Source organism: Homarus americanus, unplaced genomic scaffold (genome assembly GCF_018991925.1).
Source record: "Homarus americanus isolate GMGI-L3 unplaced genomic scaffold, GMGI_Hamer_2.0 scaffold44060, whole genome shotgun sequence".
NCBI classification, from domain to species: domain Eukaryota; kingdom Metazoa; phylum Arthropoda; class Malacostraca; order Decapoda; family Nephropidae; genus Homarus; species Homarus americanus.
The window spans coordinates 3,804,982-3,877,070 of NW_024756871.1; positions in this window are offsets into that span (position 1 = coordinate 3,804,982).

The window sequence follows — 72,089 nt, forward strand, 5'->3', positions numbered from 1 at the left end:
CTTGTTTAGGCGTTGGACACATTTTAGATCGAAGTAATAGAAGACAAAGGTCACGGGGCCACAGGAAATAGATAATAAATCCTAAGTCTTGTACAACATTGGCGGTAATAAGAGATGAGGATGAAGGCCAAACCCAAGTGTGATTGAACAAGCTTCTTCCTAATGTCGTCTCATCCCATTTACACCTCCACCACGAGTCTCTCTCTCTCTCTCTCTCTCTCTCTCTCTCGATTCTCTTGTTCCCTCACTTACTCAGCTCATTACCTCCCTCTTCTCCCCCCTTCATCCCCCACCACCACCACCACAACTACCTCCTCTCCTCTCTCCCTCACAGCCACTGGGACTCTTCACGCCCTCCCATTTACGATCATTTGTACACCCCAAATTACGCCACTTCGTTTCCTGTGTGAGTGTTACGAGGTGTTGGTGACTCTCTGGTCTATGTATAGCCTCGTCGACCTGGTCTCCTATGTATAGCATCGTCGACCTGGTCTCCTATGTATAGCATCGTCGACCTGGTCTCCTTTGTATAGCATCGTCGTCCTGGTCTCCTATGTATAGCCTCGTCGACCTGATCTCCTATGTATAACATCGTCGACCTGATCTCCTATCTATAGCATTGTGGACCTGGTCTCCTTTGTATAGCATCGTCGACCTGGTTTTCTGTGTATAACCCGTCGACCTGGTCTTTGTATAGCCTGTCTTCCTGATCTGCGTATTGCCCTTGGACCTGTCTCTATAGCCTGGTGTGTATAGTAATGAATATATTACAGTAGTTCATGTGAAGGTCGTTCAGCACCGTCGCCAGTGTAGCAAAGTGAACCATGAGCTGGAATGATTGAGTGTCTGTGGTGTCGTGAAAATTGTTGTTCAGCGGCAATTGGTGTAATTAGAGTATGAAATATGACTCGGTATAAAACAAAAATTGAGAATGATGACAAATTTAGACGGAAATGAACGACGTATGATTTAAGGAATTATGGAGGAAAGAGAGCAGAAATTTTCAGTCGACATTTTGTACAGCACTTCAATTATGATCCATCTGTGCAAGGAGTTTGAGATGGAGTTGTTTTGTCTGTCTGGATGTCAGTAACTTGTCCATCTTTGGGGCTTTTAGTGAAGATATATTTTGACGAAACTATTTTTTTTTTGAGGGGGGAGAGGGGTATTTTAGAGGTTAAGGTCATAGCTGGAGGTCAAAGGTCAATTATGACAGCGGGTTTATGATGTACCGAGCTGTATTTGTGTAGGGACAGAACAAATAAAAAAGATGAAGAACTAACAGGAGAGTAAAATAGTACAATTATCTCGGTATTCAGTATGACTTTTCCTCTATAACAACTTATTAAGTAACTAGTAAACAACAGACGGCCTCCTGGATTACGATACCAACAGCAGACGGGGTGATGATGATGATGCTGCTCTCCTCCCGGGCGACGACCCATCACATGATTACTTTGTTTTTACCTCTGGTTGTCATGGTAACCTCTTGGGGATTACTCTCAGTCGGAAACATCTTTGACGTAATTGTTAATAACCGTAACTCTTATTACCTACAGTACCTGCTGGGGCCCCTACTGTGGGGGGGGGGGGGTGAGTTTTCATGTACACACACACACACTACTAAACATTCAAGTAGACCCCCATGGACTTGAGCCGCCCCTACCACCCAATCATCGTAAACCATAAACACGCCTCGGCAACCACCGCCCTTCCTATATTTTCCAATCTCTAATCACTATTCCCTTTTTGTCGTAGATTATCGAATCTTCTCGGCTACGCCCCGCCCCGCCATACACCTGTTCAGGTAGTTGATAAATGCGATTATTCATGAAATGTTAATGTGTAGTGCCGGGGAGCGACCTTCTGGGGTAACAGCCCTGGCCTCCTCTTGACTACTGCTTCTTCTTCTTCTTCTTCTTCTTCTTCTTCTTCTTCTTCTTCTTCTTCTTCTCCCAGTTTTATTAAGGGTTATCCACGGAATCATTTCTTCTTCCCTTATCCTCTCCTTTCTCATCTCCTATTGGTATTGCCCTTACGATATTATCTCTCTTCATCCTTTCTCTTTTTTTATACACTCTCTTTGACTTGCATCAGGTAGCTCTATGAATACCTGTCCTATAACTGATTAACTCTCTCTCTCTCTCTCTCTCGTTTCTGGCTGTGTGACCATCTGCGTTCTGAGTTATATAAGGTAAAGGAATCAAAGGCTGTTGTAAGTTGTTATGTGTTTGCTGTTAATGTGTTAAGGACCTCCCCGTGTGTGTGTGTGTGTGTGTGTGTGTGTGTGTGTGTGTGCGTGTGTGTGTGTGTGTGCGTGTGCGTGTGTGTGTGTGATTATTCTTAGCAGTGGTTGCTAATTGGTTGTATTTTTATTATCGGGTATCGTTATTAATATTGTATTGTTGATAACGAATTGTTGATAAAGTAATTAATGCTGTTTTTTCCACCTGTGTTGATATTAGCTTTATTTTTGTTTATTTTACCTGTGGCATTAATTTTCTTCCATGGTATTGTTAAATTTGTTTATATGTTAGAATCTATTAATTTTTATTGCTGTTATTTTACTTTTGTTTTATTAGAATTGTATATTTTTGTTGGTCATGAATTTTTTTTATTACTATTGTACTTTTGTTATCGGTGTGGTGGTAAGATAGCTTGTTTTTATTATGCCCCTCAGCCCGATTTAGTTGTGGATGGTGGGGGGTATTAAATTGAATTGCGTCAGTCTATCCGTCTGTCTTGAGTTTCGTTTCCATTAACTCATAAACTGTTTGTCTTGACTTTTTTTTCCCCTTGGTGTGGAAATTAGTACCATAGTCAACAGATGTCTTTTGCCCATATGGAAATGAAAGTCATTCTCGTATGTCATGTAGGATCATTCACCTCTCTATTCATTATACAGGACTAATGAATAACAATACTACCCCGAGTATAATGTTGTCTCATCATTATTCATTTTGCACGTGTGTGAATAGCATAAAGTGGATGTCGTTGCATCGTTTGTTCATAATAATTCATTTTACAGGTTTAATTGAATAGTGTAATGCAAACCTCGTTGGCTGGTAGAGTCATCACACCTCGGCTTCCAGTTTTACTCAGTTATATCACACAGTAAAGATTATTCATCATTATACATTATACAGGTACAGTGAATATAACAACCAAACCCTTGTTGCAACAGTCACCATGTCATTTTATATTATATGAGGGCGCTAATGAATCTAGTGCCATGTCGAACACAACAGTTTTTATACATACTGACGCCATGGGGAAGGCCACTGCTGCGTCGACATTGCACAATATTGCAATGAGAAATGACAGGAGGTATGATGCCAGTATTTGTAGGTTAGATAAGCGGTAGTCCTATTGTGTTCTAACCTAACCTAACTAAACTATTAGGATTGGAGCCCAGTAGGATTAGGGAACAATAGGATTAGGGCCTACTTGGGCACAGTATGATTTGGGGTCAGAAACATATTGGCACGTTAGGAATGGGTCATATTGGGACTGGAACATTGTCCTTTTGAATAGGTAGATCAAATTTGAGCTTAAATATGACTGGGGTTTGACTGTCTGAGCACCTTGGTAATCATTTATCTTAATAACGTGTTTACACCTTAACCTGATTGACCTCATAGTTACCTGGGTCCCTCCTCTCCTCTCCTCCGCGTCTCACTCACCAAGATTAACGGGGAGGTATTATCCTAAGCAACACTCTTACCTTGACTCTACTTTTTATTTCAACTTTAAGAGTAATTGTCCTTACGGTTTACTTGCAGCTTCTGTTAAAAATACACCAAGAAGATGTTAAAGAAAGAAGTGTATTTTTCAGTGCGAGTAAAAATATTGCACATTTAACGTTCCGTAGCAACATGTGTTTGTTTGTCAAGAGAAAACGAGTTTACACTATTTTAAGAAGGCTACACCCACTGTAGTTCCAGGTGGCTGTGTGTGTGTTTGTGTACGTTCCTGTGTAACCAAACTCGCATCTTCGTAACCTAAGCAGATGTTACTTTTAAACTAGGAGCGTCTAGTAGATTATTTTACAGGTTGCTAGTTACTCTTGATGTCTTAGTCACACCTGATTAGACTTAAGAGAAATAGCAGGTTACAGTCCTATTGGTATTGATCATCAGTTTGAGGTGAAAATTATGGATGAGTTTGAATTTTTTTATGGCTACAGTTGGTTAAAATGGCTATATATGGGGCTGTAAGTTTCACACATTGACGAGGTGTACCCATGGAATATCCTCATCTTATCCCTGTTGTCTGGCCGTACTGAACCTGTTATCATGTTTAGTCCGTCAGTCCTTCGGTAGACTAACCTAACCTAACACTGTATCCAAAGACTTATAAAGGAGACGAACAATGCATCCACTCGACAGCCTCTTCAATTAAACACATAAATAAAATCGACACTCAATAAGTAGGTATTTAAATCTGGCCAGAGTATAGCGGTTCTTGTCAACACAGGAGCGGTACAGGCCAACAGAATAGCGACCCCTTGTAAATTTTCCGGGAACCAGTCAACTTTCTATTTACCTTGTCTGCACTTAGAGTTGCAGCCTTAAAGATATGCAATTTGATATGTCAATTGCCGGCAATATTTGGAGTGCAAACTCTTGAATTTTAATAATGGCGCTTTTATATCTTTTCTATTTTGTTGTGTGTGTGGGGGGGGGCATGACAGGTACACGGTGAGGTGTTCTCATGTACCTACAGTGACGGCTAGGTACGGTAGTTGACTTTTGTACGGTACTTATCTTGTAATTTATTTCACTTATTCCTCACTGGTTCTGGCTGTTATACGTGCTGGTATTTATTTATTTTTTTATTCAAGTTTTATTTACAATTCTTCACTAGATTCTCTATTTACACACACACACACACACACACACACACACACACACACACACACACACACACACACACACACACACACACACACACGTAAACACGATGGTTAAGATCTGTCTAATCGTACTTATTATTTATCTCTGATTCGTATATGACAATTACACAGACTGTACTTGACATGGACGACTAAAGCTCAATATTAAGCAATAAAGACCACATAATCAGGGGGCTTCATTAAAGACTACTAATTCTACTCTTTGTTCACTCTATGTTTACTCTCATCTTGTTTACAGAGTGGGTGCTCGGGGAGGGGGAGAGGGAGGGGGAGAGGGAGGGGAGAGGGAGGGGGGAGGAGGGGGAGGGGGAGGGGGAGAGGGAGAGAACTGCATTAACATCGGTGTCGAATAAGAATTGACTTCATTAATGTTAGTTGGCCAGACCTCACATGTTGTTTATGCTCCCGTGTTTGTTCTTCTTTAACTCTTGTCAGTTATTTTGTCTCCTATTACTCTCCTTCTTCTTGCGACGCTGAGAAGAGTTTGTGAACTGTGTGTCATCATCGTCTGGCCCGCATACAATTAATGGCAACACAAGGACTTAATGAAGCTTATATATACACTTACCAATCGTCTGTGTCATTGTTTATATATGAAAATGAATAAAAAAAAATCATTATATACACAAAACATATACTGTCTATAAACATTGGTCGGTAAAACATAATAAGTTAACAGTAAACCTGAGTCATGTGGGGGAGAAGTGCAGCAGCTAATGAAACCAGCCTCAAAACCTGATTCGCGTGGCAATCCCGAAAATAATTTGTTTGTTTTGAGCCAGAATGATAAAAGCAAATATCGTATCGAGGAGAAATGTATGAGAAGCATAAATCTGTGTCCTCGCAGCAGGCAGGTCGAGACAACCCTCTCTGGGATTAATATAACACTCATGTAAAACAGACAAGCACTTCTCTAATTGGAATTTATTAATGGATTCTGCCATTTGTTTTGAAGCTTGTCGATAATGCTTTAGTTAGCGATTTCTCTCTCTTTCTCTTTCTCTCTTTCTGTGTGTGTGTTTCACCTTCCACGCCTGTCTGTACGCACATATCTCAGTGTACACACGTGACTCAGCACCAGCACATCTGAGGATACACATGATTCAGTACACATAATATCGGAGAACTTACATGTGTCAGTACACATAGGTCACTGCTCACATACACCCGTCAGCTACTTCCTCCTCCCAGACCTGGTAACTTGAGGCCTTAGGGAGAGAGACTGGCTGGTGTAAGGTCAAGAGACTCCAGGTGGCGGGCGCTGACCAAAACAAGACTGGCTCAATATTGACCCAGCAAGAGGTGATACTCCAGCGCCCGCCTCGCGTCACTCCCGGCAACAGACAGCTGCCCGTGCCAAGTGCCAGGCCCCCACAACTCCTTCAGGAAGGTGCTAGATCACCCAGAAGTCCTTCAGGGAGATGTTGGTGCCCAAGAGGTCTTCCCTGAGGATGTTGAGGAGCCTCACACTCATTTGGGAGGTGTACAGGCGCCATAACTCCTTGTAGGAGGGCGCACAACACCTACAACTTATTCAGGGTGGCGTGTCGACCTTAAGGGGGGACAAATGGGCTTTAGAACTTCTTGTGGGGGTTGTGAGTGTCTCAGAACTCCGCCAATAGGATATGCAAACCCCGGATGTTCTTAGGAAGAGCTGCTCCAACTCCTCAGCGCTTCCTTACTGTTGCCTCATGAGAGCTTCCATTCTTAACCACTCAAGGTAACCCAGTGTACCTGTATCTCTCCCCCTCTCACCCACCACCCTATCCCCCAACACCCCAATCTCCCTCACCCACCACCATATCCCCAACACCCTCCACTCTCCCCCTCTCACCCACCACCTCCCTCCCCCAACACCCCTACTCTCCCCCCTCACCCACCACCTCCTCCCCCAACACCCCCACTCTCCCCCTCTCACCCACCACCTCCTCCCCCAACACCCCTCACTCTCCCTGCCTCTCTCTCCCCAACACCCCCCACTCTCTCCTTCTCCATTAAGAGCTACTCAACACACGTACATGTAACCAGATGTATACAGTCTCCTTGAGTCTCCCACAGTTCAACCTCTCATTAACTGGAGGGAAGAAGCCGAGTTATGGTCAAGTTCATTCAGCCTGTGTGGTGATTGTTCTCTATAACTCGCTACTCAGTGTTGAACAGGGCTTGTCATACGAGGTCATATTTGTTCTGCTAACTGGGAGGACTTTACCGATTCACACGTTTTTATCTAAAGTATTTTTTTGTAAAGGTGAAAGAGACTGAAAAAAAAAATGTGGTCTTACGATTCACTTTAATGTTAAATCTGTTTTAATCGTTGTTTATTCCCTCCCGGCCCTTCACTTGTCTAATCATCTAATCATTATAACCTAATCTATATCCCGTATTATAGATTGGACATTCACCTACTTGATCAAGGTTCATTCTTTCTCTCTGTTCAATCATCATCGTTCATTCATTGTTTTTTCATCTAATCGCTGTCTCGTTCATTTACTATCCACTTAACCTGTCTAATCATTGGTTATTGAGAGAGAGAGAGAGAGAGAGAGAGAGAGAGAGAGAGAGAGAGAGAGAGAGAGAGAGAGAGAATAAAGACCAGATAAGTCGTGACATTTGGCAATTCACTTTCACCTATAAATTATATACCTTTGATTTCAGGGCGGGCGGCAATACGTGGTCTAATAGAAGGTTGCAATTTTACCGTTTCTTCCTCGAAAATAAACCCCCAGCTCTTGCAGTGTATGATCGTATCCCACTCGTGTATGAACGTAACCCAGTCATGTATGATTGTGGCCCAGTCATATATGGTAGTATTCTAGTTATGTATAATCCTTCCCACTCATTGTATGATTGTATTTCAGTGTTGTAGGATCGTAACTCACTCATAAAAGATAAGAAGGTTAATTTTGTTTAACCATGTATGAATGTGCGTGTTGTCGTGTAGTGTGCGTGTGTGAGCGCTTTTAAGTGTGTGTGTGTGTGTGTGTGTGTGTGGGCCCAGACCTGTCGGCGATGTGTGTTTTGCATGTATGACTGTATGTGTGATGCGTTCTCCCGTATCTCCTCGTCCACAGAACCTTCGAGAGACATTCTTGACTTATTAGGTATTTTGGTAAGGGATTTTGAGTCTTTGTATTGACTGTTATTACCTGCCAGCTAACTACAGGTATATAAATTTATTACAGGTGTCTAATTGATGTGGTTTTTGTCTTCAACTTACCTGTAATTTATAAGAAAAGTCATAATTTTATGGTTATATTATTTTTCTATGAGGTAATTAATAGGCGAAAAACATCATCGTTTTTATCGTCAATTTTATGTGGTCAGTTGCCATTAAGGAAAGTTACGATGGCCGCTTGAATCACTTGAGTATGTTTACTACAGTTGAGTGGTGTCAGGTGGTGTGGTGTGGTGTCTTGGTGGTGTGGTGTGGTGTCTTGGTGGTGTGGTGTCTTGGTGGTGTGGTGTCAGATGGTGTGGTGTACTGGTGGTGTGGTAGTCTCTATCGTAATATGCTACTCCAGTACCCGTGGTATATCATCTACTTAAGTACTCCTATGCAAGTCTGAGGGAGGAATACCTTAATCCTAACCTAACCTAACTTAGACTGGACGCTGTCATTCTTCATCAGTACAGACGAATTTTAAAAAAAATTGTAAATTAATTATTCCATTTAATGACTCAATTAAATAACGATTCAAAGATGGCGGCTAATATGGTGTAGACAATTCGCCGAGACTTGAGTGAGTTATGGTCTCTTGTCAACAGTGGCTGGAAGAATTGAACGGAAGAATGTTTTGAGAGAGAGAGAGAGAGAGAGAGAGAGAGAGAGAGAGAGAGAGAGAGAGGTACTATGTAAATGCAGCCTCTTCCCTCTCTTCCCTCTCTTCCCTCTCTTCCCTCTCTTCCCTCTCTCTCGTATTCCCCAGTTTTCCTCACTCTTCCTCTCGCACATCTTCTCCTCCCCCCTGTGTACATCTTGTGTGCGTGCATGTATGTGTTTACACACGTCTGTCAGGGAGGGTATGTTGGTTGTGGGGCAGAGGATGGGGGAGTGAGAGGTGGGTAGGGGTGTGGGAGTGAGGTTAGGGTGTGGGAGTGAGGGGAGGTTGTGGGAGTGGGGTGGGAGTGAGGTTAGGGTGTGGGAGTGGGGTGGAAGTGAGGTTAGGGTGTGGGAGTGGGAAATGGTAGGTGTGGGGTGCAAGAGTGGGAGAGAGTAGGTGTGGGGTAAGTGTAGGAGAGGGAGGGTGGGGGTGCAGGAGTGGGTTGTGGAGCTCAGGGGACGGTGTGTGTGTGTGGTCCCGCGTCTCTCTGTTTGTGTGTGTTCCATGTTTTGCTTCTAATTTTTGTCTCTTGGTGTTTCTTTAATGTAACTTTTGTGTTGTATCTTACCTCTCTCCCAGCCTCCGTGGCGACATCGTCCACCACCACTATAGCAGAGAACTCTTGTTAGACGGAGGCTGGAGAGTGCCCGTCAGGCTGGCAGTTATTATTATTATCACACCAAATTTCTCATCGATTCGCAAAGCATTTCCCAAGTTGTTGAACGGAATTGATTTTTTCACTAACAGACAGACTAATGTAAGGAGTTATTGAGGTAGCACTATATGCCCCCCCCCCCATAGCCTATGACAGGTGCATAAGGATAAAAAAACCCACTATATTTGAATCAGGTTTTATCATTCACTCTAAGTCCTTTCCCATAATTCCCTGCAGGAAGTTGTTTTAGTTGTCGTTTGCAGTACTTGGAGACCCACTGTTGTAAGCGAGAATAAAAGGCACAACCAATACTGTCCGGCGGTTGGTGTTCAAGCCTGATTGAATGCAAACAAGAGTGTGTGGCAGTAAAATACCATTAGGATGTTGAGGGCCTGACAAGCAACCCACGACCGGAGCTTGTGGTACTATTGCCGAGGGTAAAGGAGCCACTATGTAAACTCCGCCAACACCCCGCCGCCACACAGTCACCACCGCAGACTCCGCCATTAACAGCATAATCACAAGGTTAACTAACATACACAATTCCGATAGACTAAAGCCATCAAACTCTACTACCACCAAACACTTCGCTATTATCGTACAGTTCGTTATCAAGCTTCGCTCATTCCACCAACGCTGCAAACTTCTCCATCAACACCAACGCTGCTGAACCATAACTTTTCCTCCAACACTAAAGTCCTCCAACACTGAAGTCCTCCAACACTGAAGTCCTCCAACACTGAAGTCCTCCAACACTTAAGTCCTCCAACACTTAAGTCCTCCAACACTGGTAAATTTGGTCACCAGCAACTCCTCCCAGCACATCCCAGGTGACCAGCTAACGTACGGCCTGATAGTAAATACACTTGTTCAATGGACGGACGTGGGTGCCAGCTTCCAACACGGACTTGTGTGTGTGTGTGTGTGTGAGAATCTCTCTCTCTCTCTCTCTCTCTCTCACACACACACACACACACACACACACACACACACACACACACACACACACACACTTAAATCAGGATGAATAAGTATAGAAGTATCTTGTTTGATGCTAATAAGACTTGATAGCCTGCCTGCGTCCATCATAGAAACTGACGCCTTAAGTTCCTAGTATAGTTAACAGAAGGTGGGCGAACGGTCGTCTGGCGTGATTTTTTGGGAGGCCTTTTATAGGATTTTCATTACACTGTCAAGGGAAACGCCAGGAGCTCTTGAATGCTACAGGGCTACTCAAGAACTCAGATGTTGGCTTGGATCATACGGACACATACTCGTGCACACACACACACTTATGTATGTCTCGTGTGTGTGTGTGTGTGTGTGTGTGTGTGTGTGTGTGTGTGTGGAGCCAGGTCAGTAATAAGTCCCTTGGTCTGCACATTTACCTTTGATAAGGACACCGTAAGAGGCCGTCTTGGAGGGGACGCGGGCCAAATCATCTCTCTCCTATATGGCTTAATGCACTTGGGGCCTTTTCTTATGGTGGTGCATTGGTGACTGTCTGTGTGTGTGTGTGTGTGTCTGTGTGTGTGTGTGTGTGTGTGTGTGTGTGTGTGTGTTAGCGATTTTCTCTCCATATTTTATCGCATCTAAAAAAAAATCACTACCTCCCTAAAATTTACTACCGGGTCTAATATTACCAGTTTTATTTGTCTTTAATCACTGTCTCTCGGCTATCTCTTACCTTTATGAGCAGTAATTGCAGAAGAAAGCACAATTAAGCCGCCAATTGCCCTTACCGGCACTAATGGTACTGATTGGCGCCACACAGAATGGTTTAAGTTAAGCATATAGTATATACCGAGGAGGTCATTCTGTAGTCCCCGTGAAGTGTAGAGCTCCTCAGGTTGTCCTTTTATCGCTGTTTTTAGTGAGAGTTGTTGTTGTGGGAAGCAAGAGAATCAAAGTGGGAAGCAAGAGAATCAAAGTGGGAAGCAAGAGAATCAAAGTGGGAAGCAAGAGAATCAAAGTGGGAAGCAAGAGAATCAAAATAAGAAGCAAGAGAATCAAAATGAGAAAGATGATAATCAGAGTGAGAAACATGAGAATCAAAGTGAGAAACAAAAGAATCAAAGTGAGAAGGACGAGAATCAAAGTGAGAAGCAACAGAATCAATGTTTGCGTCGTAGTATCGTCAAGAGTGAAGCTAAGGTGTCTCAGCAGCTGTCATAAATCTCGTAAATAAGTGTTGTCTTGACGTCACGATGTCAGGGGTAGTTCTGTCAACGTCAAGTATTCCTGTCACGTGTGTTAGGTTATTTTTTTTGATGTAAGGTGATGTAGTTTCGTCGTCAGATTATGTCAGGGAGCTGTCATGTCGTTTTGATTAGAAGATTCTTGATGTCAATTGATGATGTCCTCAGATGAATGTCAAGAGGGAGATTTCATAACGTCAGGTGATGTTTAAGTGATGTCAGCTGTTGTTCTGTCATTTTTCCCCTGAGGTCAGATGATGTGTGGAGGTAAGTTCAAGTCTCTGTGATATTTAAATGATCGTATTGTGGTCAAGGACGTACCAGGTGTTTACTGACTTCATTCCTTCAAGGATATCGAGATATTGATATGATGAGGAAGCGACTGTCCTTGGGGGTGGAATTTGCACGTAGGAGTTTGTTAAGGTTGAATCGTAGGTTCTCATTTCCCCCCCCTTTTTTCCTATTTTTTCCTCGTATTTTTTAATTTTTTTTTAATTTTTTTATTTTCTTTAAGGTTAGGTTAGGTTAGGTTAGGACTCCTCAGATGGATGTTATCTTGACGTCATATGGTATTAGGAGGCACCAACTTCATGTCTCAAGATGGAAGAGGGACGGTGCTTGGAGACGGATCTTGGAGGCGGAGCTTGGAGGCGGATCTTACATGTAGGATCTGTTTAGGGTCAAGTTTGAGCTTGTTGTGTCACCCCCCACAGGTGAATGCTATCTCGACGCTGTCTTTTACTCTTGTGGCAGTAAAACATGACTACCAGTGTGTGTGTGTGTGTGTGTGTGTGGAGAGGCCAGGTAATCCCCGCCACCTGTCCAGACGAGGATTACCTGTGTTTGTATATTTATGGTTACCTTTTTTTTACACCTGGTTTTTTTTAGTGTATTATTATTATCTTATGTATATCGTTATTGACTTATTTATGTAAAGTTATATGTGAGTTTATTTGTTGTTGTAATTCATTTATTTGTTTATTTAAAAGAAAATTTATGTGACTGATTTATTATTTACTTTACGTATCCTATTTATTATTTTTTTTAATTTTTTTTTGTTATTAGTGTGCCGTGTGTTGGTGTTTGTTGACTGGAAGTAGTGGTAATCCGCCTCTTATTGTGTTTACCTGTTGTACTTTATCAGGTGCGTCTCAACATCGTGGTTCCCGTCTTAGTCGCCAGGTAAAAAAAAACAATCACACGGGGGACAGGTAATACGCTCAGGTACACGGGGATCATCTGCCTGGTGTGGAGGAGCCTCTTTGTGTTGTAGCGAGGTGCACTATCATCTGTACCTCGAGGGCAGTGTGAGATATGTACCGTATTGTGTGTACCGTCTAATATGTACCGTATATTTTCTTTTCATTCATCCTACTCCTGGTATGATAGAGGGTGGCTGGGTGGCTGGACAGGTGTTTGATCCCCTGATTTTTCGTATTCAGCGTCTGGTGGATTACCGCACCCTCATGGCAGGAGTGTACGGGGGATAGTGTCCTTTAGTGTAATCCAGCCGGGAATCGAACCCAGGGCACTACATTTGTGAGGAGGATAGGCTTTACCACAGAGCTACGGAGTTTAATAATAATAATAATAATAATAATAATAATAATAATAATAATAATAATAATAATAATAATAAAATTCTTCCTATTCATTAATCATCTTCTGACACGCTGTTTATTTTGTAGGAATAATTGACTTGGTCTGTTATCTCACCAGACTCAATAATGAGACGAAGGTTTGAGAAAAAAAGTGGGAAGTGCTTATTTTCCGGAGAGTTTTGGGTCGAGCTTAATACTCTCCTTCACTCTTCGTGGTTCACACACCGTTGATTATTTGGGGGTAACTCATGTGTCTGTGAAAACAAACGCCCCACACCCACGACCTGCTCGCTCCCTTCTATCTCTTTCTCTCTTTCCTCAGCCCTCTTCACTTAGTCCCCCCCCCCCTAGCCCTCTTTCTCTCTCTCCTCAGTCTCCAGACCCATGAATCTTGACCCCCACAGCCCTCATCACTTTGCCCTTTCCCCATGAGCTCCAGGCAGACCCAACATATCTTAGCATGTAGCCCTCATATCCTAGCCCTTAGCCCACCCTCCCCTAGACTTCAAGACACTCCCCCAGCACCCAGCCTTCAGTTCCTAGACCTTAACCTTTAGCCCATCATTACCTTGAGGTCTCAGCACCCTCCACTTGCCTCTACTTCTCATCATCGCTCTTCATCACCCCCAGCCATCCAGCTATTAACCTCCCTACCCTTATCTCTCCTCTTTCCAGTTAGTTTAATCTCCCCTTCTTTCTTTTTTTTCAATTATTTTATAGTCTAGTGTTATATTTTTGTCAACACTTGGACTATATGAGGTACAGAATGTCCTCTATCTGCTTGGTAAGAGTTGGGAAATGAATTTAACTTGTAATTTATTCACCTGGGGAACAAGAGCTTTTGTACATATTAGAGTTGTGTTCCCTTGACCTTTGACCTAATTTTATGCCTTGGTATCACTCCTACTACTTGTGGTACCTAATCAGTATTCAATTTGATCCAGTTTCCTTATATAGTGACGGCCCTGACTAATGTGTCGACTGACAGACAAACTGATACATACTGTACACAGACCAATTACAATAAACTCACACTCCTTCCTTCTCTCTCGGGGGGTCCAGGGTAAATATACAGTGTTTTTCTTGGGGTCGACTACGAGGCATCGACAGACATTGTAAACAAGAGGTTGGAGAAGCCAGACGGGAGATAAGAGAAGTGTCTCGTGGGAATTCTTCTTTACTGTGATAACAAGCGCTAAGGGTCGTTAATTAGGTGGCGATTTTAAATATGCTACTGATTTCTCGTCATCATTATTATTTTTGACCCCTTTTACACCTTTCTCTGGGTTACCTACGTCTGTGTTCTGTCTGTCTGTCTCTGTATCTGTCTGTCTGTCTCTGTATCTGTCTGTCTGTCTCTGTATCTGTCTGTCTGTCTCTGTATCTGTCTGTCTGTCTCTGTATCTGTCTGTCTGTCTCTGTATCTGTCTGTCTCTACCTACTGTGTACATCCCACCAGACTATTCCATTCATCAACTGGTGAAAGATTACACCAAACAAGTAACTCTTATCTCGTGAGAGCTTGTTCACCCACACCTCGGGCTAAGTATACATTACTAAGTTATTTCTTGGCTGAATGAATGTTTGTAAAAGCTTCCTGTCATTGGTAAACATTCGCTAACTACTTATTAATAGAGGTGGGTTTGATTCTTATGATTTAAATGGATGAATGTATGGATGAATGACTGTATGTATGGGTGAATGAATGACTGTAATGAATGTATGCAAGATTAAATGAATGTATGAATGAATGAAATAAATGTATGAATGAATGGATAAATGTATGAATGAATGGGATAAATGTATGAATGAATGGATAAATGTATGAATGAATGGGATAAATGTATGAATGAATGGGATAAATGTATGAATGAATGAAATAAATGTATGAATGAATGGGATAAATGTATGAATGAATGGGATAAATGTATGAATGAATGGGATAAATGTATGAATGAATGGGATAAATGTATGAATGAGTATAATTTTTACACTTAATAACTGCTCAAGTGTTATCGCACCTCCGTCTACACTTCAGGGTATACAAGATTAATTTCTACTCAAAAATAAACATACATAATGATATCCTGTGTTGCAGATTATACCTTCACCACCCCCTGTGTGTGTGTGTGTGTGTGTGTGTGTGTGTGTGTGTGTGTGTGTGTGTGTGTGTGTGTGTGTGTGTGTTATTCTTCTTTTTTCTTTATATTTTCTTCTCTTTTCTATGTCTTTTTTCTTCTTTTTTTTCAGTTTATGCCTATATTTATTTATTTTTACTCTATCTCCAAATTTATTCCACAAATATCCTTTTCACTCCATTATTCTTGCCTTGGACCCCTCCTTCCCTCTGTGGCCTCCTAACCTAACCAAACCTGGACCCTAACCCTAACCCTTCCCTAACCTAACCAACCCTACCCTGGACCCCTAACCTAACCACAACCGTGAATTAGAAAGACCATTCTCCTACTATAACTTCACCTAATATTACGTTCGCTTTTCGCATTCTTATTTATGTGGTGAAAAAAATAAAAACGAGTCTGTGGTTAAGTGAGATGCTGGACAAGCGAGAAGATTGCGTAACTGTGTGTGTAAGTGTGTGTGTGTGTGTGTGTGTGTGTGTGTGTGTGTGTGTGTGTGTGTGTGTGTGTGTGTGTGTGTGTGTGTGTGTGTGTGTGTTCCTGACCCAGATGGGGTGATGACATTTGATATAGTCATCCGTCGTATATAAATTAGGTGGCGTTATGGCCTAAAATTGTTGAGAGAAAATGAGGGAGTAGAGAGATAGGGAAAGAGAGAGAGAGTGAAAGAGTAAATGTAGGGAGGATTGTAGGGAGGGAGAGAGAGATAGAAGAGAGAAAGAGACATGAGGGATATGGAAAGACACAGAGAGAGAGAGACAGTAAGGATAAGAAAAAACAGAAATAGAGAGAGAGAGAGAGAGAAATACAGAGAAGCACAGCGAGGTAGAGAGGGGAGTGATGACCGACAGTAATGTGGCTGGTGAAAATGTTTCCTTCTTACTCGGAGGTGAAATCTGGGATAAAATCTGTGGAGCATCACTTGTAAATGAAAGTTGGCGGGGAGCGTTGATGGTGGGGGCCCCAGCAACCCAGGCGCGAACCTCACTCTTGCGGTGGTGGTGTTGCTTGTATGTCTGTTGGTCGTTGCTTGTGCCTGCATGCCGATGATGGTGTTAAAGTACGGTATATTATGATAGGTTTGTGCTGCGGTGTGTGTGGGTGTAATGCTAGGCCGAATGATTTGAGATTTTGGTCCCGGAGTTGTGCTATTTTGTGAGTCCTGGGGCAAAAATAGAGGTGAGTTTATCATTTGGTTTAGGTATATTTATATATAATACATACGACGATTATCTCTCTAAATTAATTTCAAATCCAACAGTGCTTGTATATTTATACTTATGAGTTGGTGCTAAGCAGACTGCTCTAAGCTAATTAGCAATTATCAACTGACGTAATACTGCACCGGGCGGCCTGACAGAGAGTACCGGGCTGGTATCCAACACACACACACCCACACCTCCCTCGCCACAGGTTGAGGAGGAGGTCGAGGGAGTGAGTCCTCATCTCTCCCTCCCTCCCTTTCCTCCCCCGCCCCCATAAACCCCGTCTTATCATAGAAAGTCGGACGTCGGAAACCAGCTGTTGACGGCGCTGTGGCCCCTCGTTTAAGGTGCTCACCGGAGCCCCATGGACTGATAAGCAAGAGGAATAAGGAAATGAGAGGTATTACACGCTCACATCTGCATAGCCTCAATATTGCAAGACGAGCAAGTGAGCGAGAGAAGCTCAGAAAGCTTATAACATTACATGTGCACAGTCCAGCGTTCACGGACCGCTGCGCATGTAGGCGAGAGATTTAGAACCACTGCACGCTGCTGCTGCTGCTGCCTCCCACTGCAGGCGCTCGGTGCTGGCTGGCTCAAGCACCTCTCTAATTATGGATAATAGACTCTGGAATCTTAAGAGACTGAGAAATTCGTCCTCGATGTTGACCCGAAAGGAAGAAAGTTTCCCCTTTGTTTTGTGTACGCGGGGAGTTGACTAGTTCAGTGCCCGGGTCCAGTTTGTTGATGAAAACTAAACTTTCTCGAGAGCTTAATCTCACTCGCCCATCTGCCCGAGATTATGCATGGCTGATTTGTTAATAGGGTGTCCTCTTGAGCACACCTCCTTTCCCTTCACCACGCCCACATTGACCCCAAACTTATTAACCAAACCTCTTCCCTCTTATCTACGGTACTTTCCCCTTAAGTACGTCCCTTCATCTTTAACCAAGGCGACTATGATCATATCCCCATGATCAATCTTCCCTTAGTCAGGCTCCCTTGAACATAACTCTCCTTAACCACGTCCCCCCCACCACCCCATGTCCATAACCCTCCATAACTAAGGCCCTCCTGCAACCCTCCTTAACCACACCAGCATTGGTCACAATCATCCTTGACCACAACACTCCATAACCACGCCCCCACCTTAACCACAACCCTTGTTAACCACACCCCACCTTGACCACACCCACATCCTCATTAACACCAGCCTCCACCACGTAGGGTTTACTAATTAATCCACATAAGATTGACCCCACCAGAAATGGATAGCTCGGAGCAGTGACTGTATCCGGTGTCCCTGTAACACACACACACACACACACACACACACACACACACACACACACACACACACACACACACACACACACACACACACACACGTTGATTAAGTCGAGGACAAGTTAGTGAAGTGTGTGTGTGTGAAGAATCGTCAAAGGAATGCACCAGCCAGTACCATGCAACGAGAGTCGAATAAACTTGGGCAATCTTAATTGTTGGTGATTACGATGTAGCTGCCACCCCGTCACATTAACCCAGGCAGAACTAAACCCCGTCACAACCATTGTCTTGCGGAGAGAGAGAGAGAGAGAGAGAGAGAGATTTCTATCCTCTCCACACACAATGCTTCTTGATTCCAATGGTCAGATGAGGCTGAGGATGATGCGTATGTTTTTAAGTAATTACGGGTCGTGGATTGTCGTCTCGTTATAGTGATGATTGGCGGGTTTTTTTTTTTCCTGTTGGTATTGAAGTCCAGGTACGCTAGAGAGCTGCCCGTAAATCTCGGAGATGATTGGTTGTGTAGGGAGGTGTAAGGGTGAGGGGGGGGGGCTGGGTGGGGTGAGGGGGGTGGTATTGGAGGGGTGGGGTGATGGGGGGGTGGTTTGGAGGGGATGATAAAGAGTTGGAGTTTTGTAGGTGTGTAGACCACTTTAACTATAATAATAATAATAATAATAATAATAATAATAATAATAATAATAATAAACTTTAGTCACATTATTATGGTTATTCATTTCTCTGTCCGGATTAACTACTGTCAAACTAAATACTGTGATAATAACTCTAATGATGCTATAATTATTACATAACCTAACCTAACCTAACCTAACCTAATTTCTCCGACGTAGGGATGTGACAGATAAGGTTGTTTAGCTGTGAGATCAACTTTGTTAATGCTTGTCTCGTTAACGCTGGCCACTGTATACTAACTTTTTGTAAACATCTGCCCCCACAAGTATGTCTGTCTGTTCCCCTGTGTACACATGTGCGTGTCTGTATACACTTGAATACGTAGATACGTCTACATCCGTATATCCGCATGTATACAACTCTTTATTATTCAGTTAGGAGATGTATACACGTTAATGTATACTAACTGATGAATGTATCTTTTCCTATGTATACATGTGATTATCCATACATAGGGACACGTGATCAGACATATAACTTAACTGTTTATTTATACTTATCACACATATGAGCGAACAATTACTGGTGAAAATATACAGGAGCTTTATTATACACGAGGAGCAGAGTCATACACATCAGAGGCCACAATACATATACATACAAAGACTCACATAACAATAATCACATATATATGTCTACATGTACTCGCATACACACACACATTTAGATACCAATTAACATAAATAACACTTCACTATTTACAAGCAGAGTTACACTATTATATATGTCGTAAAACAAAACAATAAAACCGCTTTGTAAACGTATATTCACAAAGGCAGAATCTACACAAATATTTACGTTAATTCAGGTTAGGTTAGATTAGGTTAGATTTGGTTAGGTTAGGTTAGGTTAGGTTAGGTTAGGTTAGATTAGGTTAGATTTGGTTAGGTTTGGTTTGGTTTGGTTAGGTCGTCTCATCCTCACAAAGGCCCAGGTGCATAAAGAGATACGACTTTAAAAAGAAAAAATAGTATTATAATCCCAGAGTATAACATCAGATTTACTGTGGGTATATTTTTTCCTTCCTCTTGGTCTTGATTTCCAGGAAGTTATTAGTCGTTCTTGCTGGAAGTGTTCTTTGTCCTCTTTGGAATGTCCTCTGTCCTTGCTGGAAATTCTCTTTAGCTATGAAAAGACTTTGCTGGAAATATTCTTTGTTCGTAGTTGAGGTTGGTCCTTGTTTCAGTCTTTATTGAGCCGTGTCCTTACTGAAAATGTTCGGCGTCCTTATTTACAAATGATCTATCTACCTTGCTGTAAATAACCTGTCTCCCTGCTGGAAATGTTCGATGTCCTTGCTAGAAATATCACATTCCTTAACTGAAAGAACTCTTTGTCCTTGTTAGAAATGCCATTCATTATTACTGGATAAAGTCCCCAAATGCCACGTTGTCCAGTTTCTACATACAAAGCTCCCAGCACCGAGCTTCTTGGTGACTGTTGAGGTATGTATATTGTTTCTATATCCCCTGACATATGTAGCTCGCTAGGGACCTTATAGCTATGAAGGAGAAACTACTGCTGGTCCGTATAGCCTTGTCAGGGGTACCGTGTAAAAAACTTCTTTGCCTTATTTGTGTTACCTTAGCATTCATCTCTTATATCCTGGGAACACTTCTACACCTTGACACTGTTCCTTTGTAATTCTCTTATTGTTTTTCTACCCTTAAAATCGTGCCTTTTCTGATTTACTTAATCGGCTTTACCTTAACGCTCCCAAGGCCCCTACTTCTTCCATCCACACCTTAGCCAACTACTCTATAGCCACAGTCCTTTGTATACTTAAGTGTAAGTTGCCTATTAAGTCTTACCCAAATGGTGTTACTTTAGCGCCCCCGAGAACGGTGTTACTTTAGCGCCCCCGAGAACGGTGTTACTTTAGCGCCCCCAAGAACGGTGTTACTTTAGCGCCCCCAAGAACGGTGTTACTTTAGCACCCCCAAGAACGGTGTTACTTTAGCCACCCCCCTTCCCCCTAGCTCCTTGACATACCTTGCCTTATGTCCACACCAAACCAGTCTGGTGCTCTACTGGGGAAGTAAATGAACGGGCGTGCCTTAGTGGGGTTCGTTCTTATCTGGTGTTCAGGTCAAGGGGAACCACCACCTAGCTCGTTGCCTGCCTCCCAACGTCCTTTCTTGGCCTGTACAACGCTGCATGACTCACAGTGTACTAACATTGCTGGATGACTCATTTAGGACTACCATTGCTGGATGACTCATTTAGGATTACCTTTGATGGATGACTCATTTAGGATTACCTTTGATTGATGACTCATTTGGGACTACCATTGATGGATGACTCATTTAGGGCTACCCTTGATGGATGACTCATTTAAGACTACCATTGATGGATGACTCATTTAAGACTACCCTTGATGGATGACTTACGAAATTATCACTGAAGGATAACTCGTATATAATTATTTGTTATGTAGATTACTGTACTGTACAATTCAAGCTAAAGAATGACTCCCACGAAACGTGCCTCTCAACTGTACCAAAACCCTGTCCTGCCCACCACCCCTGCCCACCACCCCTGCCCACCTCCCGAAGGATGACACTCCACCCCCGGAGACCATGGTGGCGACACAATCGATGACGGTGGAGCGTGGTGACTGAGGGCGCGTATTATCCATCACAGCCATAGATCTTGGGCGCTTTATGGCCTCGTGTACTCACCTGTGTTTCCGAGTCCTGTAAAGAGTATTTGTGATTATTGTATATTACTTTTTTTATCAGTGAATAGAGTAGCCACACACACACACACACACACACACACACACACACACACACACACACACACATCAGGCTAGACAGCTAATGTTTTAAAAATTAATGTCAGGTCGTTTTATATGTAAATTGAGCAGTAATTGACACATTGTGACCTGCAGTCCAGGAACTAATATACCATTGATGGGAGAAACAGGTCCTCGTATTGTCGTAACAACCGCTGACATTACCACCACCTGCAGCGTCACCACCACCACCACCATTAACCGGCGCCACCACTACTACCACCACCATCATCACTAACGTCACCACTACCACCACCATCATCACTAACGTCACTACCACCACCACCACCACTAGCGTCACCACCAGCGTCTCGTGTCAATCACTTTAATACCCTGGCGTGGGACGGGTGTCAATTTTCGTAATGAATTGCGTCTCGCGTGCGTGGCGGGAGTGAGCTGAGGTTAATGACGTAACAGCCACTATTACCCGTGGCCACTTCTGGGAATATTTGTCCCCAACACGACCCTCCGAGGACACACACGCAAGGCCTCCTTCACCGTCGCCGTCATCGCTCCTGTCACCCATCATGGATTTCCGGACGACCGTAGCGACAATCACTACGACCCGAAGTTGGTGTGTCAGGTGGAAGATTGGAGATGGACAGGTGCATTGGAGATGGACCCACAGGTGTAGGTAATGAGCAGGTGTGGTCGGTGAGGTGTGGTCGGTGAGGTGTGGTCGTTAAGGTGTGGTCGTTAAGGTGTGGTCGTGTAAGGTGTGAGACGGGGAGGATGGTGGTCGGCTGAGGTATGGTGGACAGGGAGTGGAGATAAGTGATGGGTCTGAATGGTGACGACCTTGCGTGATGTGAGTCTTACGTTAATCAGGAATTATATCTGACGTCTCAATCGTCTTAATAGTTGGGTGTTATTTTTGGCGCTGGTGTTCCTTTTTTTGTCACTCTATGTGGAATTACTTTTTATATAGAGTATTTACACACACACACACACACACACACACACACACACACACTTATATTTACACCTACACATTTATTTACAGATCTTGATATTCAGTATAATTTTTGCACTGCTTCCATATTAGGATTTAATCTCATTTAAATGTGACAGACACACATGTGGACATGACCTGTTTACCTCCAGTTGTCTTGTTACACCACTCCAGTATCACACACACACACACACACACACACACACACACACACACACACACACACACACACACACACACACACACACACACTTCATGACACGCTGTAACCATGTATAGCGAACAACCACAGAAACAAACGGACACACTGATTTATATATTAAGTGAAAACTCGAAAATAGTAACAAATATTGAACTTAATAGAGAATACAGTAAAAGTTATAAATGGAATGGTGATCGGTTGGTGGGGTTGAGAATAACAACGGAGGGTAGCAAGCGTTGTTGTGGTCATTAACATGCATAGCCCACATCGGTGTCTGACTCAACACAAATCACTAGATATTATCAAGGAATGTGTGTGTGTGTGTGTGTGTGTGTGTGTGTGTGTGTGTGTGTGTGTGTGTGTGTGTGTGTGTGTGTGTTCAGTATCTATGTATGTATATGTGTTTCTTTGTGTGTACAGACGTGTCATAAAGTGTTCAGGGATGTCTTGTAATCACTGAGACCGCCACCTAACCTAACCTAACCCAATATGATTAATGCTTAAGTTAGTTTAGGTTAGCTGACTGTCGCACGGTTTACATATAAGGCATTACGAGATATCCCTTATGTATAATACGGTGTTTATGTCTGTGTATGCATGTATAATACGGTGTTTATGTCTGTGTATGCATGTATAATACGGTGTTTGTGTATATGTATGCATGTATAATACGGTGTTTATGTATACGTATTCATAAAAACATTGGCATCGTGCAAGAGCCTCTCCTAGTGTTGATGATCCCTACCTGGACAACCTGTGTGCTTTCTCCTGTTACCTGTTGCCTCGCTAATTAACGTCAATCACCGGCGTTCCTCCCCTGAGCCTATTTGCATTCACAGGTGAGTTTAAGCGAATGATTTACAGGTTCTACTTGTCGGGTGTTGGGGGGAATTCTGTGACGGTACTGAACACGTCGTTCATTAGTGTCTGTCACCAGATAGTTCAGCGGCTTGTGTGTGTGTGTGTGTGTGTGTGTGTGTGTGTGTGTGTGTGTGTGTGTGTGTGTGTGTGTGTGTGTGTGTGTGTGTGTGTGTGTGTGTGTGTGTGTGTGTGTGTGTGGTGAAACATGACTCACAGTCTAATTAAATCTCTCTTCTTTCCACCTGTTTACCATTACCTTATTTTTTCTTACCTTCCACTCATCTTCTCATAATCTCTTCTTACCTCTCTCCTTCTCTCACCTAGTATTGTCTTTTATCATCACTTATCTTCTCCCCCACATCATCAACAATTCTTATCATATACTTTTTTCTTAGGTATCGACAGTGACACGATAATGAATGACGTGAATTTATTTATTTTTTTTTACATTTTTTTTTTACGCTGTTCCGACGACCATCTGACACCTGTTTAATATTTACACGCCTCGTCATTTTTCTTCTTAGTCTGCCTCGTGTTTGCTCTGTGAGTCGTATATTAGTGATGACTTAGTGTGTGTGTGTGTTGTTTTCTTCTCTACAGGAAGATTTTGTTTTTCTGTTTTATTTTGTTTTAATTTACCTGTTGTTTACCTGTGTATTTACGTCTTGTTGTTGTTGTTGGTCTGGCACCGTACTTGACCGTCTTAAAATCCCCAGTTGAGGTAGATAGAGGCAGTGACATTTGGTAGATAGAGACAGTGACGGAGAGATAGTGACAGTGACGGAGAGATAGAGACAGTGACGGAAAGGTGTGGTCAGTGACGGGGAGATAAGGGCAGTGACATTAGTGACCTCGTAATTATAAGTCAGAGGGTCGTGGTTAGAGTGTGTGGGGCGAGTGTGGTTCTGTCTAGCGTCAGATAAAATAGAGCTCAGCCTCCCAGCATCCTCCCCTTCCCTTCTCTCTCCCCCCCTCCCCTCCCCTCCCTCCCCCTCTCTCTTCTCCCCCTCCCCTTTTTGTGGTCTACCTGGATACACCCGCGCCCACGTTACACGCCTTCCTGGTTCACCACGCCCACACCGCTGCATATTTACTGGTTCATTAAACCCTAGACGCACCACGCCCACACTAAAAACCCTCACTTACGCTCCACGCTCACCCTGCTCAAGCCCTCACACTTCACATTACAAGTCACCCAACACACTTTAACACACTTTTTTAATCACCCAACACACTTTATACCACACACACACCTCTTAACACCACTCACCTGTGACCATCATCAGGTATAAGGGGCTAGTGTGTTAGCAGTATCAGTAACTGGGGTTGTGGTGGTATCAGTATACTCTCTCGTATCCACAGTGACCACCTCAGCATATTCTTCCCTGATAAACTCGAGGCTGTGTGACGTGTTGTTATGGTTTACGTGTCTCTACAGTATCGTGGTTGATTTTTTTATTTAATTTTTTGCATTTTCGTTCATTTTTTATTTATTGTTTTTAGTTATATCTTTTTATGTGTTGATTTGCTTTTTTTATTTTTATTTTTTTATTTATTTTTTTTCCATTTATTTTATGTTATTTCGTTTCATTTGTTTTTATTCTAGTAGCTTTGATAATCCAAGTCCAGGACCTTAGCTGATAATGGTAAAGATAGTTATAATGTAATGCCGATAATGTAATAAATACTAACGTACATTATTATAACCTGTCAAGATGAGGAGGCTAGCCTTAGAGAAGCCTCGGGTGGTGGTGGTGGTGGTGCTGGTGAGTTAGTCAGTCGCCCCGCTAACATGCGACTCTCACGGGTTGATTATGATAACAATGTCAGAAGGCAGTGGGAAGCAGCACCAAGACTTCCAATAAGAACAACCGAATGAAAAGCAATTTGAGGTTTTTAAATGATAGCGACTGACTGACATGTAATACGAAGCCTGTCGGTAATAACATCTAGTTCGGGTTTGTTGGTGCTCAATTACACCTGTCGGAGTATATTATAATGATAGTCATGAGGGTGATAATGACAGACTTTACCTTGTGTCTGTGGGGGATAGTGTTTTATACAGGTAATGAGAAATCACATAAGAAAGCTAAGTTATTTGTGTATTAGTGAACATCATCTCTGTACTGATTGGAATGAACACCAACTACTGGTAGATTCATTTGACAGACGAATTGTTATTGTACTGATTTTTTTACGCCTCTGTGCTGTCTTCTGTAATTACTTCATGGAAATCGTGATTGTTTTTTGTTTTTGTTTTTGACTGAAGAATTCCACCCGCCAGCAGAAAAGTTCCAAATTAAGCGAGAAAGTTTTAATCTAGATCTTGGCTGTGGTAAAATCTTGGACATTCTACTCACACCACTAAACATTAGGTATGGTCTCGTTGGAGGTGGAAGTGTTGTATATAGGGTGGGGGGGCGGCGGACACCTGGTGAAACAGTCAGGTGGTGGAGAGAGCCCCCGTCTCAGTCATAGGATGCCAGTCACTACTCTCTGAAAGTGTTGCTGAGTGATATGTAAATTTGGTGAATGGTGTTTGTCAATATGGATGGTCAATATAATTATCATTGGATCAGGCACATGTTTGGACGTTTGGAACCTTTTTTTTGTGTATATATGAATACTAATTGCTTATAGTGCCCCCCCCCATACCATAGTGCCCCCATACCATAGTGCCCCCATACCATAGTGCCCCCCCATACCATAGCTTTCCTTGAAGTACTTTTGTGTGTAGCTTCTCTAGGTGGCGTAGGCTGTTTGTTCTATGGCTCCAGCTTTATTTGTTGTGTTTGTAATTTATTGTATTTGTTGTAGTTCGTGTTCATCTTTAATACTACCAAGATAGGTTTAGTGTTTCCTGTACTGTATTGGTGTTTACTGTGGTACGGGCGCCTCTATAATGGTTTAATATGTTAAGTGTATCTTTTAATTTCTTGTCTTTGTTATTATATATTTTTCCTCTTCCATTTTTCTCTCTTGTGTTTGTGGTTTATGTTCTTCTTCTTCAAGTCTTTTATTTTCAAATTTTCTCTTTTTTTTTTATATCATCTACATCTCCACAGTTCTCTACCTCTTCCTCTTTCCTCCTTCATCTCTTCCCTCTCCTCCATCTTCCTCCTTTCTCTTGCATCCTCCTCCTTCTCCTCCATCTTCCTCTCCTCTATCTTCCTCCTCCTTCCCCCTCTCCCCCATCATCTTCTGGTTCTCAAGCTGTACCTCGAGGGGTTAACAGCCCGTACCTACAATTAAACATTCTTTTTTTTATTGTCTATCCTGGGCATTGTATTAGAGCCTCGTAAATCCATGTACAAATGACCAATTAGTGCAGAAGTGACCTTACATCTCTCCCCACCTTCATCACACACACACACACACACACACACAGGTTGTAAATAAGGTAGGATCCACCACCTGTTTAATTAAGTGACTGAACAAACCAACACTATGATTGCTATACTCCACTGTTCCTCGCCCAGGTATGATCATCTTTTACCTCATCTTAATTACACCTTATACCTGGCAGGTGACCTTGTGTTTTGGAGCCGATAATATAACCCAACACTTCTCTAGTTTTTTTTTTTTTTACCTTCTTCAATTAAGCTTTAAAAAATGGATTACGGGGATACACCTATACATTAACACATTATCGGGGACATTACTGAAGAAGCCTCCCCCCTCCCCCTCCCCCCCCTCCCCCCCATATGTCTGTCTGTCTGTCTTAGGATATTTTTTTTTTTTGTCTGTCTGAGGTTTATTGAAATTCTTGAGTTTTTCGTGTGTGTGTGTGTGTGTGTGTGTGTGTGTGTGTGTGTGTGTGTGTGTGTGTGTGTGTGTGTGTGTGTGTGTGTGTGTGTGTGTGTGTGTGAAGCAGTACTTTAAACGCCACTCATATAGGTTAGGGAACAGGTAACAATTGACAGCTCACAACTTTTCTTTCCTTTCTCCTCCATCATTCACTCCTAAGTGCTGAGAATTGAGGAAAGGGAATGTCTTGCTGGGTGCTGGGATGTGTTGATAGGAAGGCTCTCCCTGTGTTGCTAGGTGCTGGGATGTGTTGCTCTCCCTGTCTTGCTAGGTGCTGGGATGTGTTGATAGGAAGGCTCTCGCTGTCTTGCTAGGTGCTGGGATATGATGAGAGGAAACTTGCTGGGTGCTGGGATGTGTTGGGAAAATATTCTTGTTGCTCTTTCGATAGGTGATGAGAGAGAGAGAGAGATCTGACTGGGTGTTGAACAGTGGAGAGGGGAAGGAGGCTCATATAACACGATGAACAGGGGAAGGAAGGAAGGAAGGAAGGAAGGAAGGAAGGAAGGAAGGAAGGTACTTAAAGGGTACTGAACAACTGAACACGAGGAAGGGAACTCTCTCAAGATACTGAACATGGGAAGGATAAGGGATAAGGGGGCTGTATCAGGGTGTATCAGGGTGTATCAGGGTGTTGAGTTGGTGGTTAAGGGACGGTGGTGCTCTTGGAAGGTGATTAACTGCCTACCATCTGCCGGTGTTGCCCCTCCCCCCCTCCCTCACAACTAAGGGTTTCAGAGCACTCCCACAAATGGCAACAGAGCTATTATCCCTAGGACCTGTGGACACCAGGCCGATTATTCTTACACTATGGCTGGTACTTAGAGCAGTGGTAATAAAACTTTTACAATGTGATGTTTATGGGTAACACTTATAGCATGTTTGGCATTATCTTCTGTGGTATTGCTAGTAGCTATTAGTGTTAGTAGGTTAGGTAAGGTTAGGTAAGGTTAGGTAAGGCAAGGTTAGGTTAGGTTAGGTTAGGTGAGGTAAGGTTAGGAGGGTTTCAATAATAGTTTTATTTGTAGACGAAGACAGAAATTGACAGACTTTTGACCATGACCTTCCGTGACCTGTAGACTGGTTGGACGAATTCTCATATTTTTTCGAATTTAGGGAAATGGACGCGTATCAAACTGCCTCGTTGAAGCTATGACACGAGAGACGGCCAGCACCACGTCCAGTACAGTAGTATCGAGACTCTACCCTATATAGCTGCATTCTCAAATAAGGGTTTTCAATTAACGAATGAATCTTATACAGTACAAGAATCCTGTTCCTGACTCCTATTACTTTTCTGGATGTGATCGTGAGGAGAATCACTTGTTTTACATTATATGAAAGTTACTATGAAGAACGTTGCTTTTTTTTTGTCTTTGAATAATAAGAATTCATTTAAATTTTCGATCCATTTATTCTTGCCAAAAATAGAAGATGTTTATGCTAGTTTGGATGTAATATTCTGCACACGAGTATATTTATAATAAGCACATGAATATTAATAGCCATTGTGTGTTTATGTGAATAGTATAAAAAATGTTGGATGCTGTTTTTGATGGGCGGCTACTTGACTTTCTGAGTAACTAAATCACTTACTCTCTCACTGACGGATAATATCAGTCACTCTATGGCGGAGAAAACTGATATCTAACCTAAGCGTATAAAGAATAATTGCTCGTCCTTGGGTTTCTTGTATGGAGGGAGGGAGAGGCGAGGAGGTGTGTGTGTGTTAAGAGTGTTCAAGGCGCGCGTTACATTGCACATTTGACGCCAAACTTTTATCCTCACCCGTGTTAATTTTTTTCTCTCTTTCATCCGAGTGTTGACTTTATGCATGTGTTTAGGTGGGGACCATTTTAAGAGACAATTGACTGTAAGTTACCTCCCATTTTCTTCTCAGGTTAGGAGGTTCTGCTGTCTGTGTTTCTCTCCAATATTACAACGTAAAATAAAGTGATTTATCTTTTTTTTTTAACTTATGTAAAGGAAAGATTTTCTTGTCACAGTGGCCGTTCAGTGAGGATGTGAGCCGAATATAAATTCATGTTGTGTGTATCTTGACGTGTGTGCGGATCCATTCATATAAGCTCTGGGGACTATAATGATATGCTGACCCTCTGGTGCAAGTGGTGGGGATAATTTTTTTTTTTACCTTCACAGGGATGGTGTGTAACCTCCTCCACATCTTAAGTTTTGCATAAGTGAACAAATGTTATATCTTTCCTTCGTTGTCTTCACACAGCAGTAGGTTAGTAGACCAAGAGAAGAAAAATGCTAACATCTCATTTTTACAGAACATTGGGATTGAATTTCAATTTGAATATAATTTTTATCGTTTATTTTTTTTATTATTCTCTCTTCTTGTACATCATGATTTTGTACTTCAAGGAAGGGATCGTCAAGCAGTAAGAGTTGTAGTGTGGTTCAGTTTACGGGTAGGGGTGTAAACATGTATATGAGCCACAACGGACAGCTTGTAATTGTGGCTTTCACGAGGAATGTCCAGGGACTGATGCCGCCGCCTCTTGCTCCTCTGGTTATCATCCTGTCTTGAGTCACTTGGCGATTTGTACACGAATAATTTATTACACAGTGAATCAAATAAACCTGTATTTTAGGTTGAAGAATTACAGCATTATTTGTCGGCTTAATTAGTACAGTATACCATTATTATTATTATTATTATTATTATTATTATTATTATTATTATTATTATTATTATTATTATTATTATTATTATTATTATTATTATTATTATTATTTTACATTTGGAATATATTTGTGCATAAGACGTCACATTATTTAATATATCTTAGTATCTGCCAGTAACTTTATCTTACATCTTGAGGTTGATGTGAGAAAACAAATTTAATCCTACACTCAGTGAGCACTACTTGAGCACCGAGTTTGAGGTGTGGCTTCCTCTTACCCCGGCGGAGATAACACGGTGTGCAAGATATGAATACCTCGACAATGGGTAATAAATCTTGAAATATAGTGATACTCGTCTGCCGAAACAATCCTCTCTCTTTAATATGTTCTGCGGCAGGAGTCTGATGCTCCCCACAGGGAAATGAATCGAGGGTTTAGTTACAGACAGTAAAGATAGCAGGGGTGGATGCAGTTTGTGGGGGTGAATCTAGTCTGAGTTAAAGATAGCTGCTGACTGTTCATATTCTTGTGTGAGGAACGTCGATAACTGTGAGTGTCTGCCTCATTCACACCCGAGCCTCTCAGGACGCCACCAAATATCATCTTCATAAATTTTGGGAGTTTTTCCTTTCTATCATCTTATCTGAATACATGACTCTGACATTCACTACTCCTCACCACTCCTCCTCATCGCTTCCTTACCGAGTTGTAGTCGTAGGGAACACGCTGTTATAATTATATGTTCATAATATTCTGTAATACAATTGTGTTTAGATGAAGTTGCTCAGAAAGCTTCACAGAAAAAAAATAAAAGAGAAGAGAATAAGACCACACACACACACACACACACACACACACCAAAAAAACAAACATTGGTAAGATCTGGTGTTTGCAAGTGACTGTTCATATGTAAACTCGACATTCCTTTGGCGGTGGAGTATTTTACTTTCTGCATTGTCAGTTTTATCCACAGTGGAAAACTCGATTAAACACCTTTTCTAAAAATCACATGGCACTTGAGGTTTATTTGTAGCCCCAGAAATGTCTCTTGTCTAGGAACATTTTAAGTCACTCTTATTACTGTTGAAAAATTTTAAATGGAGTCAGAGCAATAAAGGAAGTGAGAAGCATCAATTAGTTTAAGAAAATAATAGTTTAGGGGATTTATATACAGAGAATCGTCGTGGTTTTATCATTGAAGGTTAAAGGTCGGTACAGAGGAACTAAATAAGAATTACTGTACTCATAATAGTCTTGAATGCGAACCATAATACATACGGTAATGGCTCTAGATTCCAGCTAGTGCATTGGACCCAAAGTATAACCTAACCCAACCTAATCTAACCCAACCTAACCTAACCTAACCTTTAGACCAGAGAACAGTCCTGATGATTGGTTCCTCGGAATATGAAGTTAATTCCCATTCATGTGGTGAGACACGATATGGAGACTAAGATGCGTCAGAAGGCTGCTTGGGGTTGAAAATAAACATGGCTACATCTGTTATGAAATACCTGTACAGTACTAGTTTTGTTGTTGTTCGTGTATGAGGACCAGGGAGGATATGCACGTAGGGGAACAACTAGAGGATCTGTCAGCTGGTGTCAGTAATGGTTAAGCGGACGCGCCAATCAGATAGAGGGACCCGGCGATACACTCATGAGCCAGCCAATCACAGTACTGCATTGCTGCTTGCCGCACTCGCTAATGGACAACAGTGTAATGCTTATGTCCGTACTCAGCGGCACACTGTAGGAAAGCAATATACGGATGACTGGCTGTGTTTACAAGCGGTGGTTGTTGTGCCGGAACTGTCGCTGTTTTGCTCTATTAACTAATTAAATTTACGTCGTGTTTATATCATTGAAATATAAAACCTATGCTTACTAAAATGGAACTCTGAAGGTCAGGGTTCGTTGTAGTAACATAGTCATGATAAACGGTACTGAATGAACAAGTTTTGATTTCAAGTTTTATATTTTGCTTTGTAATTCCTTCAGGAAATGGAGAATGGGCCACTTTTTATTTTGCACTGTGATTGCAATATGTCTTTGAGAAACTGTTACGTTGCGAGAATACAGTCATCGGTGAGTGTATTATGAAACATCTTTAAATGAGGAAAATACTTCGAAATATTACACGAATTAGAAAAAATATATATAATACTATTTTACAGTAGTTATCAGTAGTACCATATAGTGAGAAAGTAAACAACATAATCACTGTGTAATTTCGGTATCATAAAAGAGGAACACTCGATAATTCCCTCAGTAAGATTATATCGTATTGAAGTATTGATAAACGACAACGTTAATGAGGGTAATTATAATCCGGGCGTCGAAGGCTACATGGTAATTAGTATTGATAATAATCTTACTTTAGGTTTACTAATGAAAAGGTATTCTTACCTTCGATATACCCAATTAAATAATTATCTTACAGGTTATACAGCAAAATCCCACTTAGACCAACCTAACAGGGTATTGGTTAAGACTTAAAGAACCGGAGATGGGAGGAACTTGTCCATTCTTACATCGTGGAGGGACTTTTATTCAGTGAAAAGTCGATTTGGTTTGGGATTTTCAGCGATGGGATTTGGTTCATTCACCTTTACTTACAGAGGATCTTATTGGAACTACTTTCGATATTAGTCTCAAATATTAAACGTGGTTTTGTATTTTTCTGACCTACTGTAGATGTACAGTTAGTGTTTACAGAGGCCTTTATGTGCTCGTCACAATTTTACTCTCAAATCTATCTCATCAGACGTGAAAAATAATACTATTTTTTTTTAATCCATGACGATGGTTTAGACGTGTTAGTTTCGCAGGAGACTTGGTAAACACACACCTCAAGGAACTTTGTAAACACACTGTAACTGTCTCTGTAATTATTTAAAACTTGAAGGTGAGAGGCTGAAAATGCTTTGTGTTACTGTGTGTGTGTGTGTGTGTGTGTGCGTGTGTGTGTGTGTGTGTGCGTGTGTGACTCCGTGACGTACATTAGTATTTTTGTTGTCATGATCAGTTATTTTATGAAGGTTTATTTATTGCTTATAAGTTTGTTTGGTAGAATGGCAGAAAATATAATCAGCATTTAAATTGATTTCCTTTATTAGTTAGCTGTTGAGCATTGTTCAAAGTGACTATATTATCATATTTATATAATAATAATAATAATAATAATAATAATAATAATGATGATGATGATGATGATGATGATGATGATGATTGGTCAGTCATTAGATTGGCACATAGTTTTTTCATCGATTAAGTGATTAATAAATATACAATTATACAATATCAATTACAATAGCGAGGATCTTAGTGAGAAACGCTTATGAAGTATTCCCTCCGTATATAGTGGTTATATATGCTGGTACTCCACTTGTTATCACTTAGGTGGCACTCAGCGCTACTCGTGGCACTCAACCTTCCTGGTGCACTTAGAGTAGAGGCTCTTAAGTGACAGTTATCTCTCCTGGTTGCACTTTGGAGAATTCAAGCTGCATTTATTTGGTAATTTGATCAAGCTGGTGTATTATATGACATGTGTGGTTGTATGAATTGTATTTTATTCTCGGCTAAATAAATTGTATAGTTAGGGTGATGTGTTACTGCGCTTATTATTTTCTTATTAATATACTGTAGTGACCAAAGCCATGTCATTAATTAAGAAAATAAAGTATAGTTCCTAACGAAGACAAGTGTTCATCATAGCACAACACTCCCGACTCGGTAGTTTGGTCCTGACCTTAAACCACTTTGTTGTTGTAATAACTACACAGGGCGGGGAGAGATCACACGTGTCTTCCTCTTATCTGTTCATCAAGGGACTCACTTGATAAGGACGAGATATTTGAAGCAGGATGTTTTGAATTGGTGGAGGTTATATGATGCTGCAGCTTACATCAAAATAGGCTGTGTACACTAGTTTTGTTTACATATTTGTTCATACACACACAGTAACTTATCTGTGAGGCACAAGGCGTAACATCTGTTGGCCTTCGAGCGGTGGTCAGTCATCTAGATAGAGGAATAGATATGAACTTACCTCTAACTTCATTTACGAGGTGATATGTAAATTCTAACGATTAATAAATGTAGCTGTTTATGTCGTCAAAAGTTGGTGTTTAAACAGTGGCTCACTAACTGATTATATTCAGTTTAATTGTCAAAAAGAAAAGTTTTATCCCTCTTACACGTAAATGGTACACGTTTTAACTGTTAGCTTATCAGGATGGTGGGATAAAACATGGTTTAATTGTCCATGGAACTCGTTTTAATTTTCCTGGTTATCTTGGGAGCCTCTTGTCCATCACCTAACTCGTCAAAAGCTAAAAAGTGTCAACACGCTCCGAACCAGCCGGTGTAGGCGGCGTCAACCACTCTAGGTGGGCTGAGCTCTAGAGTGCACGGTGCCTGGTGGTGAAACACACTCTAGAGTAATTTGCACCTAGGCACCATTCACTCTAGAGTGTCTTTCACCCTAGTAGAGTACATCACACCTGATGGTAAATGTGTTTCACCACCAGGTACCGTGCACTGTAGAGCTTGGCCCCCTAGAGTGGTTGACGCCGCCTACACCGGCCATCCAGGCCCACCATACCACCGTGTTACGTCGTATGACAACCACCACATTCAACCATAACTAAAACACACACAACCACACCTCGAACTAGCACACTAACAACACACACACACACACACACACACACACATACATGAGGACCCCCGTGGGCGTCAGTGTTGCCAGCTCGGGCGGCACTAGCCAAACATCGTGGCTACCCCTCCTAAGTGGGTCGTTGAGACTCGCCTAAATAAACCTCCCCTCAAGACGGTGCTTGACACTTACAGCCTCCTGTCAGACCACGCTGACGGCTTTATCTAAATGGCCAGCACTATCATGTTGGGTTTGCGTTTTAATTAGATTATAATGGGGAAAGCTTGTTTAGTTGGCCATTGTTTCAGTCAGGTGTGTGATTTGGGTTTGAAAATTTTATTACTGTATTTTCGACTTAATGTAGGTGTTTGATTTAGGTTATAAATAGTTTATTATTATGGACTGTTGTGTCTGAGTTGGGTTATAATTATTAATTGTTTTTTAATTTTATATCCTGTTTTGGTGTTAGTTATTCATTAATTCAGATTTTGATATTTGACTTTGATTTTGTTCACATATTTTCGAATTGTGTTTCTAATTTTGGTTTAAATAATTCATAGTTTTCAAAAGGGGGGGGGGAGGAGGTAGTGTTTATCAGTATATATTTTATAATTGAACGTTATGTCAGATTGTGGTTTCGACTTAGATGTAACTCTGGTTTGGATTATTCGGTACCTTTGAAGTGAGTTAGAAATTTGGTTTTGAATATTCGGTATTTTAGAATTTTGTGTCTTGATTTTGATTTGTTTTCTCAGTGGTTTTGTTTTATGAGTTAACAAGGAGGGATTTTTTTATATAATTTGTTAATGATTCATATCTGAGTCTCTAGCGTTGTTATAATGGTTCAGATCTTGACTTCGAAGCTTTGTTCATAGTTGAGACCTTAGCTTCGAAACTTTCTTTAATGGTTCAGGACTGGGGATCAAAGCTTCGTTAAAAGGTGAACTTTGCTTGAACTAAAGAAAGTGAACTGTCATATATCAACACTATTTAACTGGAGGGTTAATGTAGAAAGGCTTATCAACGAGAGAGCAAACATTGACACATTATTGGGCAACTCTCAAGTGAAATCCTGTGACATCATCCACGCATTTAGTAAAGATTGCTAGGTAGAGTAAGTGGGAATTATTATTATTATTATTATTATTTTTATTATTATTATTATTATTATTATTATTATTATTATTATTATTATTATTATTATTATTGTTATTATTGAGGATATTATTATTATTTTCATTATTATTATTATTATTATTATTATTATTATTATTATTATTATTATTATTATTATTATTATTATTATTATTATTATTATTATTATTATTGACGAGTGACAAAAAACTCCTGCCTCAACTCTTCACAGGTAATATAACGGTTCATGGTGTGGCTGTGTTGTTTCAGAAAATAACTGCGTCACACTATAAGAGTCCTCCACGTCTCCGTGTGTCCGTGTTTGAATATATTATATGTTTTTATCTGTGTTTAAATCTATTAATGTTCGTGTCCGTGTCCGCGTGTATTGTGTTTTATAATCCTCGCCTTTATGTATTACGTGTTTGGGTATAGTCACGTTTTTTGGTGTTTTTTTTTTAATGCATACACGTTTGGATGAATTCTTCCTTGTGTCTAATATGTACTCAAGTGTATAGGTGTATTTTTCTGTATTCCGATTTATGAATTTCCTGTATGGTGTTGTGTACATATGTCTTGTGTATATTGTATATCTTCTATGTGTATACTGAATTACATGCTAGTATTGACGACGGTATGTATGTAAATTTGAGTTCCTTCTCACAGGGAACGTTTCTTCGTTTGCCCAAATAAACATTCGCTATTTCTAATGTTTATTCTTAGCTGTTTTCAGACAGAGGCTTGGCTGTGATGCGTGTTTATCTATCAACATTTTTTTCTCAGATTACGGAAAGGTTCTGTACAACGTAAGCAAACTTTACGAATTATGTCCAGCGTGGAAGTTACAGAAAACGTGGTTAAATACTTTTTGTTTTGGAGAGAGAGATAGAGAATAGATAGATAGATAGATAGAGAGAGAGAGAGAGAGAGAGAGAGAGAGAGAGAGAGAGAGAGAGAGAGAGGGGGGGGGCAACTCTGATAGCTGTACAGAAGTTAGTTGATGTTCATTATGTGTCAAGGTGCGTAAGTAAAGCACGTGTTTTTATACACACACACACACACACACACACACACACACATTTTCTTTACCATGTGATAATTTCTTCGTTGAGAGACACAAGAAAACTTTTTACTTTAAATACATAAAATTCTGTAATGGAACAAATAAAACAAAACATAGAGGTAATCAGGTACACAGTAATAAGAGATGCAATTGATACTTATAGAAGAGTCCACATAATTTACCCAAACAGGAACGTAAACACAATAAGTTAAAATTCCCAGAAACTTGACAAGCCACAAATTTAGAAATGCAGATATAGTGAGACACGAACGACTGTAGTCTCTCAGTCAAGGGGAACTTTGGACATGCACCTACTTGCAATCCGAGCCAAACACGTCTTATAATTGTGTGTGTGTGTGTGTGTGTGTGTGTGTGTGTGTGTGTGTGTGTGTGTGTGTGTGTGTGTGTGTGTGTGTGTGTAGTGAAGCTTTGAAATACAATTAATTACACAGCATCTGTACAAAGACACATGTACCAAGAATGCTTCAACACACCTACATACAACAACTCATGTAAAATAAGTTTACTTTTCATATGTTTCCCAGTGAAGAAACATAAGATTAAAAAGAAAACTAAAAACTAAAAACAAGACAAAATATATAATAATTTTAGAGACGTTATTCAAAAAGAAGTTCATCAAAATTGCCTGAAGAAGATAGTTGCTGACTTGGTATTTAGAGTTACTTCACGTTGGCGCCGGGGTTAGTTTATTGGGTACTGCCTTCCACTCTATGCACGGTGTAGCAGCGGCCAGCATTACAGACGGCCAAACATGGGAGACGTTCGGGCGTTCTCTTCAGGGACTGGGTACTGTAACTGTCCGTGTGGCAGCTGTGACCCTTACTGACCCTCTGCTCCCTTGGCCTCGCTAGGGACTTGTGGTAGTGTTGATGATAGTGGTGTTAAAGTGTTGGTAGTGTGGTGGAAGTGTTTAGTGGTACTTCGTGTGTGAGTGTTGGTATAGTGTTGTGTAAGTGTTTAGTGGTACTCATATGGTGGTGTTGGTGGTGATAGTGTTCAGAAAGTGTTGATGGTGACCTGTGGATAGTGTTGAGAAAGTGTTGCTGGTGACCTGTGGATAGTGTTGAGAAAGTGTTGATGGTGACCTGTGGATAATGTTGAGAAAGTGTTGATGGTGACCTGTGGATAGTGTTGAGAAAGTGTTGATGGTGACCTGTGGATAGTGTTGAGAAAGTGTTGATGGTGACCTGTGGATAGTGTTGAGAAAGTATTGATTTGAATTACGTTACACTTATTAATGGCTGTACTCTATGAAAGTGTTGGATGGTTCACGCGTTTCATAGCACTAACACTTTGTGGGAAATTATACAAGACGAGACACGTTGTTAGTTTAAGTAGTGGGAGTGTCAGTATAATGTCAGCCAGTATGAGTGTGTGTGTGTCAGGGAGTACAGAGTGTCAGGGAGGTGAGAGCCAGTTGAGAGTGCATGGTGTTCAGTCAAGCGAGACCCGCCTCCTCCCTCTCCTTGGGGTAATGGAGTAGGAGACGGAGGGGGGAGGGAGGGGTTCCTGCCACTGATACTTTCATCCTTGGTCAGTGGTGTAAGACAGGGAACGGCTGGGTAAGGAGAGACCCGACGAGAGAACAAGGCGGGGCAAGAGAAACCCGAAGGGAACAAGATTGGGCGAAGGTGGTCAAGTAAAAACCATATGCGAAGGAGGAACCCGACGGGAACAAGGAAAGGTCCGACGGGAAATAAGGCGAGGCAAAGCGGATTTCAATGGGGGTAAAGTAAACTCGGCGAAACTAAGCAGGGGCAAGGCGAGGTCTGTCGGGGCAAAGGTAATACATATGTGTCCTTCACGCTGCTTTTTCTCTCTATTGTAAACACAGAGAAAACTTGTACCATGTGTGTGTGTGTGCGTGTGTGTGTGTGTGCGCGAGCGTGTGTGTGTGTGTGGTCAAATTGCATGTCACTAAACCACATGGACGTATCTGTTCCATAGAATAAGCTTGAGTTAACATAGGTTAGCATTTCTAGTGTAATTTTGGCACACTAAATGACTTCCTACAATTGGTCAGTCTTCCGTGGTGGCGAGTTACAATCCACTGACATCAGAAGGAGTGTGTCAAGAATAATCATAGAATGGTTAATATTCAACCAAGTTTTTTTGTCTTAGAAGCGGTATACCTGTATTAATTAAACGTATGACGAGATAAGACCAAATGGTGCAACATACCTCTAGACCTTTGATTCACCTTTTGTGTTTATGAATGATAATCAGAATATCTCGCGCCCCTGGTTTTGCCGCTCACAACCCCAAGTGTTTAGTGAAAGTAGACACACACACACACACACACACACACCGCCCCCCACCCACACCTCTTCTCGGTAAAACCTTCATATTTTTTATATATATTGAACGAACGTGTATTGTTTTTCATTTATTATTTACTCTATATTGTACAGATATATTGAAACTGTTGGGTAGTTTATTAGACAAGTATTAAATTATATATGGTACTGTATATTGTGCATTTGTTTCTTAAATGTTAGGAAAGTTAAGGTAAATTTTCTCTTTTTTTCATTATATGCAAATTTTAATAACAGTTGTGTAAGTTTTATTTTGTCATCATATATATATTAATAAACCTGTATTATTTAATTTTTTATAGGTATTGAAAATCATTATTTTGTATTTAATATTTTCTAAGGCTAATTTGTGTATTGTTTTTCCTTGTTTTGCAGTGATATTGAAATTGATTGTTTTTTTGTCTTTATAAATATTCGACTTTATTGATAGAATACCTTTAGGAGACCACATAGTCACCTTGATGAATGGATACATACCTGGTGAAGGTGTAAGGTCCCTATAGTTAGCATTTCAATAAACCCCAGACGTCTTGTATTTTCTGAATGAGGTACAGGTAAATAACTCGTACAGGTAAATAACTCGTACAGGTAAATAACTCGTACAGGTAAATAACTCGTACAGGTAAATAACTCGTACAGGTAAATATATCTAATACAGGTGTCTGGTGTGTATCTCTCTTTTCCCTCAACATTAATCATCCCAAACGAAGATATAACAGCCTCAAAAACCATCTATTTCAAGAATTATTTAATTTCCCAAACATTATCACCGAGAAAATCAATGATAGGATTAAGTGAACCATCAGTGTTTTATCTAAGATGTAAAAAAAAAAAAAAAATAATCCTCCTTTGTATGTTTGTAAATACTTGGAATATATCTTTATAAAATAGGGCTTATATTTATGTAAATGTGTAATATATTTTATATTTGATTTGACACGGAAGAAATTATGATTGTATAAGAAGGACATGTGCGTGTGTATATCGCATAAAGATTTCGTAAACAGTGTGGGTGTGTATGACTGAGAGAATTTAATTTAGCTTTGTGTTTGAGTCCTAGACATTGAAACATATACACGGACTCGAGTTGTGGTTAAGAATACACAATACAGGATAGGAGCAAGTGTGTATAGTGTATATCTGTTTGTCTTAGTCACTTTCTGTCACTTTATGTATACTTAGTCACTTTTTACAGGTGTCATAACCATTACCTGTCACTTTCTACAGGTGTCATAGCCCTTACCTGTCACTTTCTACAGGTGTCATAACCATTACCTGTCACTTTCTACAGGTGTCATAGCCCTTACCTGTCACTTTCTACAGGTGTCATAGCCCTTACCTGTCACTTTCTACAGGTGTCATAGCCCTTACCTGTTGTTTATTAACTTGTTATCACTCTAATGTCGGGTTTTGTACTTGGTGCTGTGGTGAGGGTTGTTTCCTGCTAAGTGTGTGTGTGTGTGTGTGTGTGTGTGTGTGTGTGTGTGTGTGTGTGTGTGTGTGTGTGTGTGTATAAATATGCGGATGTGGATAAATGTGTGTGTCTGTGTATCGAAGAAAGAGCAGTTACAAGTTCCAGGTATGATTTAGTGTAATTATACAGGAACATTATAATACACGGTGAAGGAGGAACCAGCAGACTCGGCCACAGTCTTTGCACGAGAGGGAAAAATATAAATATACCTGTGAATGTGTTATTACCTGCTTTTAAATCAGGTGTAATGATATCGTCTTCAAACACCCGCTCCAGCCAGTATCAACCCGAGAACTAGTTAGGAAATATATTTGTTTTTATAATTATTTTTTTACCTGATTTTGTTATATTACACAGGATTTGTATTGGCAAGTAGATCGCTATCGGTGGAAATTAAAAAAAAAAAATATATATATATATATCTTAACATACAGTGGTTCTAACGTTTGATCGGTCGAGCACTGATACCTGCAATGATTATTAGTCAAGGTACCAGAGCTCACCTTGCCGCGAGGGGACTGTCTAGGTAGGTGTGTGTGTGGTGGTGGGTGGTGGTGGGTGGTTGTTCTATAACCCGTCTGTAATGACTAGTGGTGGTGGTGATGCTGGGTAGATAGAGCAGCAGGTTAGTTGGTCGCTACAGGAGGTAAGTGGGAGAGGAGGGAGGGGTAAGGGAAGGTGTGAATGGTGAGTAATTTGTGATGGCATTCTCCCTATTTTCTTTTGTTTTTATTTAGCTTATCTCTCTCTCTCCTGTCTTGGTATTCTTCGTCTCCAGTTGATGGTACAAAAACAGGTGTCATTTTTACTGTCCCGGCCACGCCTCCGTCACTCCCACTACCAGCCAGTCCCTCCTCCATCCCTCCCTCCCTCCATCCTGATACCTTCCCTCCATCCTGATACCCTCCTTCCACCATCCTCCCATAATGACTCTTCTACATTACACCACAACTCACCATCCTTCACTATCACCTCCACCATTCATGTAATATCTCTCTAAGTTATCACTCTCACTGTCTCCTCCACCTCCTCATTATTCCCTCACTGTATTACCTCACTATTATCTCCACCTTCAGCACTTCCTCCTCTCACCATACTGTGATATTCAACTTCTCTCACAATACCCGGTACTATCTCACTATCCTCACCAGTACCTCTTATTATTCCTCCTCCCTTCACTACCACTCTCAGCTACCCTCAGTATAACGTCACCATCTCCATTTGTCACCATACGCCTCGTGCCGACCCTGGGCCTCCCACTCAGCTGATGAGCCCAACAGAGCCGTCTGGCGGAACGACCGGTAACGACCCATATAAACAAACCATGGCTGTAACACCGTAATCATGTGTACACACGGGCAGGCTATGGACTGCTCCCTCTCCATTGGAACACTCGTTGGCTTGTTAGATTAGACCTCTTAAGAGTAATGGCGGCATCAGTATCTCTCTTTCGGATCAGTTTGTAAACACAGAGCAGCCAATATGGTCTCACCCTCCATAAGTCAAATACCTCTGGGTTAAACTGTACAAAATGACCCTTCATGCACGGAGCTGTAGAGCCTTGAGGGGTTTAGAGAGATGGCGGGATGTAAGATTTATTTTGGTAATTTATGTAAACTTCTTTTCTCCTATTGGGTAAGTCTTAATGATATGTCTCATGTTTTACTCATATTCTTACAGCTGAGTAAGACCTCCTCCACCCCCACCCCAACCCCACCCCACCCACACCCCACCCCACCCTACTCCACTCCCACCCCTTCCCCACCCCACCCCACCCAAAAATAAAAACGATGAAGTAAAATCATGTTTAATATTTAACGTAAAATTCCAAAACCCGCTTTCTGAAATAATTGATAAACGACTGGTAAAAGGAAAGCGAACTTAAACCTCGACTCGCTGGTCATGTACCCAATCTCGTAAACATGGTAAGAGGGAAACGCTTATACGTGGGTGTTGTGGTTCATCATTTACAAAGATTCATACAATTTTTTTTTTCCTCCTTAACTGGGAATTGAAAACTTGTCTATACATACAGAAATATCTCATGATAATTCTGACGTTATTTAAGTCATCGTAAAATGTCATATGGTAAGTGAGAGTTGATGCGCTTTCACATTTAACCTAATCTAACCTAATTTTTTTTTAATGTTCAAACCCAGGTAGGTCTCTTGTCACCGACCAGTTGGTAGGCATCGACTACTTTCCCCAGATAAAGGGGAACTTGTCTAAACTGATAGCATCTGTAAACCTGCCTGGCGCATGTACTACCCCCAGCACATTGGTCTCTCTCTCTCTCTCTCTCTCTCTCTCTCTCTCTCTCTCTCTCTCTCTCTCTCTCCTACCAAAACATTCTTTTCTTATATTTGTTAGACTCAGGTGCCCTTTAGGACATAAACTGCAGAACTTTATTACCTGGATGTCTGTATCTGATCTACTGTAATGTTGTGGAGTTTTAATTCTCTGTACACTAATTGCCTTCTCTTTTACAGGTACGTACGTGTTCTTGTCTTGAATGTTGCTGTACTGTACGTGTCCTTCTGGTGCGTCAGGGCGTAGGTAAGTACACCCAAGGACAGTCTAATCCTTGCGTATACCCCCTCACTCATTTCACTGTGGAAGTATATAGTGAGTCAGGTTTAGTTTATTATTATTGTTGCTGGTTTACAGGGACTAGTGTTTAGCTTTTGTTTGTAGTTACTTCAAGTTACTTAACATCTGTACTATAATTGGGAAGTCTTTTTTTTTTAAGTTAAATTGATTAGGTTGTCAGTTTGTTAAGTTATTGCTATAGCTTCCATGTCCTGTGGCGTCTGTTTGAGTATAGTGTCATCCCGGGTAAAGACCTGTTCGTTTATACACCCTTGAGGAATATCAGTGAGTTTGTTTTAGTCTGTTAGTGAAGACAATCCCTGTGTGGTTCGTTTCCTAGTGACACCTGGTACAGTCTGTAAGGGGAGTTTATGACCCTGAAACATTAGGTAAATAAACACATATACGTGTACTATATATTTACCAACATATGTTTATTTCCCATAATATGCGACACATACACTATGGACTCTGGTATATTTCTGCTCCTTTCCCTAACACAGTATAAACAAGAGTATCACCTGTGTTCTCATTATTGTATGGTCGTGTACACATTGCCCTTAGCGAGCTACACCTGCCTCCCAGTTAACTACACCACTTGGGGCAATATACTCAACAGGTGATGTGTGTAGATTTCTCCAACTTTTTTTGACGTGGACATTTCTTACCGTAGCTACTCAGATGATGTTACGTGTGCCATAATTCCAATAGTTTTACCAATATACTGTATACCTGTAAATATATAAACATTGGTAGAATTTACCTATGACAGACACGGCAATGACGTCAGTGTATAAGATAAAGGAAAAACAAGTTGAAGTGTTTATCCTGGTAGACCGCTGACGTGAAGTGAGTATTTACGTGTGGACGCCAACACGTCACCAGTGAAATAAACATTATGAACGATGACCCTGTGTGAACCCCGCGTCGTGAAGGTTCATACTAGAATTAACTTTGACTGTTATTAATGTGGATTGTGTGATTATTACTTAACTTATGATTATTCTCGCTGATGATGTGTTAATTGGCCGCGATACACGAGACTTTAGGTGCCTTCAGTCTCCTCATACGTTTATCGCCTGTCTTGGGTCTTAATATTTAGTGGTCAGGTTTATTGCATGACTGAATAATTTATGCCTAATTTGGCCTACACATTAGTATGCCAGATGTGCAAAGATGTGTACATATTTTATATATACGTGTTTATTAACTCCGCTTGTGGCAAGATAAATAAAGTGAACATTATTCATGCCCTTTTTTTTCTTGCATAGGATGATGATGTAGTCTCTTACTTCACTCATTACCAGTGATCACAGGTACACACAGGTACACCAGCCATGTACCTGTAGGTTGTTCTGCATGCAAGAGTTCATTATTACTCATTGGAAGGGGGAATGTGTACGTGTTTATGGTTCTAATATTTATATATGTACTTAGGTTTTTATGATTGTGTTTATATAGATTGGGAAAACACATAGGCCTACTTGGAGTACATTTTTGGTTGTTTTATAAATTATTGGAATCTCTAAAATCACCATATATGAACAGGGAGAAGTATTGCGTCTTATAACTGAAGTAACAATGACAATTGGTTTAAACTCTAAGAATGAAATGTGATTATTTTTTTTATTGTATCCATGTCATCGTCCCGGTGACTCCAACCTTCCTCTCCTCTACCGACTTCCAGGGTTCGAATCCCCCTCGAGCAACATGTATATTCGATGACGTGTGTCCACAGAGCCGTAGTGGCACTGTCAGGGGGGTCGTGACCTGGAGCTGTTGACCCGCAGTGCAACTAATTAGCGACACAGAGGCAGCAGCCCCTCGTCCCCGTCCCTACCGCAGCTGACCCCTCGGGATGTAAACAAAACAATGTCAACAACCCCATGTGGACACTGTGTGATGGAGTATTTGGCCACACAGATGCGGTTCGCGGCGCGGCCCATCATGGGAAAACACAATTCAAATACCAAGTTGAGCCGCTTGGGTCTGTTTGCTGAGTGTAATGGCTTTTGCTGTATCTGTTTGCCGTCAAGCTGTGGTGTTGTGGGTGGGAGCGGAGGATACCCGTGATGACAACAGAGGCAAGGTCTTATATCAACAGATTATCAACACCGGGATGGCAGATGCTAAACACCATCTATCAGGATCCATCACACCCGTGGGAGAGACTCACTGTCGGGTGTGTGGAGAGAGAAGCAGGCTGCAGGTCCAGACGTGTGAGGGGGTATTGACATACGTAAGACGTGTTGATGAATGCGGGTACGGACATAGGCGTAAGGACATCACCTGTTGAACACACGGACATAAGGTTCTGGACTCATCTCAAATGTATAAACACGATGGTATTTACTTAAGCACTTATAAATATTTAATCAAGACAAAAGTACAAATATATTAGTATCTACATCAAATTGCCTGCCAACCTGCACAACCACAGAAACTTTTATGTATACCCTGTATTTATAAATGCATATTAGGTGCATAAAGTAAAAGGCCTGTTGAGGTGATTGGAAAACAGGTTTAGACTAGAGTAGCATAATGTCTCCTCAAAAAATAAACAGCCAAGTGTCCAGATTAATGGAGTGTGAAGATCAAGATGGAGAAATGTGTTGGTAAAGTAACGGGAGTTTGTTCGATTTGGCGCCGTGGTTAACTGATGGAAACTCAAGTGGTAAAAAATAGTTTCCAGACCAGAAACCGGATCCCACTTCTCAGCCTGAAATACCGGGATGATGAGATGTTAGGGAGTAAGTTAATGTAGGTTAGGGGTATGTTACGTTAAGTTAGGTTAAGTTAGCGGTACGTTATACTAGGTTAGGTGAGTTAGGGGGAGGGGGCGTTATGCTAGGTTAGGCTAGGTAAGTTATTGTTCAGTTAAGCTCTGGGTAGATGATATTCTGATTCCTGTGTACAGTATATGTATGCATTGATATTTGTATACATGTCCTTATGTATATGTGGATGTATGTATGGGTATGTGTATATACTGTATGTTATGTTTACTGTACATATTTGTGCTTCCTCAGACAGGCGTTAGAGTGTTACAGCTCAGGTAAGTTATCAATTATTGCTCTGGCAGTCGTTCTCGCTTCGCTGGTCTTCTACCCGACCGACGCAGGAACTAAGGCACTGTTTTTTATGGTCTTGGTAAACACACTTCACTGATCCTTATTATGTGGAGAAAGTATAAGAGAGAGTTGTGAGTTAATTGGATGGTTTAAATGTGACAAATTGGCAAGATTGAATACGTTTTAAATAATTAGACAGCTAATTTTTAGACGTTACTGATAAACACACACTGTGGTCATGGTGAACGTGTGGACAATGTTTTGACCTGAGATCATACACTTTAATCTGATTTAATCTACTAAATATTAACAACTTTTTCCTCTTATCCCTCTAGTTACCTATTCCATATCCTTCTTCTACGTCTCCTCCCTTCCCATTCCATCTCCCTTCTTGTCCCCCCTTCCCTCCCTCCTGCCTGCCACCCCCCTCTCGCCTCCTCCACCACCCCCGCCCTCCCTCACTGTGGTGGTGAGGACAGCCATCACAGGTACAAGCTGTCTGTCCGTTATCTAGGACAAGACTGGTGTGGTGGGGCGAGGTTCTAGGCAGGGGAATGTCCGGCAGGTTTGTGGTCATCAGTCTGCCACGATGAGAGCCAGGTGTTGGACAGACAGGTATAGCGGCAGACTCAGGGACACTGGGAGGAAAGGCAAAGGATTTTAGACAACGGAAGACTACGGTTTGGGAGATGGGCAACGGGTTATGGGGAAGAGGATGACAACGGTAGCCAGAGAGAGAGAGAGAGAGAGAGAGTAGAAGAAGAATTAGAAGAGGTACCATAATAAAGTACAAGAGAGATACGGGAATAAATATAAAATAGTAGAAAGAGATAAAAAGAATATTCGTCCTAAGATAACACAACAATGACACAAAGTGATGTAGTATCTCTCTAATATCTCCTCGTCTACTGTCTCATGTCATCGCTCGTGTTATCATTAGGTTGTTATCCCTCACAAATGGGGGTTATTAATAAGACAATTAGTGGTAGGGGTTGTGTCTGTATCGTGTTAGGCCATCACGGTAGGTCGGGAGAACTCAGGTAATAGGCTCAGGATAGTGTGTGTGTGTGTGTGTGTGTGTGTGTGTGTGTGTGTGTGTGTGTGTGTGTGTGTGTGTGTGTGTGTGTGTGTGTGTGTGTGTGTGTGTGTGTGTCATTACCTGAGCATCACCACCTGGTTTGACTCACCTTCTTATATAGTCAACTCTTGGGAGGATTGACAGGTGCAACTCACATCCCCTGGCTAATACCTTCCACTCCCTACTGTGGAACATCCAGTACCTTACATTCATTAACGGCTACATCAGCACCTCAGCATTACCATAAACACCTCAGCCTCACCTCCAACACCTCAGCATCACCATCAGCACCTCAGCATCGTCATAAACACCTCAGCATCACCCATCAACACCTCAGCATCTCATCAACACCTCAGCATCGTCATAAACACCTCAGAATCACCATCAACACCTCAGCATCGTCATAAACACCTCAGCATCACCATCAACACCTCAGCATCACCATCAGCACCTCAGCATCACCTCCAGCACCTCAGCATCACCATCAACACCTCAGCATCAACATCAGCACCTCGGCATCACCTCCAGCACCTCAGAATCACCATCAACACCTCAGCATCGTCATAAACCTCAGCATCACCATCAACACCTCAGCATCCATCAGCACCTCCAGCATCACCTCCAGCACCTCAGAATCACCATCAACACCTCAGCATCGTCATAAACACCTCAGCATCACCATCAACACCTCAGCATCACCATCAGCACCTCAGCATCACCTCAGCACCTCACATTCAGCATCACACCTCAGCATCACCTCCAGCACCTCAGCATCACCATCAACACCTCAGCATCAACATCAGCACCTCAGAATCACCATCAACAGCTCAGCATCACCATCAACACCTCAGCATCACCATCAGCACCTCAGCATCACCATCAACACCTCAGCATCACCTCCAGCACCTCAGCATCACCATCTGCACCTCAGCATCACCTCCAGCACCTCAGCATCACCATCAACACCTCAGCATCAACATCAGCACCTCAGAATCACCATCAACACCTCAGCATCGTCATAAACACCTCAGCATCACCATCAACACCTTCAGCATCACCATCAGCACCTCAGCATCACCTCCAGCACCTCAGCATCACCATCAACACCTCAGCATCAACATCAGCACCTCAGAATCACTCAACACACATCGTCATAAACACCCAGCATCACCATCAACACCTCAGCATCACCATCAGCACCTCAGCATCACCTCCAGCACCTCAGCATCACCATCAACACCTCAGCATCAACATCAGCACCTCAGAATCACCATCAACACCTCAGCATCACCATCAGCACCTCAGCATCACCTCCAGCACCTCCAGCATCACCATCAGCACCTCAGCATTACCATAAACACCTCAGCCTCACCTCCAGCACCTCAGCATCACCATCAGCACCTCAGCATCACCTCCAGCACCTCAGCATCACCATCAACACCTCAGCATCAACATCAGCACCTCAGCATCACCTCCAGCACCTCAGCATCACCATCAACACCTCAGCATCAACATCAGCACCTCAGCATCACCATCAACACCTCAGCATCACCATCAGCACCTCAGCATCACCTGGTATTTCTCATCTGGGTGTGGGCGTCGTCTCAGCTGGAGAAATGAGAGTCGCGGGTTCTCACTAGGTTCAAGGTTGCCTCACCAATATGGCAATGCTGTGCCCCGTGTGAGACGCATATACCCATTTGTTAGTCTGGCCAAGACCACCGGGCGGAGGAGTGTGTGCAGTGGTGACCAGACCCGCGGTATTTTGCTTTAGGTTTTTTGTACGTGGTGTGAGGCTACGGCATGACGTAATGCTTCTTTCAGTAACAGTTGTTTAGTATATTGTAACGAAGAATTATCTGGTATAAAGTACGACACCTACTTTTGTAGAATTATATATACATTTTTTAATTGTATCATAGTGTAAAGAAGACTGGACTGAGGTAACCTTATGTCGGTGCGTTACACCACGGGGAAGATAATAAGTTTTCAAGATTAACAACAATAATTTTCTGCCATATATTACTGAGGTATTTTGTAGATGGTGCAATACTCGTGAGGAGGAGGCAAGGCTAACCTTGTTATGCCGTAGCCTCACACCACCGGTAAAGGATAAAAGTATAGCTGATAGATTCGGACTTTGTAATCTTGGCCTGGCAGGGGGCTGTTAAGTTATAAAAGAGCAGTCCCTTGGCACACGACAGTAATCCATCATCACTATTCTTCTCCTTAGCTTATCTGTCGGGCTTAATGCCAGTAAGAGCGGGTTTACCACAGCCTTGTGCCTCGAGAAACCTGTCATTATACGCTTCAGCTGATTGAATCTCTGTCGACGATGCAGTCTCGGTGTTCAGGTTCTCGACCGGGAAGATCCAGCTCAGGTAATGGCCCTTAGTGTCTTAGGGATCGATCTGAGGCAGTCAATTTCCCCCACTGGGAGTGTTGTGATGCTGACTGGGTGCTGGCCGGGGCCCCCGCGTTGAGGGCCATGATCTTATCTGGTCCCAACCATCAGAGCTACGCCCCTGACGGCCTTGTAACATTTCTAACTGGCCACGGTGCCTCATACTCCACCAACAGCCACCCTGTCAACATTCTGGCTGTGATCTGATGTTGACTAGTCAATACTGAAGTGTAGAGAACATGTTACTGGTGTTGAGGAGGACTCAAAAAGGGACTGACTGACCCTAAAATGTGCCCGGTTAAGATAGTGTGGCTATTACTGGTCACTACAGGTTTAGTGTCCGCCCTGATGCATGGTGATAGCCTTCATTATGGAATGTCATTCCTGCAACTGCTGCCTCTCTTTCTTACCGTTAAATACTACACTTGGCTGCACAACAACGTACGGACACCGAGCAACACTACTCCCGACGTGCGAGCGTAAAATCCACGAGGTGCGACAACACCCCGCGAGCGTCAATCGTAGATAATTGACATTCTAAATCCTAAGGCGGTGTGATACTGTGCGCCCCGAGGAGCCACCAGCCACAGTGATAACCTCCTGGATGATAACTGCAGCTCTTAAGGCTTTAAGGCTCAACAATTACGTCAAGAATACAGTCATCACAGAAACAAGTCTTGATAAGAGTTTTCATAATGGATTACTGAAAGGATTTAACATTAGATGAACTAAAAGCGGGACGCGAGTAAGTCAGTCACCCGTAACAAAGTTTTATATGTTTTTAATTATTTTAAGACAAACTTACATTATAGAGAGCTATCATCATCATTATTATTATTATTATTATTATTATTATTATTATTATTATTATTATTATTATTATTATTATTATTATTATTATTATTATTATTATTATTATTATTATTATTATTTACTATGAATTCATCTTGAGAATTCTTGGCATCCAGTCCATCTTTTACCAAGATTCTAGTGGCAGAGATAAAAGTCTTCGATGTTGTCTCCGTCGACTCAAGACGTGGTTAAAGGTGGTAAATCCGAGGTGGAGTAATGAGGCAGGTTATCGATATACCTCAGGTAGGTCGTGGGGGGGGGGGGCGCTACACCTTGATCAGGTCTTTCTGGGCTGAGTTTCCTCAACCAAGTGTTCACCCTTCCTGATTTGACGTGAAGGATGTTTATCGCGTGTGAGGTGTTTTTTTTTCAAGAGTGATTAAAAGCTGTGGTCAAGTTTTAATAACCTTCGTTTTATTATTGGAACGAAAATTTTAGAAGATTTAATACTCGTCAGTTTGATCCGATAATGACGATCTTGATAGGTTTATTGCGGTTAAATTAAGACATTAGTTACTGTTGGAGGAGTTCATATATCTTAGTAACTTTACGGAGTCGGTGTTTGTTTTGTGAGTGTGGGAGAGTCATCTATACCCCTCTTACCTTTAACTACATCAGTGATAATAATCCAGACGTGGGCATCACCTGGCCTGAGGAATTAAGACTTGATATGTGTTTTTTTCTTAATGACCTTTGTGACGTAAGACTTTTTTGTTTACTCCCCCCCAAAAAAAAAAATGGTGTGTTAATCCTCCAACATCTTAAATTATGTCTTATTGGGCCCCAACCAAACTTAAAACTGACCTCATGAATCGGGCCCCTGATGTCCAAAAGGGGCCTAGTCCAAAATATAACCCCTTCCTCCCCCCCAATCATATGGTATAGATTAGATACGATTGGGGGTTTATTCCGATTAGGGGTTTATTTAACTCGTGACCTTGTTAGTTTATATTTAGTTCATATTATAGTTAATCTTAAACTGTTGGAATATATGAGGACATTTTATTAATTTATTTATTTATTTATTTATTCATCTTTCATTCATTCATTTCTTATTTTATTTTTTATTTTATTTTTTATTTTATTTATTTTTTTGCTCGGGAGATTAATACGTGGTCTTCATTGGTCGTGATGAGGCGATTTACGCGAGAGACATTAAACTGTAAATCCGACTTTGTGTGGTGATGATTTACAGGGGGAGGAACGAGGCGCTAATCACCCCCAAATTCCATTATTTACGAGGCTTTTATAGAGCTCGTCGAAGGGCATATATCACCGTGGCTGATAATGTGATATGCATCTACGGGTGTAAATTGGTGTTTTTCGTGTGTTTATGAGAGAGAGAGAGAGAGAGAGAGAGAGAGAGTGTGTGGTGGGCGTTGCTCTGGAGACATCACTACCAACACCCCCCCCTCTACCTCTACCCCTTCCCTCCCCTACCTCTACCCCTTCCCTCCCACTCCCTTAACCTCTCCCCCTCCCTCCCCCTTCCCCTTCATGGACTGGTTACTAGTGTGGTGACCCCCTGTCCTCACATAACATCTAGGTCCCTCTCCAAACTCCTGGTGCTGCCCTCTTCCCCTCTTTATACAGACACCAGGTTCTCCCTCTTCACAGACACGGGATCCAGTTCAAGACACAATGTAATCCGTCATATAGACACAAGATACTCCTTCATGATTACGAGGTGACACTATCCCATACACGAAGCCGCTCCTGCACACCGAGTCCCCCTCTCTCTCTTCTTATTCCATACACTCAGCCTCACTCCCCACCCAACCTGATCCCCCTTCACACCTAGCCAACATGAACCGTGGGATAGTGTGTGTGTAATAATAATAATAATAATAATACTAACGGTTTATTGAAAGAGCTTGGCAGCCAGAAGGCTGAAAATATACAGTTACATATTTGGGGAATGGGTTACGAATTACAAATAATATACAAGTGATATAAGTGACACAAATAAGACATATAGTAACTTAGATGGGGATCAGCTCAAACTACAGTTCATTTCCAACATAGTGACAGTGCGTAGGAGCAGTGTTTACTGGGAGTGAATACACTGATTTATTACATGTTATTGATAATTTTTACAATGGTTGGGACTGGGCTGTTCTTATAGCGATCAGTTGGTGCACGTATGGGCTGGATGCGGTTGTGGTGTCGAACAGCAATTCTCGGACTAGGGATCTCAGGTGGTAGTAGGAGCCGGTGTCGAGGATGGTGTAGAAGCTTCTTACCAAATTTGCAGATGAGGTCGTGGTGATGGTCAGTGAGAGTCGAAAGGGTCAGTGTGTTGAGCGCTTCTTGATATGTGGAGTAGGAAGGGGAGAGAATAATCTTGCATGCCCTCTTTTGCACTTTTTCTAGGTGTTTACGTTGTGTGGCATTTAGGGAGGAAGACCAGGTGTGTGTGTGTGTGTGTGTGTGTGTGTGTGTGTGTGTGTGTGAGGAGACCCAACATGCCAGAGTGGTTAATCCTCAGTTGGTAATAAGCATTAGATCTTAAGTCGTGTCGTGGTAAACAGCGGTACATTCAATGGGACTGCCAATCACAACTGACCACAAGGGGTGTACCTGATACTGGAGGATTCATGGAAGTATAATGGGGCTTACAATATACCTGTACTGATTCAAAACACCTGTGCTATTATTAAATATTACCTTTTTTATCACATACCACCGAGATTTATCTTTTAACAGCCAAAATTCTCAATGACTTTTTTCTATCCCTTTTACTCTTATCTGCTGTTTTATGGGGAGAATCATCTCTTAAAACATTCTATTATTTATATAGTTTATGAAAATCGACCAGTTTGGATATTTTGTTAGGACGAGATGTGGTAAGTTTATCTTCATTTTTTTCCTGAGTTTATGGGAGTATAGATGACTGGGAACACTGTATGTAGGCAGGTTGTGTTGGGCGGTGAGACAGAAGGTACAGTGTATAAGATCTGGTCATAAGACGTGGGAGGGAGGAGTGTGAGGGAAAATGATAAACACACACACACACACACGTTCTTGTTTGTGTGTGTAGCGAATCGAGTCTCAGATTACTATGAGCAGACAATTTAAGATACAATATAATACAGTGTAAGAGTTGAAGTTATATTTACAGAGGTTGGCAGGATAGAAGACACTACATAACCACATATCTTCACAAACGAGTGTGGTGAAAACACTGGAGACATAATTATCAGTGAGACATCTGTACAGTGACAAGAAGACATCATTAATATATGATGGCAAGGATAAAATGAACCCGGTATTAAGTAGGCGTGTTGCGTAAGGAATTGTTGTAGTGATTAAGTTATGAATCTTGGCTGGGCGAGCAGTTTTGTGTGGAGTCAGTTACGTGTATTAATGTGTCAAGTGTTTAGGTGGTCCGCTAGAAATGCTTTACTAAACTTGAGGTACAGGTGTATCTGCCCTTGATTGAGTGTTTGTTGTTTTAAAATAAGGGTATTATGGTGTGTGTGTGTGTGTGTGTGTGTGTGTGTGTGTGTGTGTGTGTGTTGAGGGAACAGCCATAAGAGAATAAAAGTGGGTAAATAAACAGAGTAAGGTGGATAATGGACACAGCCAGCAAATGAGTCAGAGTGAAAAACACCTCGAGCACACATCAACCTGTCAAGCACCATGGCACTAGGATCCACACCACACAGCATCACTTGTGGCACTGTCCTCACCACCAGCAGACACTACTCCTCCTCACAAGCGTCACTTTCCTCTCCACCGATGGCACTGTCCTCACCACCAGCAGACACTACTCCTCCTCACAAGCGTCACTTTCCTCTCCACCGATGGCACTGTCCTCACCACCAGCAGACACTACTCCTCCTCACAAGCGTCACTTTCCTCTCCACCGATGGCACTGTCCTCACCACCAGCAGACACTACTCCTCACAAACGTCACTTTCCTCTCCACCAAGTACCACCATGGGAACCTAAACGACCTCTATCACTTCATACTGTACATTTCTCTTCTTCTCTTGACATATCAGCCTCGTACCCCCGGCTGTCGAATCAGTCTTGCAGATAACAGAGTCAGACGTGTCATAAATTCAGGAGGCTGTAAGTTAGACTTCTTAAGGTGCTCCGCTAATTCAGATAACTGCAGATACCGCCAAACTCTGTTCATGTAAGGTTGATGGAGTGAGGCAAGCAAGTGATAACACCAAGGTCGACTGCTGCTGTTTTGGCGGTTCATTCTTTTTGTCATTGCTGTTCCTATGTTAATGCTCTTACGGTCGCTGCTGCTGTTGTAAGGTCTATCCCCGACAGCGTTTTAGACCAGTTGTTATTATTTTTTTTAAAGGTTTCAGACTCGTGAGTATTAAAAGCTCTGTTTCAAGACTCGCCACAGAGCCTCTAGAGGAAATATTCAAGATAAAGTCTATTTTTGCAACACACATTCCTCACCTTGATAACTCTGCGATTGCCACGCTCAGCGCCTGTTTCTATGACTGTATGTTCTTCCCCCACTCCGCCCCACCCCCCACTCCAACCCCATCCCCTCCACCCCATCCCCTCCCACCCCACCCCCCACCTCCCCGCTCCACCCCTCTCCCGCCTACCCCACTCTCCTTTCACCCCACCCACCCCACCCCTCCACCCCCCACCCCTGATCCGTATACCTTAATTTATGTTTTAATACTTCTCTTGTGGGTTCCTTCTCTTTTCTCATGTTTGTTCTCTCTTTTGTTCTCTTTCTCATGTTTGTTCTCTCTTTTGTTCTCTTTCTCATGTTTTGTTTCTCTCTTTGTTCCTACTTTCTCATGTTTATTTCTCTCTTTTGTTCTCTTTCTCATGTTTGGCCTCTCTTTTGTTCTCTTTCTCATGTTTGTTCTCTTTTATTTCTCTTTCTCATATTTGTTCTCTCTTTTGTTCTCTTTCTCATGTTTGTTCTCTCTTTTTGTTCTCTTTCTCACTTATTTGTTCTCTCTTTTTTTGTTCTCTTTTTCTCATATTTATTTCTCTCTTTGTTCTCTTTTTCTCATGTTTGTTCTCTCTTTGTTTCTCTTTCTCATGTTTGTTCTTTTCTTTTTTTGTTCTCTTTCTCATGTTTGTTCTCTCTTTTTGTTCTCTTTCTCATATTTTGTTCTCTCTTTTTGTTTCTCTTTCTCATGTTTTTATTTCTCTCTTTTGTTCTCTTTTCTCATGTTGTTCTCTCTTTTTTATTTCTCTTTCTCATATTTATTCTCTCTTTTTGTTCTCTTTCTCATATTTTTATTTCTCTCTTTTGTTTCTCTTTCATGTTTGTTCTCTCTTTTGTTCTCTTTCTCATTTTTGTTCTCTCTTTTGTTCTCTTTCTCATGTTTGTTCTCTCTTTTGTTCTCTTTCTCATGTTTGTTCTCTCTTTTGTTCTCTTTCTCATGTTTGTTCTCTCTTTTGTTCTCTTTCTCATGTTTGTTCTCTCTTTTGTTCTCTTTCTCATGTTTGTTCTCTCTTTTGTTCTCTTTCTCATGTTTGTTCTCTCTTTTGTTCTCTTTCTCATGTTTGTTCTCTCTTTTGTTCTCTTTCTCATGTTTGTTCTCTCTTTTGTTCTCTTTCTCATGTTTGTTCTCTCTTTTGTTCTCTTTCTCATGTTTGTTCTCTCTTTTGTTCTCTTTCTCATGTTTGTTCTCTCTTTTGTTCTCTTTCTCATGTTTGTTCTCTCTTTTGTTCTCTTTCTCATGTTTGTTCTCTCTTTTGTTCTCTTTCTCATGTTTGTTCTCTCTTTTGTTCTCTTTCTCATGTTTGTTCTCTCTTTTGTTCTCTTTCTCATGTTTGTTCTCTCTTTTGTTCTCTTTCTCATGTTTGTTCTCTCTTTTGTTCTCTTTCTCATGTTTGTTCTCTCTTTTGTTCTCGTTCTCATGTTTGTTCTCTCTTTTGTTCTCTTTCTCATGTTTGTTCTCTCTTTTGTTCTCTTTCTCATGTTTGTTCTCTTTCCATTAGTGGTTCTCTGTGTTTTGTTGTTGTTATTGTGCTATTTTGTCATTCGTCTCTTTATCGTTGTTTTCTTGTATGTCTTCTTCTTCACGGTCCTCTGGTTTCCATATTTCGTTTTCTTCTATTCTTTTTCATCAGTTACTCTCCCTTCTCTTTTATAGTCGTTATTTCCTCCTCCTTCCATTATTCTTATTCATTATCTGCGTCTTCATCTCGTCCATCCTCTTTCTCTTTCCTTTTCTCTGTTCCTCATCTTCTCATCCATGCTTGCTGTATATTGTGTGTGTGTGTGTGTGTGTGTGTGTGTGTGTGTGTGTGTGTGTGTGTGTGTGTGTGTGTGTGTGTGTGTGTGTGTGTGTGTGTGTGTGTGTGTGTGTGTGTGTGTGTGTGTGTGTGTGTGTGTGTGTGTGTGTGTGTGTGTGTGTCTTACTACTGTCCACTTTGATAGGCCACCGTCAACACCTGCCACTACCACCTCTACTACCTGCCACCATTTCTGTCACCACCTCTACCATCACCTCTACCACCACCACCAACAACAACAAAAAACAACACCTCTACCACCACCACCATCACCCCTACCACCACCACCACCCCTGCCACCACTACCCCTACCACCACCACCACCACCGCTCTTGTGCTTAATTTACCTGCCTTCATTATCCCAAAGCTTTTTCTCTTCTCGTGGCAGCTTCATCTCGTTGATCGTCGAGTGGTGAAGCGGCGTTGGAATCTATCAGAATACCGAAATCTCAAAAGCTTGTGCGTTAATTTTCCTTCTTACTAATTGGTGATCTGAGAGCTGTTTCATGTAACGATCGATTCCCACTGCAACTCTATGAAGCTATTTTGTCTTATATATCGTTCTCGTTGTGTTACATCTCCACGGCATCACGAGTTTGTGGAGGAAAAAAAACCCTACGATTTTTTAATGACTCGGGGGCTCTTGGTGTACCTGAGGATGGGTTCGCCCTTTAGAATAAAATATTTACCTGGTGAATTAAGTCTTGGCCCAAACATGTACTGATGAAGTGGGTTTAGTGTCGGCAATTATGCGAGATTACAATAAACTAGACGTTAATGTTGTGGGTACATTGTTTTACAGATTATATTATAAACTTAAATAGATTTCCCCCCCGAGAGGAATGTTGTCAGGATGGGCGTGAGTCTGGGTGGGTGGTGGGCGTGTGTGACAGTACCAGGCAAGGGGTTAATTATGTACAGTCGGGCATGACCACGTCGGGCATGGCATGACCTTTGTTGGGCAGCGATTAACCACGACAGACCGGGAATAATCGTGGTTGGCGGATCATTACCCACAGCGAGTAGTCAAGCATGAGGGCATATTCGTGTCAGGTCATAGGGATAATGGTGCCAGGTCGGGTATAATGGTGCCACGGTGGACTTGACCTAGCTAGGGAGACGATGGTTAGGGGGGTGTCTCAGTGAGCGGCGGAGAGGGAGGGAAGGGTGCCATGGTGGTCACGCCCCTTGAGCCACGAACCCTTACCACCAGTGCCAGCAAAGGGGAGGGTTTGTTTTTTACCTTATCTGAAGAACTCGTGGTGGGTATCAGTCTAACTCACCACAGCCACGTTACTGCTGCCACTTAGGGGGTGTAAATTGTGTGGCTGTTTTGGTGAGAGAGAGAGAGAGAGAGAGAGAGAGAGAGAGAGAGAGAGAGGTTTTTTCCTCCTTGTTGTAGGGGGTTGAGTCGTGTGAAACAGACACTCACTCACTCACTCACTCACTCACTAACTCACTCACTCATTCACTCACTCACTCACTCAACTTTATCCTTCTCTTTAACTCTCCATCTTTCTTTATCTTTGTCTGTCTTTCCTTATCTCTTTCTCTCTCTGTTTCTCTCATAATTTTAACCATCCATCCTTGGGCAGGTTGAGGCATTAGTGTGTTTGTGTGTGGTTCATTAATCCGGGATAATTATGGTGGCTAAGGGTCCGTATTAACACACTTGTTATTCCTCTCTCTCTTCTCTTTCTTCTTGCTCCCTGCTGCTGTTCTTGTGACTCATGCTGCTTCTGTGTGTTTTTGTTCATTCTGTTGCTGTCTTTGTTCATTCTGTTGCTGTTTTTGTTCAGTCTCCTGCTTTTTGTTCATTCTGTTGCTGTTTTTGTTCAGTCTGCTGTTTTTTGTTCATTCTGCTGCTTTTGTATTCATTCTGTTGCTGTTTTTGTTTCTCCTGCTTCTGTTACTGCTATTGTTTCTGTTGCTGTGACTCCTACTACTGTACTGCGTTTTTTCCCTGTTACTTCCGCTGCTGTTTTAATTCCTGCCATTTGTACAAGATGTAGTTTCAATTAAAAAACTTCAAGCATCGTAGAATGAAGAAAAACTTGGTGTATAGTTCTGTGTTAATGTTGTCAAGATAAGATGGGTAAGATGTGTGGTTTATGACATCCGTAAAGCTGTTGGGTTATGTGTCAGATGATAGACGCTCTTGAGTATTAAAATCAAGTTGGCGAAACAATTGAAATGTTTATGGTAACGTCTTAAGTCGGAATTGGAGAAGGTGCCGCTGCTGCCAGACAGGTTTATACAGCCACCTGGTGATGAAACGCGAGTTAAACCTGCTGTTGGCGGGGCGCTGACGTTCCGTGTTTACGTCGACTCTATGTGGACGTCAATCAGCTGTCAGGGAGATTGGGTGTGCCTCATCTACGCGACGCGATGTTAGACGCAACCCACCTGTAAGGATCTGGCCACGTAAGAGTGAAGCTGATTGATTGGGTGTCTCAACAGGTGCGAAAATCAGTTCTATAGTCGTGGGTTCCTTGTTTTCATCAAATGGTTACAGGGAGATTTGTATCTGTCACCTGGGGATGTGTGGAATGGTGGGCTCAGGTGTTGTCAGCGCGGCCCAGCACCACATTTGTTGGCGTCCGAGCTTCGCCAATAGACTGCGTGTTAATCCTTCACTGACGTGTCTACAGCTGGTCGAGTGAGACTAACACGCACATCGACAGTGGAAAGAAAAAAACTCGTTACGTGAACATTGTCAACCTGTGGGATTTGTCGCCATTATCGTGTGTATCATTCTTCAATTCTTTCTAAGCCGGATAAGAGAGAGAAATAAAAAGCTATACTGATATAAGACAGAGAAGATAAAAAAAACATAGGGGCGAGAACTGAGGGCTGATGGCCTGGGTTAAAAGTACCGTAGTTTAATTTATGGTTATTCTTGTGTTGGTTGTGTCGTGGTCTTAAGTGTTGTAACGAGGGACAGCCATTATCTTGAGTGTATCTGTTGATGAGCGTGGTGATTGGCTAGGTGATGATGGGCGTGGGTTAAGTGTTGATGGGCGTGCATGGTTAAGTGTTCGGTGCGTATGTGTGTGTTGGTGGAAGTAAACAAAGATGTTAGCGGGCGTATATGAGGTGTGTTGATAAGGTGTGTTGATAGGGTGTGTTCGATGTGTCGGTCGGGAGTAGCAATAAGCGGTGAAGTATAGCTTAGTCCACAAGGCAAAGATACGGCGTTTCATATACAGTAACTGAATACCCCGTTGTAAAATAAGACTGAAGTTATATTATTTAAAACGTGTACTTTGATTACAAGATGTGTTTTTTTTTTTAATCACAATCTGAGGCGTCTTGGATATAGGGGACTGGGGTAGTGGCAGAGGGACCTAGAGCCGTAAAATGCTCTGGCGTCACCTGGGGTTTGTTTTGGGGTGATGGGGGGTGGTGAAGGGTGGTCGACTGGGAGCTCACCTACCTTGTTTGGTCTCTTGCCTCAGGGGCCCCACACACATCCACCCCCTCCCCCCCTCCTTCACCCACCTCCCATCCTCCTCCTCCTCTTGCTCCTGATGCTTGTCCTGTTGCTGTTGGCGGTGCTGTTGCTACTGGTGGTGATAATGGCGTTGGTGATGTTGCTGTGCTGCTGGTGATGGCGGTGGGGGTGCTGTTGTTATATGTGGTTCCTATGGGGGGGTGTGAGTGGTGGTGATGATGGTGGTGTTGTTGCTTCAGGTCCAGTCACTACAACTGCTTTAAGCCACTATTGCTGTCAGCGCACGTCCTTAAGTTATTACAGCTCCTTACTCCCCGTTGATTGTTCCCCCCCCATCCTGTGGTTCTGCTTCTTGTAATAGTCGCTTCCTCTCAAGTCTCTCTATTCCTGCTTGATAACCTACTTCATCCACAAGCTGTTCATAAACTCACCGCTCTTCCTTATCACCCTAGAAGTCTTGTCTCCTCACTGCTACTGCTCCTACTTGCTCCTCCAGCTGCTTGGGGCTTCAGAACGCGCACACTGCTACTAAACTCGCTGTCTCTCGTCCCACCTTGTCCGCTCGCCATGATGCTGCTGCACCCAATGTTGAGGAGGTAATAACTGCCCTAGGATATGAGACCAAGAGGTTGAACACTGGTGCGCCATGAACAGGTTAAGGGTAACTATGCCACCGCTCCAGCCTGGGACGGTGGGGCGGGCTGTGCTTGTTGAGAGGAAAATTACTGGATGGAAAGAGAGAAGTTGATAAAAGACAAGATAGATAGAAGTGAATAGAATAAATGTTGTTAAGAAAGGATGCGGAAAAGTTAAGGATATTTGTGTGGTCGTTTATATACGTTTATATATGTTAAAATACTCCCCCCCTCTCTCTCTCTGTCTCTCTTTCTCTCTCTCTCTCTCACACACCAGTCTGCTCTGTCCACGTGTAACAAATATATCCTTTGTTGCAAGAAACTATTGTAATCCATTTTTCCATAATTCGTTGTGGAGAAAAAAAAGAAGAAATAAAGTGAACCATGACTTCCACGTAGCTTGACTTCCACGTACCTTGACTTCCACATAGGTTGACTTCCACATGGGCTGACTTCCACATGGGTTGACTTCCACGTAGCTTGACTTCCACGTAGCTTGACTTCCACATAGCTTGACTTCCACATAACCATTTACTTAACAGAATATCTCCCGTGACACAACACCACGCTATGTTAAGAGACAATCCCGGTAGATGTTAAGTACCAGACGCAACATAAGTAAATAAATTAGATTACTCCTATACCCTTCCCCCCCTCCCCCCCTCGGTTTATGGTTATTCATAATTCCTATATATATAGTATTTTATAGCAACGTTTTATTATTCATATTTATTCATCTTGATCATGACATGGAAACTGTTCTCGCTGGAATTGGATTGGGAAGAATAGTTAGAGGTATTTTACGTTCTGTCCTCACGGCATAATCCAATTACTGTCCAGAATGGTTTTATGGGTAAGAAAATATCAGGAGCGAATTACTGTACTCCCACGATATACACTTGGCCAGGTTGATGTATACGAGTTGTTAAGTTTATTGAAATACTTATGTGTATAAATTATGTATTATATTCTGGTGATGTGGTTGTTGATTTGGTTGGTCAATGTACTTGGGTTTTAATTTGGTGTATTGATTTATAAGGTATGGGTGTATTTTATATTTGTAATTTTTTTTTTTTTGTCAGTAAACAGATTTTGAGTGACGTGTTTAGATTTTGTTTATAGATATGGAGATACAGTTATATATATTTGGGTTTTTGGTTGGGAATTATTTGGATTTTGGTTAAGAATTATACAGATTTACAGTTTCGTCATTACTATTTTGGTGAATGGTTGCATTTTGGTTTAATCTCTTATAATAAGATTTTGAAATTATGTAAACTTTGGGTTAAGGATTTTGTTTTTAATTTTTCTCTCCTCTTTACTCCCTTTCCTTATCTTCCTTTCCTTCCTCTTCTGCTTTTGCTCCTCCTTCTCCTCTTCTATACCCCTTTTATTTTACTCGTCCTCCTCCTTCTCCTCCCTCTATCGCTCCTTCCCCTCCTCCTCCTCCTCCTCCTCCATCCCCCCCACCTCGTTTGCTCTTCTTCCTGGTCTTGCCTAACATGTAACTATCATAATATCATCCCGGGGCGGTGTATAATATAGCCGAGCCCTCTGCCGGCTACACTAGGCTGAATATCATATCTTACAATGGTTATGAACAGAATATACAATTAGAGGCTTATTATAGCTGGTGTGGGGGAAGGGCCAGTCGACCACCACAGCAACAAGGTAAAGGGAGATTATTTATTGATTTATTTATTGTATTATGTTTAGTATTAGTGAGTGATTTATTGTGTATGTTGATGTATTTCCCTCTGTTTATAAATCCTCGGGTGGTATTTTTTTTTTTGTCAGCAGTGAGCAATAACAGTGGGGGTAGTTAGACCTCTTATGTGGTGAGAGGTAGAGCTAATGATGTCTCACGCTGTGGTTGTTTGACGTGTGGGTCGTGGTGTCGTGTATGTTTGTTGCCTGTAAGAACGCACGCACACACACACACACACACACACACACACACACACACACACACACACACACACACACACACACAGTTCCATTATCGTATCATCAGCTTCTGTTACAATGTGCTGTTTTATACTTAATGATCATTCGACTGTTAACATGTCATTATACATCTATCGTCCAATGATACTATTACACGTATATTGAGTCAAAACCTTGTCATATATAATGCTCTTGTTATATCATTATACATTGTTATATTATAGCCCTAGTAGTTATCATAGTAATCACATGTTTTCGCTATTAAACTACATTAACATTCTGTCGTTGCCCTTCGCCTTAGGACAGACATGCGACCTGGCAATGTGAGCTGTCCTTGTGTTTATGCGTTGGATGAAGACTAAATTATGATAAAACTCAATAAGTGGTTTTAAATAGCATCTCAGACACGATAAAGAAGGTGTTTATGACCTTATCCGGTTATGTGACCTACCTGTGCTTGCTGAAGGTCACAGTGTTTGTCAGAGCTGTCCTTACCTGAGTTAATGGATATTGTTAGTTTATTCAATGTTATTATTCAGCTGGGTTAAATATCTTGTACTTGTAAGTTATATTAGTATTTTGTTATTGTTTTTTTTTTACTATTTACTAGCACAATGAAGTTAGTTATCTCTTGTTCATTCTTAAAGTCGTATTGGGTTTTTGTTCATATATTCATTGTTCTTTCTTTAATGTTATCAGTGAGAGGTTAAGTTTGTCGTGTTCCTTTTCAGGTTGCAATAGTCGTTTCTTATCTTATTCGTTATTGGTTAATATATGATAGAGATGTCTTAGGTCTATTGTGTTCAGTTGTAAGTTGTATTATTAACACTCGCATTAGCCTTGGGTGTTTGTAAGGGTACAGGTAAGTGAATTATTTGGGCAGGTTAATTAAGAAGATGTATCAGTTGCGTTTAGTCTGTCTGTTACTATTTATTGTGGAACACCTGAAGATTAACCCACCTGTTTATATCACCTTAAGATTAATCACCCTAATGGTAACCTAACCTAACAATAACCAAACCTAACCAAACCTAACCTAACCCCGAAGATAGATCAAGGTGTTCAATCATCAAATGAAATAAACTAGGAGAGGAGAGGTGGAGGGGGAGGGGAACGCTAACTAACCTTCAGGTATCTAGTAATTACTTGTCATCGTCAAAAATTAAGTTTGTTATTGTTGTTGATGGTTGATTGTTAAGTTGCATTAGTATTCTGTTTTATTCTTACCCTTCTTTAATGACTCTATCTAAACCATCCCTAGGCGACTATCGTTCTACCCCCGGGCTGAGGATTAACCATTGTAATCACGTCGTGTTCATTAAGTTGTACTGGTGATTAGAATTGTTAGTTGTTTCTTAAGTAGGAGTATTTACAAACAGCCCTTAGCCCTTGTTTATAACCTTGACGGGTCCATGGGTGCTGGTTTGTTGTTGTTATTGTAAGGGGGGAGGGAGGGGGGTTGTAGGAGGTTAAAGGGTGGTGAGGAGGGAGTGATTGTGGTGTGGAGTGGAGAAGATGTTGTTGTTGTTGTTGTCTGTATGTGGAAAGGATTGAGGAAGTGGGGAATGAGGTAGAAAGAGAGAGAGAGAGAGAGAGAGGCCACACGGTTCATGACTGTTCAAGCAAATATCAATATAGCTTGGATTTCCACGTGCGTTTGTTTACGTTCTTGCAGAGAGTTTGAGATGTGTCAACAGTGTCGCGGGGTCGTGTATACAGCGATGTGTTTGTCCTGCTCAGGTACAGTCCCAGATAATTAATTAGGAGTTTAATAAGTGGGGGGCAGGGGATTTATCTTCTACAGGTATTTCATCCTAACTTGGGGTTTAATTACGGTTTATCTGTGGGGGGTTTTTTCTCAGGATTATGTCCAAGTAGTAATATTAAACTCCTTTATGATGAACCCTTAAAACAATATTAAACCTTAAAATCAAACCCTCAAACCACAGCTTACAAAACCGAATTCTTTAAGTTGAAACCGAATAAAATCTAACCCACAAACGACACGAAGCCAGTAAGAAAGCCTAAGCCAAGCCAGAAGATAACAGTGATGAATAAAATAGGGTAGAGTATTGTTATCTACGCCATGATAACTCTACTCCAATTACTCCCAGGGTCAACAACTGTAACGAGTTGTGTTATCTTCTTCGTTTTCTTTCGCTCTCGCCCACGTCATCATCTTTCATGCCCTCTACACACACGCCCTCTACACACACGCCCTCTACACACACGCCCACGTACAGTACAGTATACCCACAACACGTCTGATGATATTATGGGTTATTTTTACATTGTGTTGTGGAAGACTTTTGGCGTTGTTTGTCTCTTAACCTGAATAATGAACACACACACACACACACACACACACACACACACACACAGGTGGAAGGTCACAGAACAGAGGCGATAATCTTACAAGGTTACAGAAAAGTTATAATAGCGTTACCAAGTGAGGTTACCTTAGCAGGCTTGAGGGGCAGATTAGAGCATTTTTCAAGCTGTGGATTTTAATTTAAAGTAATCTTCTTGTTCAGCTTATGTTAAGAATTACGTTTAAGGGAAAGTTATTAATTTTTTATTTAATTTTTTTTTAGTTATTTGTGGATTAATTTACTTACATAGATTCATTAAGTAATGTAGTTAGGGATTACTGTTCATATTTTTTTTTAGGTATTAAGCTTCTTCAACTACTTAGGTCTTTCAGATTCGTTCACCAAGTCTGAATATTTTCCACCAGACAACTCCTGAAAAAAGATTCAAGAAAATGATACACACACACACACACACACACACACACACACACACACACACACACACACACACACACGAGAGGATAGAATGTACACCTACAGAATAACACAGGAAGAACGTTTTTGAACCTACTTGACAGGACTATATTAAGTAGTAAAGAACGATTCAGGTGATAATGTATGAGGAGAGATATTATTATGAGTCGTAATAAACCCACACCTTAGATTCACATCGCCATAATAAGCCATCGTGATTTTATTTACCGTGTCGGATCTGTTACGCTGGTGGTGGTGGTGGTGGTGGTATGGGGCGGTGGTGGTGTGGTGGTGGTGGGTGGTGGTGGTGTGGTGGTGGGGGCGGTGGTGTGGTGGTGGGGGCGCTGTGAGCATCTCTACCCCCGCTTGTCTCCCTTAGGTACGGTGAATAGTAAAGGCTCGGTGGTTAAGTGAGGTGCATGAGCATTTATTGTGGGATTTTCAACTACTTTATGATGCTGAGGGTGTTGAGTCAAACAATAAATAGGTATTATATCGGGGTTATTTTTTTATGGTCTTATGTGCTTCAACTAGTAAGGTAATTAAGCCGCGTTTGCATGTTCTTATGATGTACTTATGTTCAGCTGTATCTAATGCCAGTCTAATAACAAGCTAGATTCATGGGTAGTTATCTAAGATCACAGTATGTATATGGTTAAACAAGATCATTATTAAATTTCCTCTGATGCCCAACGCCACCTGATAAAAGTTTTTTTTTTTTTGCATTATGAGGCTCGATGCATCTCTCTCTGCCTCATTTAATTGGAGTGGAGTAAAGGTAATAAATGAAGATAGATAGATAGATAGATAGATAGATAGATAGATAGATAGATAGATAGATAGATAGCCGCTGGGAATTTTCGCCTTGAAACACGAGTTCTGATCACTAATTTCACGGGTGATTTCGACGACAGATTGAAGTTCTCTACCTAGAGTGTGGGATGGAGCCGTACTCTAAAGAACGGAGAGAGAGAATAGTAATACGTTCTTTTAACTTTTATTGTGCGTTGTTTAAGTGACAAATTGACATATTAAACAGATTTTTTAGCATAAGAATAATTCCAGCTTAACAGATTTTTTAGCGTAATCTTTCCAGCTTAATAATCAGATGTTGGGAATTGAAGTCGAACACGGGATAGAGCTTCGAACGTCCCCAGCCTTCAAAGGGCCATGATGTTGCTTATGGAAATCTCGTGAGGGGAAGAAAAGGTCATTAAATCTCCAATCATAATCATATCTGGCCTAGTGTGGGAGTTATCCGTGCGCCTCTGGTGGACCAATGTCGTGTTGAATTGTGGGAAGTTGTGTGGGTTTAAGAGGTGACGTGAACCGGACGAGGGGACGAGGGGGACGAGGTAACGGACGAGAGAGGTGGTAACAGACGAAAAGGACGAGGCAACGGAGGAGGTGGACGAGTTAACAGATGAAGTGGACGAGGCGACGGACGAGGAGGAAAAGAAATCCTTATCTGAAATGCTTTGGCTTGTAACTCATTCTTGTGCACAATATAGATAAGTGAAAAGATAAGTGTGTGTGTGTGTGTGTGTGTGTGTGTGTGTGTGTGTGTGTGTGTGTGTGTGTGTGTATGTCTCCCTCCCAAACTACCATTGTATGTCTTTGTTAATTTAACGCAGCATTTCCCGGGGAAACTTTTAATTTATCAGGTCATGGCGCGGAGAAGAGTTCATTTCACAAGAGGTTAGCTACGAGGGCACTGACCTACACACACACACACACACACACACACACACACACACACACACTCTGAATCTACTCTTTATTTCCGTCTTGAATATTCCCTGCGTCCAGATGTACAAATTGTATGTGTGTGTCTGTGTGTGTGTGTCGGTGTTCCTTTGATTCATTTAGGACTCTTCCTGTGATTACCGTATACGCTGTAGTTGTCCCGGATTATGGGTTGGGGAGTTACCGTGTTATTGTCCTCGGTAATATTGAAGGAGAGTCTCAAGGAACATCAATATACCAGTTGTGTCCTCCGTCCCTCTGTATGTGTGTCGTATGTCCGCACAGGTAACAGGAGAACGCGGTAACATAAATGAAATTCCCATAAAACTTAATATTTTATGAACATTATTCTTATTTTTTATTTTAAAGGAGTTTTGTCTCTTCATAATGGCGATAGGATGACCCAGAACAGATGTGGTTCCTTATTATTATTATTATTATTATTATTATTATTATTATTATTATTATTATTATTATTATTATTATTATTATTATTACTAACGTTATCATTTAAATTATTAATACTGAAACATTATTTTTTTTAAGACTCATATTTATGTTTGTTGTTGTTTTAGGTATTATGTGGGGTTACATTTTAGTTATAAGTGGTGCAGTGTTGTAGGGATGGGGGAGGTAAATGTGCTAGAGAGTTTGTGTGATGGGTTTAGGCAGGTGTACTGGGTAGTGTAGGTACTGGGGCAGACAGGTGTACTGGGGAGTATAGGTACTGGGAGTAGCAGGTGTACTGGAGAGTGTACTGGGGAGTGTACTCATCCATCATGGTGTAACACAAGATGATGTGTTTATGGGGTCTGCGCTGTGTTACAAGACGCGCCACATACCACCACTTCTAAATTAGTTAATGGCCACTTGTGGTGGTAATCGTCGCTGTTGGCGGAGCTTTACGACGTCTACTCTGGGACAACGACACAAGGGCCTCAGTGTTTACGTTCTTCACCGCGTTATTTATCTCTTTTTAATTAAAAGTTTAACGATATCGAGACTGGCGGGACAGCTTTTTGCCCATCCGTCTTAATTTGAAGTTTACGTGTCAGCGCCACTAATAGCTCTCCTAGGACTCACCTCTGTCTCACTCTCTCATCAACCTTACCCATTGTTTCTTTTTTTTTATGTGAGGTTTTTGCTCCGTTTGTTTATGGTGGAGGTTAAGTGAGATCGAGTCATTTAAGCAGGTAAAGGTATCGCTCTAAGGTGGTACTCACCTGTGCCGTGCTTACCTGTCACCTGTGTGTGTGTGTGACTGCGACTAAACTGGGAAGTATGATCGGTCTTGTGGTGTACAGTGTGTGTGTACTTTTGATTCCTGAGTGTTGTGTGTTATTGTATGTACGTGTTGTGGAAATTACAAGCGACGGGGAGGGATAGCTCATGTACTGCCCATCTCTGCGACCACGAACTTTGCACCTCGGCTATAAGTAGTTTTTTTTATATTGATCTTGTTTGTGTAGGGTTGAAAGGTACAACTAATCCGACCATTTATACTCTACGGGGGAGGAGGACGCCGCTGTAGGTGGTGCTTAGAACACAAGAGGTATATCCAGTCAGTCTGCCACACACTATCACCATAACACTTTCACACCGGTTAATTTCTTTTGTTTATTGGTCATCACCGTCAACGCCTTACCGGTTTACTGCTAATTTTAAATCTCGGTTGAGTTTTATAATTTAGCGCTTCTCTTGTAGGGTCGATGGGGAGAGAGATTAGTTACCGAGGATGGCGACCACACGAGGCCTGGCGGGGGGTAATGCGTTCCTTAGGGTGAGTTAGTGTAAGGGTGAGTGTCGTCTGTCGTGTCACAAGCTCGTAAGGTATTAACACCCTCCAGATGAACGACGTATCGCACCATCAGTATCGGGTTTTATTGTGGGTGAGGGTGAAATGGTGTGTGTGTGAGGGTCAGGGTGTAAGGGAGGATGTGGATGGATGGAGATCAGGGAGTAGAGAGGAGAAGAAGGGAGGTTAAGTGTTGAAAGAAAAGGATGAGGGTGAAGGTGAAAGAAGTGGGATGAACGGCTTGGGGTTAATTGAATAAGGTGGACGTAAGGTGAGGGGGGAGGTTAAAAATGGCGGTAGAGAATGAGAGGAAGGGAAGCATCAGGGCGAGAGGCTCAGGGGTGGGGGTGGGGGGGGGGCTGGGGGTATAGAATGTAATAGAAAATTCCTTGTGTTGGGCTATATGGTAACTCAAGCCTCCCTGGAGCCTCATAATAAGTCCATTCTTGGTCAAGGTCCGTGTAGGGTAGTTTAGTAAATCTCCTCTCCCGTTCGCCCACCTTCACTTACCATGTTCCTATACCTCTTAAAAAAAATTATTAGGATTTTGTGTTATACGAAGATCTTGGTAGTTGTTCATTAATGGGTTACCTCGGGGTAGGGTCATGGTGCTGGCAGGTAGGGGAGGGGGAGTCAACCTGTCAAGCTGATATTGGTGTCCGTTCAGAACCTGTATTTGTATCCGTTTAATCTTTCATTGGTTTAGCACCTGAGTGAAGAGTGTGGATAGCTTGTTTTGTGATGTGTGTTATAGTGACAGTAAAGTGACGGAAGAAAGACAGAGGCTGTACTGTACCGCCGTGAGCTGGACCTGCCTGTCTGGTGAACGGGGGATCATAGCTCGTGACGGGAGTTAATGAGTAAAACAACAACAGCCGCTACGGATCCAAATATATTATGTAATCAGATTCTGATATATGTGACTTTTTTGCTAATTTTATTCAAATGGAACGGGTTAGTTCGGCTTAATGAGTAGCAATTATTTTTAAGGCAAATAAGGGTACAGTTGCCCTATGTTAAAAAGGTCAAATTAGTGCGTTTTTTTAGCCAGTTTGTTCAGCAATCAGTTTAATAAATTTTATGGCTTCAGTAATTACAGTGTATACGATTATTTGTGCCTGCATAAATATGGTGGATATTTGATGTTTGTACACCAGCACAGTTTGTATTTATGTGTTAATCTACATATTAACAGCTGATATGTAGATTTCATACATAAAAAAATACATTATATAAATCTTTAAAGAGAGTCAAACACGCAGAGTGAAATGTTAACCCCACTTTTTAACGCATGACGTCACGTGTCAGTATCAAAGGGGCAACTTGTGCTGTGAGACTCAGAGGGGTGGGGAACATTTTATAACACCTTTACCTTCAGCAGTTAATCCCACACATTGATACACTCACTCAAACACATTTATTTACACTCTCGCTAGTGACTGGGTTCATTGACCTCGCTGCCCCCCCGTGACCCCGGCAGGTAAAGCTATACTGTAGGTGCCAGACGAGTTCATTCAGCAGAGAGGAGACCCCTTACACGAGTGGTTTAAGGGCTGTTATCCTTCATACGTCACACATAATGAAACAGTAAGAATATGTACAATATTTATTGATAATCGTCACAATGATTGGTGGTCATAGGGCGCTGCCTTTACAGAGCTGAAGCGTGGTAGGGAGGTGCGGGTAGTAGATGGTCGTGCACCTCCACCCGGGCCAAGTCGTGTAGCACATCTAGTCGTTAGTAAAACAGCGTGCGAAAAATTTATGATGGTTTACAGGAACATCTAAGATAACCTGTAGTGACGGGGTCATCGAGGACATGGTAGCGACAAAGTGGATGTTAATAAACTTTGTTGTAAAGTTTTTATTATATATATTGAGGCAGATATATTGTTAAACCGGATTTTCCAGATGGTTTTAAAATATCCACCAGTTGCTTGCTGAGTGAATTTACGATATTGTCCTTAATTTCATTCATTTTTTGTTTTTGTTTTATGATTAAACAAGTGGTCCGGTGGCGAGATTTCAGGTGAACAAATTGACCAGGTGAGCCACGTGTGAGGGAAGAACTGCCGCACTTAATAGCGTGTGTAATATTAACCAGGAAAAACATTTAAACATTTAACAACCATTCGAAAATAACTCACGGCAATTATCAAGCTACAACTACTGAACACTGAACTTGTACCAGTACTTTTGGAACACATAAATTCTTAGCTACAGCAATACGAGAAGGATGTGTGAAGGAACGCTGATGAGCACACTGGAGGAGCGGCCCCACCAGGCACTGCTTCACCAGACGCAACAGGTCCCATACTCCCCGTCCACCAACACACCTGCATCACCGCCCACACCACCCACAAAGCCCACACACCTCATGTACATCAGCCATAAAGCCCTTACACCACCTACCGCACGGCCCACACCGCCCACAAAGCCCTCATACAACCTACACGCCGCCCACACCACCCGCTCAATTCTGCTGTCAGTCTTGCACTCCCGGGAAAAAAAATTATGCAAATAGATTTCGAATGAGATTGTGGTGGTGGTGGTAGTAGTGGTGGTGGTGGTGGTGGTGGTGGAGCAGATGAGGCGGTGTTCCCCCATCAGTAGCCAATTTGTAGCACCTGTGATGGTAGAGGCGCTCATCACAGTCCTACCCGACTCCTGTCACCATCCGTTTTCACTGTCTTTTTTATGTTCTCACTATCACCTGCGTTTAAATCTTAACACCATCATCTTCTAAATCGTTATCTATTATAACTACATTATTTGCTGCTTTTGGCTTCACCTTTGTCACCAACACAACCACTATCACTACTACCAACACCACCACCACTATCACCACCACTATCACCACCATCACTACTACCACCACCACCACCACCACCATCACCAACACTATCACCATCACTATCACCACCACTACTACCACCATCATCACTACTACTGCACCACTTACATCACTATCACCACGTACACTCCACCGTTACAACACCATAGCTGTGTACCGCTTCATTACATGTACTCGTTGCATCACCC